The sequence below is a fragment of the Manacus candei genome, unplaced genomic scaffold (assembly GCF_025592945.1).
Source record: "Manacus candei isolate 608988 ecotype Guabito, Panama unplaced genomic scaffold, ASM2559294v1 h1tg000050l, whole genome shotgun sequence".
NCBI classification, from domain to species: domain Eukaryota; kingdom Metazoa; phylum Chordata; class Aves; order Passeriformes; family Pipridae; genus Manacus; species Manacus candei.
This window is the reverse complement of record NW_026138098.1, coordinates 27649585-27710532: the sequence shown is the minus strand read 5'-3', so window position 1 is coordinate 27710532 and position 60948 is coordinate 27649585. Positions and strand designations below refer to the sequence as shown.

General features: G+C 39.8%; 1 protein-coding gene and 1 long non-coding RNA gene across 7 annotated transcripts; both read right to left on the bottom strand.

Annotated features, from left to right (window-relative positions):
* Positions 1 to 1234: 1234 nt before the first annotated feature.
* Positions 1235 to 9272, bottom strand: LOC127476680 (uncharacterized). Its single transcript, XR_007906707.1, has 3 exons — positions 9099 to 9272; positions 6832 to 6894; positions 1235 to 4389 (listed from the first exon to the last, which is right to left on the bottom strand). It is a non-coding gene; the product is annotated as an uncharacterized LOC127476680 (long non-coding RNA).
* A 9816-nt stretch (positions 9273 to 19088) lies between these two features.
* On the bottom strand, positions 19089 to 30347 carry GHITM (growth hormone inducible transmembrane protein). 6 transcript variants are annotated; one of them, XM_051800965.1, is made up of 9 exons: positions 30239 to 30347; positions 28694 to 28853; positions 27105 to 27204; positions 25756 to 25867; positions 24279 to 24420; positions 23078 to 23186; positions 21847 to 22035; positions 21109 to 21280; positions 19089 to 20308 (listed from the first exon to the last, which is right to left on the bottom strand). In XM_051800965.1, exons 2-9 carry the CDS (start codon positions 28820 to 28822, stop codon positions 20221 to 20223), a joined length of 1041 nt encoding a protein of 346 aa, XP_051656925.1. In that variant the 5' UTR covers positions 28823 to 28853; positions 30239 to 30347; the 3' UTR covers positions 19089 to 20220. The 6 variants fall into 6 exon arrangements, with proteins under 6 accessions (XP_051656925.1, XP_051656927.1, XP_051656930.1 ...); XM_051800967.1 differs by lacking the exon at positions 30239 to 30347 and adding an exon at positions 29925 to 30078; XM_051800970.1 differs by lacking the exon at positions 30239 to 30347 and adding an exon at positions 29659 to 29677.
* Between the last annotated feature and the right edge of the window lie 30601 nt (positions 30348 to 60948).

Here is a 60948-nt window from a genome sequence, read left to right as displayed (position 1 = left end):
CCACTTTTCTTCACTGATCTAAATGACATCTTGCTTGTCAGGTGAGGGAAACCCTGTGGCTGTTCATCTTTTGCACTAGGACACCCTATTAGCCAGGACATAGTAGTTGCTCTGACTGCACTACACTTCTCACAAATGCACGTGCACAACAATAGAGGTAAACAATTGTACAAGTGCCTATCAGGCAGTTAATGGACAGGCATTTTTGTGTGCATGGAACTTCTGAATGCTTGGGCTTGAGTGCCTCCCAGTCCAGGTTAAAATCATCACCTGTGATTGTCTGTGCTGTACTGCCAGCTGGGAGGGACCAGCTCTCGAGCCAACATCCTGGATGCAGCCTGAGTGTCTGGCAGTAACTGGGCTTGGTATGACAGCTTCCTGTGAGAACAGAGACTGCTGTGATTGGGTCAGGCTGCAGAAGTCAGACAAGACATGTCCAGTTGAGGATCACTCATAGGCACATATTGACCTGATTTCTCTGATCATGTTCAGAAGCTGACCAGATGGCATTGGGAGTGTAAGGTGCTTATCCTACAGCAAATCTCTATCCTTAGCTCCCTTGTGGAGCATCAGCCTGAAAATGTGGAATTAAATCCCCCCCCTCCACTTGAAGATGTTCAGAGCCAGTGCATCTGAAACACACAAACAAATGTTGGCACAAAGGTTGAATGACAACTTGAACACATCCATATCCAGATACCAAACTTTTCTAGCAGAGACCCCCATCATTAAGATGTTGAAAACAGAAGTAATTTTTGGGGATTCCTTCTGTACCAGTAGCCCTGCTCTAAGATCAAAAGACAAAGCATGATGCGATAGTTATGTCCAAAACCAAAGTAGGTTACCCAGTGGCTGCCAAAATAATACTGAAGGCCTACTGGGAACCCCAAACATACATGGGTTGGAACCAACACCCTTGCCCACATCATTTAATGTAGCACAAGGGAGCTCTCTTTGCTCCCTAACAGCAATTAAACAAAAATGAGTCCTTCAGAGAAATTAGCTATGGTGGAGACAATTGCTTACATCCAATAGGAACTGGTTGATCTGAGGCAAAAAAAGGCTGATGTGTAAGAGGGTTTTCCCCTAACCTTCAACCTACAAGAAGAAAAAGTGCCAGACTTTGGATAAATTCTTTTCAGAACAAACTTGAGGGAAAATTTGATCTGCCTCCACTGTCTGACAATATTTTCCTAAAGCTGCTCATGAGATAGTAATTAGCAACAACTTTGGACAAAACAGGATCAGGCAGTAGGTCTTCAGACTTGATCCAATGGATACCAAAGCCACCCACTCAGCTTGGGCAAGAGTGAGCTCTATATCTACAACAGGAAGTATCTATCCTTCTGCTTTTATATTTCAATCGAGTTTATTATTTAAGATGACATTGTCCATGCAGCATTGTAGTTTTTCTCAGCAAACAGAATCACAAGAAATTGCCTCTGTTGTCCATGCTTTGGGTAAACAGAACTTCTACATAGCCAAAATCCTGAATTTTTAGAGGATGCCCAGGCCCTTGCATCAGTTGTGGGCCACACAGTCTAAAGGGCTGAAAAGCCAACATGAAGAGCCCCCATCACACCTTTTGGGATCATATTTTGTATGAAGAATACATATTTTTATTTCTTCTACTACCCACTTAGAAAAAAAAAGAGATCCCCAAACCTGCCTCTATAGCAACAGTCCCTATCAGCAGGGATCATTTCTCCTGTGCTCCTGACAACTCACAGTCACAGTGCCAAATAAGACAGACTGATTTAGTGTGTTAGCTGGTGGTATTAAGCTGTAAACAAAGTGAGGAGCCACCTGGCTCACTTAATTGACAAGGTCAGACCAGGATTCAACATCTGTTCTGGCAGGCATAGAGATGCTTCAGAAACATCTTTATTGGAACTTAAGGGCTGTGCAATTTTGTTGCCTGACAGCCAAATGCATGCAAAAACATAAGATACAAAAAATGCATTTGTCAGCTCGGATAAGCTAAATTTACTACTTTATGTAAGCATACAGCTTGTGTACTTTGAAAAGCCACTGAGCAAATATGTTTTTCCTCTGGTAATGCCAAACAAATATGCATAGCACTGAAAGGAAAACAAAAGGAGGAATAGATACCTATAAGCGAAACCATGATCAGATGTACCTCTGTTCTACCACATAGGGAAATGGCCTGGTACATAAGAGTCAAACTGCTGAGGAATTACTTCACACGAGATCCTGATACCTCTAGATGAAGTGAAAAAGCATTTGGGCAGCAGTCACAATCCACGCTGAAATAATTTGGAGATCCCTGCTTTAGTTTGTTCAGCCAAGACTAGGACCTCACACAAGTGGCATCTTTAACTTGAATAGCCCTCAACCTGGGGTTGAGGCCAATCTGGTAACTTAGAGAAATACTTAAGTGCATTAAATTATGCACTGGGATCTCTCCAGAGGCCCAGAGTATTTCTGTAATTGTGTTAATGGTCTTTGTAGCTTACGTTTCTGTTATCAGAGGGAACATTTTGCCTGAGGGAGGATTGGAGAGTGTGAAACACACTGGTTGGAGGGTGTAGGGCAGAGAGGAAAATCATACAGCATTTTCAGATATAAAAGGGCTTAAGTTCACACTGGAGAACAAAATCTTCAGACCTGTTAACAATGCTTTATACAGAGCTGTAAACACATAGCCATATTTTACAGAGTAAAACCCTACTGCAACCACATTAAATACCAAAAAAGCTTTTACATTTACTTGTCATTTATATTCTACAGATTCCTTCTGCAAGCTATAGAAGACAATAGAAATAAAATATGTTGGCCCCATGACCAGCAATAGAAAATGAAACAGTTTCTTCACCAACCTCCTGATTCAGAGATCTTGTGAGGAGGACTGGCAGCTCCTTTATCCTTGATATAAAAATGCTATGCACGGTCAGCTCTTCAAAAATAGGAAGCTGAATGTCAGATCTATCTAATCTCAAAACCAATACAAAAATAAAGTAATAACAGGCACACAGAAGACCCAGAAATAGGCTCAATTGCTCAGTACAATAGAAACATTGCCAATGAGAGCAGGACCATGAGTAAGGGCCCATAAACTTGACCCATGGGAATTGCATTTGTCTGTGTGCACGGCTCTGACTGTTCCCATTCAACTCCCCCAAATTGTGAAGGGCACTCAGACCATTTCTATCATACTGGCAATTATGTTAAAAGAAAGAGTAGTACTATGAGTACTGAGGGAAAAATTACTATTTGCAATTTGCCCAGCAGCAGAAAAGCTTTCTACTCCTCCTCATATTCACTAGAAGGAAAACCAGATTTATGAACAACCAAGTAATTCTGTTTTAAGGACTCTCCCCCGGGCAGAGAAATAGCAGCACATGCAGAGAACAGTTAGGAAAGGACAGAAGATACATGAGAGAAGTGTCAGAGGATGCTTCAGTTTCTCTATTATTCAGCCCTTTGGTATTATTATTAGCACTTATTTCATGCTCTAGTAAGTTTTGTTTATTGAGCTGATCACACAACTCAGGTGTCTTAAAAGAACAGCTGCCTTCTGGCTTCAGAAGAAGAGATGAAATCTGTTTAGCTTTAACACCTTTTCAGGATGCTGTTTAATAACCACCTGATGACACTCCATAGCAAGATAAAGAACAAGCCACTTTGATTTTCAAGTCAGATTTAGCCTCAGAAGACATACTGAACAGCTTACTTGAATCTGGTCTGTTACCATTATTTTAGCAACCTGCTTATCAATTTCTCAGCCCTTTCTAAATGATGAGATCTTTCTCATTTGTAGAAATCTGCTTCTAAGTGGATTGCAAACACCATGTGCAAAGGCTGGACGAAAAACCATCATATGCTCACATACAAGCAAACCCCTTGGTTAATACAAAATAAATAATTCATAGAAAAGGTTAAATATGCATGTATACTGATAACTAGAAACAATAGCATCAGCCCTTTGCCACCTTTTAGGTAACCCAGAAATGCAAACCAACATGATTTAGCCACCTCTTCAACCAGTTCTTCTCCTCCTGGTACTCGAGGATCTAAATCCCTGTTTGGTGTGGAGGAATATGCAACTGATACAAAGTCTGGTGGCAGCCAGACAACTTTGTTGACTCTTTAACTGCCAGGTTAGTATTAATAAAACAAAGGTGCCTGAGTGAAGGAATAAACAGTACTGAAGCCTTTCCCAAACAAAAAGCAATATACACGCATGTGCTGTCTGTGAAAGGAGGGCCCTCAATCAAGTGAAGCACTGTGAGATGTGCTGATGGGCAGATGCCTTTCCCTCTCAGTCTTCTCATTTTAGCTGTGGAAGGGGTCCAGGAGGCACCAGAAACTGAGGACAAGGCCTGCAGTATTTCTTTATTTTCTTTGGAGTCATTTTGGAACTTACACCTAAAAAACAAAGATGGAAAAGAGAGAAAATGGAGAGATTTTTTTAATTGGGGGTGTGGAAAATGGCACAAAACTTTAATACATGAAGCTCAGCCATGTTTGTATGGGCAAACTTAGATTAGCAGTGATCTGAAATAAAAAGGGATGTGAAAAAGATTTGTTTTCCTTTCATTAGGTTGCTGAGGATACACAATCACTGAAAGTTAGGCTGCTGCTGCTGGACATTTCCACAGTCAGACAGAGGTCTTCATAAACACAGAGATGGTACTACTGTCTCTCTTGAGCTCAAATTCCACAACTGACACATTAAACAGCATCTTCCCCTTACTATCATCACATTCTCCATCTTTCCTGGACAGAAGCCACAGGCTGACATTGGCTTGAAACATTTGCTTTCTAGGACAGTGATTGTTACTGATGGAAGAACAGCATTCTAGGAAATTGGTGGTTTTACTTCAGAAGAAGTAGCCAGGATGGTTAAATTAACTCTCTCCTTAAGGCACACTGTTATCCACTAAGTGGCTTTACAGCTTCCCATGGCACAAAGAACAGTGCAGAGCAGTGCTGAAAAACAGTCTATGCACTTTGCCTGAAGACAGAATAAACCCAGTGACATGCCCCTAGAAAGGACAGTGACGTGGAAGCACAAGTCACCCAGAAATCCCAGAGCAACAACACGAAACAAAGCCAGCATCATACAGTTCAGGTCCAGAACTGCACATGAAACAAAACACTGTTTAGCTTTGGGCAGTTGCTGCATTAGGCACAAAGTTTTACAGCTGCCTCTCAGTAAGAGTAGAAACTAATTCAGATCAAGCACTGTCATATAAGCAGATCTGAGGAAGTCATTTGCAGCAGAGAGGTGCACCCTATACAGAGGCAAAGAAACAGAAATCCCTGACCTAAAAAAGGCTTGGCTGCAGGTAAGGACAGGAGATGGTTAAGATGTTGTAGCACTCAGAGAAACATGGCATGCAAAGATCATTATTGGGTCTGCAACAGAGGAAGGCATTTTGGATTCCCTTTGTAGGAGATCTTTGTGGTGAATTCACGTGTTTTAACTGAGTGCTTCCTTTGTACTCCTTTCTTCCCTTCAGCAGAGTACTTTCCATTACTTTCCAATGAGACCAGCATCAGTGTACTCTATTCACATGAAAGAGCAGCCTGCTTTCAGAGGAACATTCTCTTTGGATGTACTTTTTTCAGGGAGATTTCATGCCTGTTGCATGGAAAGAAGCCTGAAACACCTGCTTCTTTGTCAGATAGCAGAAGGTATCTCAGATTGAAAAGTAACAGCTCTGCTCACTGCATGAAGTGTCAGTACCATGGAAAGGGTATAGGTTCAGCCAGGCAGCATATGTGATCCCTCTCGGGCCAGGAGTGACAGGAGCCACCTCTGTGCCTCCAGCATTGCACTCCACAGTCCCTGTGGATGGGCTGGGAACCTGCTAGTGCTGTGGATCCTTTATAGCTGAAGTCCTCAGTTGCTACTACACCTGCCAATTAAATAAGAAGGAGCCCCAGGCAGCAATAAACCCCTGACCCACAATAACTCCACAATGTGTTCACTGCTTCTGATACCAGTGAGACTCTGTCTATAAAACAGAGCCCATGAGTCATCACTGGGAGATTGGAAAGGAAGAAAAGGCACCAGCTAAAGGAAAACTGTAGAGAAAAGCAAGGATTTCCACCTAGGTTATCAAAAATACAAAAAGAATAAAGCATTTAAGGTAATTTATCAGCTAGAACAAATTTGCTTGGAACTTCAAATTAGTAATTTTAAGATGAAAAGATGAGAAATAGGAAATAGATGGTTTTAAATCAAATTCTGTATTTTTAGAGTTTAACAGAAGTTATCAGCTAGATATTTTGCTGAATTTAGAAACATTAAGGTTTAAGATAGCATTATTCTAAAGACTATACCTAATCCTTTTATCCTGGACTTTTCATGGCTTAGCTTTTTTTTTTTTTTTTAACTGGGGTCTCACTGAAACCAGGGATACTGTGGATTTTTACTTGGGCAGTCTTAACACACACGTATTTAGGACAAATTCAACCTCAGTTAATTTCTGTTTCTGGTAGAGCTGTGGGTTCGAAAATTGGATTTTTAGGAATTTACAGAATCACAGTTTGGTTGATCTCTAAAAACATGAAGATGGATGCAGGTATATATAGATGGTGATGGAATACAGCAAGGCAAAGCCACCATAATACTTCACTTTTGCAACCTCTGTTCTTATCAGAGGAACTATGTTACGATACTCCTCTCCTTTAATCACACCAGATCATATTTCTCTTGATTATTTTACCATGTGAGCATTAAATGGATTCTATTGTAATCTTATTTCTTTCCAATCAAAACACTCAGTAAGTTGCCTGAGAAAAGATTACCTAATAATAATGATTACCTAATTAATGTAATGAATCTGTAAACCTTTTTACCTTTATGTGCTTTTTTGTTGTGTTTGGGTACTACTGAGCAGCAGACTTTTCTAACCTCCCGACCTAAGGGTGAAAAAATAATTTGTTACCAGTGGAGACAGATAATGCAAATAACTGTACATATACACTAAATGTGTTAGAGTCCACAGACATTTTGATTACTTTATTTACCACTAAAATCCTTGTATGAAGAGATCTGTAAAACAAAGGATTATCATGACCGATCTTTAAATCTGTACATAGCTTTGTCCCTAGTGTGGAGCAGGAAATAATTTGTTCTTTTCCATCATTACTCATATATATATATATATATATATACACACATTTATATTTATATTTATATATAAGACACATTGCCAAGATTTCTTTATCCTTTGAAATGTCACATTGGCAGGCAGTACAAGCAACAAATTCCAGCCATTTTAACCTAGGGAAAAAACTGCACTCTTTTAGTTACACCACTTAATGAAAATAAAAAAGACTCTCAAGAGGAAAAAAGAGCATCTCTCTGTTCAGATGAAGAGGAGTGTAGTTTAAATTGCTTTGGGTGAGCAAAGCCATTTAATAATTCCCTCCCTCCTAGACCTGTATAAGTGAGCTATCGATTGCACTTGACACAGTAGGTGCTGGACACAGTAAAGGGAAAAGAAGGGTTGACTCTGGAGCTGAGGTGGAGCAGAAAGGCCAGAGCTAGATGATTTCTCATCAACAAAATCTAACATATGCTCAGTGTTTCTGGAAATCCCTGTGGCAAGTTCTACAGCCAAGGCTAGTGATGGTGGCTGATCAAGCATCAAAATTGAGGTGTCTTGTCACCATAATTAAATTCTGATGTAACAGGTTTTACATGAAAAATGCATTCATCTTGCACACCCAGGTACTTCTACTTGTGCATCAGGGCTTACAGATAAGGAACAGTGTCCTTTGTACTCTTCCTCCCACCTTCTGCCTTAATGAAGCACCAAACCCTTAGGGTGCACATCAACAAAAGGGGAACATTATTACAGGATCTTGCATGTATTCATTTGCATTTTATTGGTATTGCTCTCTCTCCTGTCCTTCCAGGACAGGCTTCTTTATGGTCCTGAACACACATCTAGAAATTCTTCAACATCCTTTGTACTGTTCCTTAAGTTTTCCTCAAAGTGCATGGGGAACCTGAATAAACAGAAGCAGAAAAGGCAAAGGGAGCAGAAGGACTTCAGGTACCACCACTCTGGCAAATAGCTCTACCATTCAGAGCAGATTCCAGTAAGTGAGAAAACTGGGCAGCTGATTTAACCAATTAGAAAGACAACTTCCAAATGTTTCTCCATGCTCATATTTACACATAAAGTGATTCTTACAAGGTTTCTAGAAAATATCAGGCATAGCAAGTCTGCTGCTCCTGACCTTTGAACATTTAGCTTATTTGTTTTTCCTTATCTTATATTCATTCTCTACATCTTGTATAAAATACACACTATGAAGAACCATGGTAGGTCTGAGAGATTTACAATGTCAAACATCAAATCTGCACAGGTAACTCTAGAAGTTACACCTTTCAATTTAGAATTTCTACTGAACTGTCCTGAAAACACAGAATGACATCTCCAGGGATGTGGCTACAGAAAGATGGAAAATCCTCTGTTTTTAAGATTTCAGCTGCTCTCTGAATTTGGAATACTGCAAAATGGTAACTAGGTGCCACAATGTAATACAGCAATTAAAGTGTGGAATATCAGTGGTAAAAAAAGCCCCAACCAACAAAAAAACAAAGGGGAAAAAAGTCAAGATGGATTGAAGGTCAGAAGAGCTACTTTCACCTATTTCACCGTTTTATAAAGAACTTCTCATTTACTCCAGTTCTAGTGACCTGACCAATTCATGTTCCCTTGTTTCATAAGGGTAGAAACTTTTCCTATTTAACTCATTTCCCACTATTCAGAAAATACATTATTTTTACATTGGCAGATGGTTATCTCCTGGAAAAATGTAACAGGAATTTTTTTCAGAGGAGTGGGTTTCAGAACACAGATTAAAGTAAAGGTTAATCACACTATACTACAGGCAACAGGCAATAACAGAGGAAACACTACAGTACAAACCAAAGCACTGACATGCAACCACATTCTGCAGTCTAAGCCCTTTCCTAAATTCAGTCCTCCTTTTCTGTCAAGCTCTGTTTGTTTCCTTTAATTAAAAACAATATAGAGAATAAGTATTTTATATCAAAAAAAGAACGAGCAGGAAAAGAGACAGTGGTGTTAGAAGAATATATACTATACCTGCTGCAGCAAAGGCACTGAGGCACAGGAGACATACCAACAAAAAGCCACAAAGTGCCAGGATCTTCATCCTTCTGACTGGTCACAAGACGTTTTCAAGGAGGCTGAAGGAGTGCTCTAGTCTCCTTTGGCACAACTATACCTTTTTATAAGGTAGAGCAAAAGGAATGCTCTGTTCAGGATGGGTGGAGATTTGGCCTTTGTATTGGACTTCAACAGATGAAAAAACCCAGCCCTTCCTATTACGAGAAGCAGTTTACTCAAAATCAGGCAGCAATTGGCTGCATAGTGTCCTACCAGTTAAACAGGAGCAGCTGCTGTGGAATATTGGAGTATACAGGGGTGCTCCCATGCAGTGCTTGTCCTGTGCTTCACAGCAGCCTCTTTAGGTGACCCGGTGTGCTCCTCTACGTGCTTGGAAGGACAGAAAGCACAGCTGAAATTAATCTGCACAGACAGTGAACTGGGCCTGAAAAAGCAAGCCAAACCCAGGGTGTTTTAATCAAAGCGATTGCCAGCGTGTTGTTAACATAATTAACAAGACAGCTGGTTAAGCAGCAGATTTCTGAGTTTATTATTAACTTCTCAGTATCTGTTATATCTAGATAATTAAGTTACAGAGACTCCAGATAACAATCAAGATTAAGAAGTCACCAAATTCAATGTGGTATCAAGGTTCACAGAGTGTGCTTTTTAAAAATAAAAAGGTCCTTCAAGCAGGGATCCACTGCAGAGCTGAGTCTTAAAAAAAGGCAAAAGTTCAGGTTTGGCAGCATCTGATTCTCACAGCTTAATCTAATAAGATTTGGGCCTCAGATAACAGACTGTGCTATGACCTATGCAGCCTTAAAAGGTGGAAGCAGTATCTACAAGCCACCTGGACTGGAATTACAGAAAGGCTTCACTCTGGTGCGCATATATTGTCCTGCATTTTCAAAGGGTTCATATTTCAGGTTTGGGATTTGGTTTGTTTCTTGCACTGGATCAGCAGCCTTCCAAATTGGGTCACCCCTTTATCTACCAAATTTAGCCCTGAAAGCTTATTTCTACATTCCTACCTGAAAGCTTATTTCTACATTCCTACCTAGCAATATCCAAATATTGTGAAGCTTGCTAACGCCTGACAGTCTTTTTTGTTTGCCAGGGCTGACATTAGCAAGGTTCAAGAATCAGATCACTAACAGCACTTGCTACAGACAGTATTATCTTCTAAGTGCTCTGTGAAAGCCCTGCCTCACCACTGGCACACCTCAATTGTTCAGGCTGCAGTAAGGCTTTCAGTTCACATCACTGCTGAGCATCTCAGGGAAGACTTCTACACTTCAGTTGATGCAGAGAAAAATGAATGGAACAGAGCAACGATGTTGTCTGTTTTTATGATCTCAGGCTTCTTTTGAATACTGAAACACATGGATATAAGCCCTTTTTTTTGTACTTTTAAAATCAACATTTTTGCTGGTTAACACCCAATCAATACTTTAATTTGTAGAGAAGTTCTATATTTCCCTTTAAAAGGAAAAAAATCATTAGTATTACCCAACTAGATTTTGCCAGTTGTTTGATAAAAAAACTAGTTACATAAAACATATAAACTAGAACTAATTAAGTAAACTAGAAGCATAATATTTGACATTAAAATTAAAGGGACTTACTGCTAACTGAATAAAAATTTACAGCTTCAATGTACCAACAGAAACATTACATTGCTTTGGATGAACTCTAAATGGAGAAGAAAGTTTGGCCCAAAGAGCTTTGAGCACATGGTGAAATCTAAGCCGGTCACAGCAGAACCTCTTCAGCCTGGCTTGCCTGAAATAATCTTTTCCATTCCATCACCAACACTTTTCATATTAGCAGACCATGGCTAAAGTTTACTGAAGAATTTAAAACTTGCAGTTGTACCAGGTACATGGCACAGGCTAAATGGTAATTCAGTGTAAAACACAAGAAGGAAAGGTATAGGCAGGCAAGTTGTGCGGAATGACTAGTACAGCATGCAACCCTTGAAATCCTCTTCTTACTGGTGACTAAAAAAGATAGATAAAGACAGTTTTCTGCTGGTTTTGTTACATCTTATTTTTTTCAAATAACCAATGAGAGATTTTGAGCAATGCACGGATAGGGGAGAATAAGTAGACGTGATCTTTTTCAAGAAAAATAAAAACAAACCCAGCTTAAACTGTGTGCTTAAAATGGAGCTGGAAAATTCCATGGACTACTCAGCCTACTCACAAAAGTCTGCAGAAGATCTGCAATATCAATAAGGCACATGAAAGGGTTGGTTGGAGAGTCATTTTTCTGCAACATTCAATCAGGCTGTCTGAATAGTGGTAGCACTGAAGCAAGTATCTTGGTGACTACAGTATTTTATCTCCATTACGCTTTCTGAGAAAGTTCTAGGCAAGCTCATGTACACATGATGACACTACACAGTACAGGACAATAATTATCATTGAAAAGGCGTCTAGATATAAGCAGTTAATAGAGATTCTCAGTATGGCTGTGATAATTAAGATAGTAAAAAATTATATATTCCTAATTCCATAGAACTCAACCCACTGCACATTTAAATCTTGAAACAAATATTACTTAAATCTTGAAGTCTTTAATTGTTCTACATATTTTAGCAATTAAGAAATTAACAAGACCAAAATTCAGGATATTGTTGTAAAGTCAGTCTTTTTCTACCAAGTTGACTCTAAGCCAAATTCTTCATTATGGAGTGATTTGGGTGTTGCTTTTTTTTTGGATGTTGTTGACAAGTCTATTTTGTGGCTTCACATGACCATATATAGGTAGCAACCAGGTAAATGGAATGTTTTAATAGTAACTCAGAACTAAAAACCTGATTTGTAATCAAATTCATAGTCTCTCCAGTGATAAATGGGTAAAGCTTTCATGAATGAACAGCTGTGTGGGGCTAAATTGTCAGCTGGGGTTAAACCACAACAATAGCTAAATAATTTTTTATGTCTTTTTAGTATTGACTAGAACCATCAACTTCTCTTCCTGGGGGCATGATACGAAATAAAAAATGAATATAGAAGAGAAAGGTAACCAGGTAAGATGGGAGATGATTTGTGTAACAGAATTTCATCACATGATGGCTACTGATATTTCCAGCCATGCTCATTTAAGCAAAAATGCTGGAATGTTAAATGCACTACAGGTGCAGCCAACGCCTACTTCAAAAAACAAAACGTCTTTCTTCTGAGGTATTTACAACATAATATTGGCAACAGAAGTGTTTACAGATACTTGTTTTTATAAAGGTACACATCTGCATTGTAACTTTACCAATAATCCCAAACAAGGGAGCAGCACGTGCTACCTAAATGCCCCACTTGTTGGAAAAGACAGGCTGCTACTTGGTCTCCTCTGTTAGAACAATCCAAGCCTTCCAGCCACTCTGATGGGAAATGAGGCAAACCTGTACACTCATCACTGCACACCCAAAATCCCCACAGAGGGGTTTGATAGGAACAAGAACAGGTACCCATTTTTTTCAAGGAGAGCATCCTTTGAGAGCTTGTGCTGGCTTGTCGTCAGGCTGCTCTTGGAATGCAAACAGAAAACTTCGAAGCTTTCTACAACTAAAATACTGTATAGATTTATCAACAGAACTTACTGGGGTGATGATATTGTAAACATTTTTTTTCATCAATTGAGAGGTCTAATTGTAAACCTTGAGAGATTATTTTGAGTAGGTCTTAGACTCCGTTCAGTACGTCTTGCTTAGCAGTTTTAGGAGCAAATATACTTGAGAGGGTTTTTTTCTCCTAAACTGAATATTTTCAGAAGGAATTTAGGTGCTTTATATCTTAAGTTTCAGATTGTAAAAGATGATCAATACTGTGGTTAGATTTTCTAATTCTTAATGCCCTGTTTCTTGTGCTGCTGTAAATGTTAATGTTACAGGAAATGTTAAGCAAACTGAAAATGGAAGACTAGAAGCAATAAATCAGTATCGTCTTCAGACTTGCCCAGAAAGAAGAGTCTTTAGCAAATAAGGTAACAGAACATACAAAATAGTAGGACAGAATTGCTTAAAGGGAGTGGCTGGAGACAGGAGATGGAATGAAAACCCAGATTGCTGTGTAGCCCACTAACCTGTGACTTTAAAGTTTGTCAGCTGGAATTTTGAGGCATTTGTACAATAGTCTCCTTTAAGGCACTAATTTTATGAAAGGAGAAGCAGCTGTTGTACTTCTTTGTGGTTGAAAAAAGGTTGTTGCCGCTGTCCCAGGTGAGGTGGGAAGAAAATTGAGTGCAGAGGTATTTCTGAATCATCCAGGGAAATGAGGAATGCATTCTGAGATTTGCATTATGTCCACATTAATACTTCATGTTCAAAAGCCACAAAGAATGTCTCAAAATCTTGAAGAAGGTAGTTTGAGTTCTTAATGTTAAACTCAGGCATGATCCAGAGTGTCCCTCTGTGCTCGCTAAAAAGAAACTAGATAAGCTCTTAAGTTTGCAATCTTCATAGCGTCATTGCTTCTAGAAGTGGTATGCTAATATAAGATTCATTAATATTTTTTAAAGGTCATGCCATTCTAAGAAGAATCTGCATTTTGTATATGAAAATTTCTTCTAAGAAGGTTGAAGCAGCTGTTTGTGCCATATGAAGAATAAAACAGTTGGAGCAAACGGTCTTGTTAGAGATAAATGAAACTAAGTTTTGAGCTGCGAGAAGGCAGGGAGCAATTAATAACTTTCAAAATACAAAATTAATTAATTTAGTTCAACATAGACAAGTTATGGTGAAGCAATACAGCATGTGCTGGCCTCTGTTTTTGAAGAAGGGAACAGCAGAACTGCAGGCTGTAGTAGTAGTTACTAGAAGCAGTAATGACAGCTAACAAAGATCGGAATGAAGAGCAAAACTGAGGTTATCATTTATCCTAACAGTTTGTGTTGAGCTGATTATCACTTCAGAGACTGTCCTGGAGCAGGGTTTAAAGCATCTTTGACAGAGCTTTTTCAACTAGTGTCCTGCCACTCCTCAGCTTGTGCCCTCCAGGTGAAGCCTCTGCAGAGCTGGTGTGTCTGTGAGTCTCATGTGTGATGTTCATGGTCTCTGAGTTCTGTGTGTTCACTCCAGTCTCTTCACAGTTCACTCTCCTAGATAGCTCTATTACACTGGAATTTGTAGCTCTATTTACTTTGTGGTGAAGATGGAACAACAGATGCTTTCCCTTTCCCCATTTTCTTAATGTGTTCTCTCTAGATTTTTTCTCTAGGTTTTAAGGCCTTAGATGTGACTGGTTTACCTGGTAGCTGTTGGCTTCTAAACAGCACACTGAAACGAGCCAGGGGTTCAGTACAACATCTACATTGGATGCACTGTTCAGTGTGTACACATGATGGAAACATTTTCTTCTTGTGGTAGTGCAGTCCTCTCTAGTTCAAGCAAGATGTGATTTAAGAGACTGTTTTTGACAGCTAATCCGCCAGAGCTCACACCTCTCTGATGGAGTGATGAGAGGAGCTGTGTAAACTTCTCGTTATGGAGGCAGATCTGTTCCCACTGTGTGTCACTTCTTCCCCCAGAAGAGGGAAAAAACAGGCACCTAAACAGGGAGGGTTATCCCTCTTGCAATTTACCGTGGCTCTAAAAGACTCGTCCTTATTTCACTCAGGACTCCTTTGTTGCTTTTTCTTTCAGAAAGATGATAGAAGAATATGAAGACTGTCAGGTCTTTTGTACAAAGTTACTAGTCTGGTTGCCCAATGCTTAGTTCCAGAAAACTTAGTAAGAGGAAACAAGGTGGTAAAATGACAAATGTCTGGGCAGGCATCTCAATCTTCCTTTTCCTGAATAGATAACGTGTTTAATTCAGCTGCAAGCCTCCAAAACAGAAAACACTGTGCAGCTGTCAGCCTCTAGGGCTTTTGGAAAGATTTTGTGATTGATCTGCATATTGATCTCTTTCTTAAAAACATAGATTAAACCCAATCTCTGCTGATCTGACAGGAAGTGGTTGCAGGGATAGCAGAGCAATTTTGTCCTGAGTGGGGACAGATGGTGTTACTTGGCCACTGTCACCTTTTCCTGGTTCTTCTATACATTGTGGATATGCTGATCATCTAACACAACCAAAATTGGTTGGTAATATGAAGTCCAGAACTTGAACTAAGGCATTTAGAGGCTAAAGATGTTTGCATTTCTATAATGGTATGAATTTCAACTTCTCTTCTTCCTACCACCTCCCAGAGAGAGGCATTTGAGGAGAATGTTCCATCCGTGATTTAGTGTCAGCTACTTGTGTCAGCTTTCTCTAAATGAAACTGTGATAACTAAAAATCCACTTTCAGACATGATCAGTAGCAGAAGGGAGAATGTAATTATGTAACACATAACTTATTACAAGATTACTCATTCACACAAAAAACCCCAAACACCACCACTACCTTTCAGTCAAAGCTTAGCCTCCTATGTACAAGTTCATAAAAGAAATGCCTCACAGCAGTACTAAAGATTTGTTCAGAAGCTTAATGATGTCTGCAAGAACAGACCACATGGTGTCGAAACTGAGTGAAGGAACTAACAATGACAGGATGTCTATCTGGACCTATTCCTACTCATCATTGGCAAAGGAGAGGTTGTGAGATCTAAAAGTCATCGGTCAGACATATTAGGCAGTGTGAATGAGACATTTGTGTTTCTAGAGTGTGTCAGTTCCATGTGATGTGCTCAGAAGCTTTCTTGCTTGGTAAAGTGAGGTGGGCAAATGCTGGGTCAGTGCCTGATCTCAGAGCCTGTGCCAGGAGGTTACGAGCCTTTGCAGCAGCTGCCAGATTACAGGTCTGAACAGCATCCTCATGACAGGTTGCCACAGATTGATGTATTGTTTCCTGTGTTGTAAGAATCTGTCTCTACTTCATTACAATTACCAAAGGTCACTGAGATGGCTGAATATTGAAACAGAAATTCAATTCTTACCTAAATACTAAGTAGATACATTTAAATACATTCCTCTTTTTTCATTTTCTAAATGGTCCATTTTAAATTTTGAAATGAATTTACAGCAACCATTTCTAAATTCTATGTTTGCTATAAACTGAAGTTCAAATCAAAAAGATGCTACACTACTTAGTTATTTTCAAATATTGAAGAGGTAAAAAATTGTTCTGCTCTTTAATGACAGCAGGAAAAGGGAGGAAACACCTTTGTCTTTTGAGTTCAATTCGAACTGTATAAAGACACCAGGCTGCTGTGTTACTGTGTTATAGGTGAACTATTATACAGGTTTCAAGATCAGTGCACATTACCTCACAGCTGCCAGCAGCAGAGGTGGCGCAAGCCAGATGAAAACTGCAAAGCTAATTACACTAAATAGTTTCATAAGATGAGATCTAAATTTCATCTTGCATTCTGCTGTGCAAACTGAAAACATGTACATCATTCAGATCTGGCCTTCTTACCTATATTAGCTGAATGAAGAACACTTTCTTAGGAAAAAATCTGATTTGTATGCTTGCTAAAGTCAAAGTAAATGATTAAAATTATGCAGCTGGTTATTTAGATCATGATTTAAAGCAGAATTATTTGAAACATCATACAGATCCTCAGAAAGTGGCTATAACCAATATTTAGGATCAGATTATAATTTAATTGCAGGCTCAACATTACACTCACGTCTTTAATGTTCTTTGGCACACGTAATAAGGAATTCCTGTAAAAGGTGGGGAATTTTTAGCCAAACTCTGTTTACACATCATTGAGTCATGACTGGACCTGCCAAAACTCCCACAGAATTTTATGATGCTAAGTAGGTGGTGCCAGTTGTTATTTCATATACATATAAGTAACAATACAGAAGCTCTGGCTGTAGCAAGGGGTTTAGATTTTCATCCCGCATCAGATCAGAGCTGCCCTAATTAAGATAAATCTTAATTTTTGACTTAGGACTTCAAATGTAAATGAACAACTCTTAATCTTGTTTTTCCCTTTTTGGAGACCCACATTAGGCATCAGTAGGAAAATACGTTAGTGCTGTAATCCCATCCACAGAAGTCATAGAATCACAGAATCAGCCAGGTTGGAAAGGCCCTCTGAGATCATCAAGTCCAACCCTTTTTTTTGGAAATCCAGTCTGGGTTTCCCCTCATTCTGTACTCCAGCCAAAATCCAGTCTGGGTTTCCCCTCATTCTGTACTCCAGCCAAAATCCAGTCTGGGTTTCCCCCCATTCTGTACTCCAGCCAAAATCCAGTCTGGGTTTTCCCCCATTCTATACTCCAGTCAAAATCCAGTCCGGGTTTTCCCCCATTCCATACCCTGGAAAAATCCAGCCCGGGTTTTCCCCATCCCGTACTCTGGAAAAATCCAGGCCGAGATTTCCCCAATTCCCTACTCCGGCCAAAACCCAGCCCGGGTTTTCCCCCACCCCCCCAAAGCGATCCCGGGATGCCCGGACAGAGGCACCGCAAGGTGTGAACCCCCTAAGGTGACACCAGAACAGTGTTTTATTTATTGTGACAAACACGGAGGATCACGATGCAGTGAATTACTTCCAGAAAATCAGCCCTAACCCTTGTAACTACACAAGCACACAAGGAGTAAATGCAGTACAGCAGCGTACATCAGGCACTGGTGTCCATCTCACACTGGTGTGAAGCAGCCACGTTACTGTATCAGTCTCAGAATGTAATGGGGATGCAGAAACATCTGTGAGGGCTTTTAAGAGAGCCCTAGAGAAGTGTTCTACAAAGGGTAGATCAGTGAAGCAGTACAGCACAAATTTATTGCTGTCATACCAGACTGCTACTCAGTCTACAGCTCAAAGATGGTGAGGGAGCTGGTTTTGTAAAGATAGTTCCATATAAATGTTTCATTAGCAGCACATACCTCCTCACCACGTTGGCTAAAGGACAAATTAAACAGCAACAAGGAAGTCAAAACTTATTTGTCTTCTAAAAGACCAGTATCTATATCCTAAATGAAACAAGTGATCTTACCAAAGGGTAGCTGAAGATTAGAGATTTGGAAACTTCCTCCAGGGGTTCCTATCACCTGGGATGTTTATGTATTTTATCTAGTGATTATGTGTATCCAAAACACACGAAACTGCCCAGAGAGTAGGGAGCAGAACCTGGGACTTTCTCTTGCTCGGACATCACTGGGCAATAAATTGAAGGACTTCCACAAGCTCTCCATGAACTTCTCCTGAGACACCAGAATGCCCAGTGAGCACAGCTCCTTTTCCCAGAGCTTGGAATTAGCTGGAGGTTAAAAGTCCTGCTACAGGTGAAGAACTGACTGTGATTCCTCTCAAAGACAAGTGGTAATTATGTTCCACACATCCTGGGGAAGTGCTCAGCCAAAGAGTTATTGTACAAAAACACTGCAGCAGCAATGCTTCCTCTGGCTGCATTTCAGAAGGGACAAAGCAGCAACTTCCCACTTGTTCAGAACTCTTCCCAGCTTTGTTTTCAAAATAAAATCTAATCCCAATGTTCCAAGAGTCCTAAAATTCCTGGATTAAATTTTATTTGGACCCTCAAAGTCTTATACCAAACAATACAGTGCTTAGGTCCCTTAGGTCTAATCCCTTACATATCAACCTGTGAAAAAAATAAAAATACTACGCAATACGCTATGAACAACAAATTAATCATCTGTAAGCAAAAGTTTGACTGGGCTAAGTAGAACTCCCAACCTAGTCCAGAAAGAGAGATGAAACAAGTGGTCTTATTTAGTGCTCAGAACTAGTTACATTTTACTGTTTATTCACACATCTGATTCTGGACCAAGGTATGATCACAGAATCAAGTCACACCTCTTCAGAAGACATCAGGGAAACATCCCCAAAAGATGCTCGCCAGCAAAACTGAAAACCAGCTTTGCACATTTTTATATGGAGGAATATGCCCTCTCTTACAAAGGAAATTGTAACCATAACAAAACAAACCAAAAAAATCACCACGTTATTAGTGCAGGGGTACTAAAATATTTGTTAACACAGCAAAAGTGAGAAGAGTCAACTTGTGAGGCTAGAATTTTATTGTTCATAGGTCAATAGATAAACATAGCATATTTACCAGAAACTGAAAATCTGAGCTGTTGACATTAGGTCGAAATTTCTTGGCCCAAGAACTCACCTTTTATTCCAACATATAGAGTTTGTGAAGTATAAATTTCTTACTATTAAATCAATTTCACTATTAGGGAACTTTTCTTTTAGACCAAGTTATACATCCCAATTTGGAGAAGAGGTAAACAGACTAATGCACACACCAGTATGGTAAATTTAAGATATTGGGGTTTCCAGCATGCCATCCCCAATTCCCTCTTTCTGTGCCAATTGGACAAGGTTCCAAGAGATGAGCACGAAGGACAACCTTCATCTGCAGTACAGAAATACAGTCGCCAGAAGAAAGACACAGGTATATTGCCATTCAATGATTTTATAAATCTATAACAAAATAACCTAGCTATTATATCCAGTCAGCATTAAAGCAAGGAATTCTCATGTTTACTCCAGAAAGAGACTGAAGTTCATATGGGACAAACATTGCATAGTTTTCACATCTTGTCTCCTTTACACTTTTTGGTCACCTCACCTGTCAAATCCAACACATTTCTGACAACTGCTTAAACCTTTCTGAAATTTCTGCCCAGGTCGAAGTCATTACTGCATTTAGTGCCATATATAATTTATTCAGTTTTTCTTAAGATGTCACTGAAATAAAATTATGTAATCTTAACTGAAAATTGATGCATCTAAGCAGCATTTCATGAAGTAGGTTGTGTCCCTACCTGCATATGGGATACCAGTTCAGGAATTACTTCCTTTACTATGCAGTCACAGTAAAAGAAAGTAAGTAAAAGTTGAACTGCCATCAAACCCATTAAAAAGCTGGTAAGACTGTTTATATATTAAAAATAATTTACTTTCCCAAAATAATGTACAATTAGAAGCAGTTTGCACTATTTTAAACACAGAGCTGGAAAGTGTTTGAAGAAAAACTATTAAGTCTGAATCACATTGCACTGAAACAATATGCTGAAATGCTTTAAAATTCTCACTTGGAGCAATACTGCTTTAAACCATGAATATTTATTCAGTATGTGCACTCAGTACGCTGTCAAGACAGTTGTGAAGAAGAGTCTCAGTTTACTTTTTCCTGACACCTCCACCACCTGCAAGCATGGTGGCCACCCGAATAAAGATGTTCAGTGTATCGGTGTAGATACCCATGCATCTAGGAAACAAGAAATCAAAGTTAATATTGTTGAACAGAAATACTATTATTTGGCATTTCACACCAATATACTTAATTTAAAAAGCCTTCATGAAGCATCTGTAACAAAACCCAACTATGATTGTCCTCAATGCTTGATACGTCAAAAAACACCCCTGCTTTTCCTCTACCACCTCTGCCAGCAAGAACTATTTACAGAAGTCCTAACAGACAGTATACTGTTCTCCTAGAGGAGTATATTGTACTTTGGTCTGTTTATCTTCTACTTTAATTAGAAGAAAACAGAATCAAGGAAGTAAAGAATTCACCTAAGATCAGACAGACATTTACAAAGAAGTTACTTGTTAGTCACATTTGTTCTTTACTGAGTCAATTAATGCTTTCTTCCCTATCACACCGTTGCAGCTTTTTTATTTAGTGACAAAGACTATTACGTACTTAATGCCTATAGAAAGGTTAACATTTTTTGTATCAGCTAATACTGACAGATATTTTCAGAAAGCAGCTATAAATTCTCTCAGCAATGCTTTAGAAAACAAAAATACTTTTCAGAATGTACTGCTGGAGGCACGTGACATCACACATTCAATACTGTTTCTCACAATTCAGACAGATGCTTTCAGCTTTACCTTCACTATCTGTCTTCTCATTGTTATTTTTAAAACCTGTGATCTTTCACGCTTAACAGCAGTACACTTGAACAATAAACAAAAGGCTGTTTTTACAGTATACTTCAATATAGTTTGGGGCAAATTCTTACACAGACACCGAGATCAGCTCTGCTAGCACAGAACACTTACGCATTGATGGGGTCGTATTTGGTTACTCCGTAGTAGGGAAGAGTTTCCGCCCGCTTGACAACCAGCTGTGTATCGTAGAGCAGGAACATGCCAAAGAGCACCAATCCACCATACACGGCTACCGAATACAGGCCGGCACCAAAAGCAGAAGTAGGAGGCAAGAACATGGATCCTGGAGAGGAATGTACAATAGTGTCAAAGAAAACTGTGTATCTACTACTCTCAGTTAGGTCAAACTTCAGTTACTGTAACACATGTTTTTTCAGCAAGTATTCAATTCTCCATTTGTGGTGCAGTTTTGATACCAAGAGCTTTAATACACACACTCTGAAGATGTCACATATACAACCAGGAATTTTGAACACCCTGGGGAACTGTGTATTTTTCTCATGTGAAGGTACTTCTCTCCCTATGACTACAATAATGCCTAGAAACACAAAGAAGAACAAGGGGATTGAGAACTAAGATCACATTTACTGTCTTCCCCACTCACCGGCAGTAACTAAAACTATAAGCCACCACTAGTGGGTGTTTGTCAGACTAACATTTCCCAGAACTGTACCTTCACGTTTGTTTTCAAGAACAAATATAACAGTAGTTTCTGCTGTGTTAGAGTTGCCAGGGCTATATAAGGTGAATCTTAACTGGACAGACCAGCCTGCAACTCAATGTGAGCTGCACCTTAGTAGCTTAAGTTCATAGCCTACTTTATATGACAGTATTAAAACAGTATTTTACCAATGGAAGAGGCAAGAACAAAGCCTAAGCCTAGGCCAAGTGGTCCTCCCATGTTCAGGAATTTTTCACTTGGAGCACACATGGCCACAGTTGAGAGCCCTCCGACGATTCCAGCTGTGTACCAGGCAGCTCTGACCAGCAAGGGACCACCCAGGAAGGCTAGAGGAGCCACCACCGCCCCCATGACACCTACCCAAAGCAAAACAAAACACATGTAAGGTTTGGAACATCACATCTCAAAACAATTGATTTTTTTCCCCCTCCATTCAGATGGCATGGCTCAAACTAATCCACTCACACAACAAAATATCAATGTACTTGACTGTGCACTTATCTAGAAGGGAGCACGACAAATTAGTAACCTTAAATTCCATGACCTACTTTTATCTAGCTCTGGAGAGTACTTCAGGGAGCTGGTCTTTGGAAAAAAGACTAACAAAAGTCAACATACTGATCGGTTCAAAACAGAGCTGGTAAGAGATACTTGGCATGGACTAATCAACTACATAATAGCATGTGACACTAAAAAGCAGCACAGATGTCTGGTACAATTATCAGTTAGGCAAATAAGTCAGATTTTTTGCTAGTCTTTGCTAGTCTTGTATGAAACTTCTCTAGTTAATTATTATCATATTAGGTTGTTTAACATAATAACAATCGCTACAATAAACATAACTTCTTGGCAGAGAAGCTCTGGAGAGGCAAATACGATTCTAATGTCCAGCATCCATGTGGCTTTGCTGAACCATAAAATATTTCTGCCAAAAGAGTTTTGAAAAATGATAGCCACTGCTATTTGAAGTAGGTATTCTTAGTGAGAAACTGATCTGTACTCACAGCTTAAATACCTGATGGACACATACCTCAGTAGTAAACTAATACTGAAATGGTTAGCATAGGCAAGAGTGCTTACAGAAGCTACAGTAGCAGAAAGCAGTCACAAAACCAAAGAGCTACAAAACCAGTTAGTTCTATCCTATATGTCATATACGTATCTCAAGTTTAACTCGAGCCTGACTTCTTCTAGAAGATTATGAAAAACACTAGAGTTCTGTTAAGGACACTTAGCAATTCTTCCCTGACATTCAGGAGTTCTCAATGGTCTCTGAAAAACCTTAACTCTCCTACAGCAGTATATAAAAATTGACTTTAAAGTTAAAGTTTTGTTAAAGTAAGAATCTGGTCACACTGAAGCACAGACATCTCTACAACAAACATTAAAATCACAAACCTGAGTGCAACATCCAAGCTGCATGTTTAGCTATTGGACTGTCTTGATAGGATATGGACCTGACCAACATTCCAGCACCAATCATAGCTGCAAAAGTCGCACCAATTGCCTGTAGAAACAGAATTACAGAGCTGAAGTTAGCATTAGGACATATGGTCTCTGTTCTAACCTCCTAGTTTAAAAGTCAGTAGTGTAATTCTACTGAAACCAGCAACCTAATTCATAATGAGTGTTCATCAGTTTTACTCCTGTAAGGTTACAATCAAATCTTTGTAGATCTTAGTTTACAGTAATTTTCATTTTATTTTTACTCAGTCTTCTAAGAATACACGTTTATTGGTTAAGCTGGCAACAATCTCAGCTATGTAAGTAACAGAAAGAAAACACATGGTCCTGCCCCTTACTCTCATTCTCATTAAGGTACCTGAAATGTATTAGCCTTACTTTTTTTCTTGTACATTTCTCCACCAAAGCCAATACTCAGTTCACATCTTTTGCTACCAACGGCTTTTTAGCCTCACTACCTCCTCTTACTGATGATTCCATGCAGAATCATCCAGCACCTCCCAGACTGGTCAGAAATGTACAACTTTGGTTTATCACCAAGAATGAATTATTTAATTAATCTCCTTAAGTTATGTAGGTGTTGGCATTTAACTATTATCGTTTCACTCCACTTAACACACTGAGTATGCACTAAGCAGACAGATTTTGTTAATGTTTTGCCTGGATGATTTGCCCACCAGTATTGGTTCAGCGTTGGCAAACAGGAGACAGCTCTCAAAGAGCTATACAGGACAGTACAGGGAGGTGTAAGAATGCATAGAGACCTGCATTTCCATTTCCAGACAGCAACAGAAACAGTTTCATGAGCTTCAGGTAGCTATTTATAAAAGGTTCTTACTTACAGCTGGTAAGGATGACATAGCATTTTTTTTGCTCATGTAGTTTGTCTTTGACAAAGTATCAAATTAGTATAGAAAATCCACATCAGCATGTAATTAGAGTCACCAAACCTTAAATCACAAAATATCATTAGGACACCTGAAGGGTCTTTATGGATAAAGACACGAATGTAAGTGAAGTTTTGCCTTACTTTTCACCAATTAGTTTACATCTCTCTTTTTTTTTTTTTTATATCAACCATCACATTTGAGGGTGTTTCTCAGTAAATACTTTCATTTTTATACCATGAACTTACCAGCCAGGAGCCCCGTGTCATAAGGCTCATGAGTGCTGGAGTTCTGCTTACTGCCACAGCAGACAGTGCTGTCATGCCAACGCTCCCCGCAAAGTACATGTACGTGGACTGAATTCTCTGCTTCACATAGTCTGGCCAAATACTGAAAAATAAGCAGTCATACACAACTGTACAGTTACCAGTTTCCAAATGGAGAACAATCAAAAACACAATCAAGCTGTTAAATATATTTATAGCTATGGGTATAAGGGAGGTTTCATAACAGTGATGTGGTCTAGCAACTTCTGCCACGAGTTTACTTTGCAAGGGGGGCTGAACCTTTCAATTTTGTTGGTACAGTCTAATGTAACTCTGCAGAAACACAAATACAAATAATTACAAGTTACAAATAATGCTAACTATAATTCAATTCTGAGGAGGAAGCATACAGGGGAAACTGAATAATGAATGCTTTTAACTACAGAAAAACAGAGAATAGTACATATATAACAAACTGGTTCCAGGAAAATGGCCTATGGAATGTGTACTGGGTACACACCAGTGAGCACACTGCCTCCTGAGCAGCTCACAAATTGCTGAGTCACAGTGCACATGATTATCTGACACCACAAGACAAACGTCATTTTGAGAGCTCTAACAATAGTAACAGACCTAGACATGAATGAGTTTCTGCACTATCACCTGCTCACAGCATGGACAGAAAACTTTCCCTGATAATACTAAACTTAAACATAGCGCACACATTTTCTCCCATTTTACTCTTTTGACCCATTACTTCAAGGCTCATGGATGAAAAAAACCCCAGACACAGCTTACATATGAAAAGCCTCTCACAGATACAACCAGCAAGTGTTCAGTATAAATGCAGATAGCTGCTTCCAAATACAAATGCAAAGCAAAGCAAAATGTCTCAAGCACACACTTCTGCCAAGCCCATGCTTATCACTAACTATCTTTTAAGTCCGACTGCACAGTTTTGCCATCAGCCAGGTTTTGGTTGATCAAAAAGCAATACACCAAAGTTTTAGGCAAAACATTTATTAGAGCAAGGCTTATGCTAAGCCCCTGTGTTTAGTGGAGACTCTCTTTCCAACAGCTGTATTAAAGTTTAATGAACAGTCTCACAGGAACACCAGGCAAAGTGGTCTTAGCAATACGTTTTTTAGAAGGCCACCCTTCTAAAGTTATCTGAGGCAAACCTCATAAGACAAGTTTATATACTCTTCACAAATAAATTTCAGATTTAGCAAAACAAAGGAAGTCAGATCAATATCCATTTAAGCATACTGGATAATTAAATAATTCTAGTTTTGCTTTCAGTTATATGCTTTAAAAACCTGCAGAGACAGAGGCAAGGGTTTTCTGTTCAGAGCTTAAAAAAAGTGTAAGCTGTGTGCACACTGGGTGAGCAGATATGAAGGGGAGGGGGATTTGCTTAGTGCACTCTTTAATTAAAAAAGTAAGCCATCTTACTTACGCAGCCCTTTCGATAGCTCCAATCTCACTGGACATGCCCAATCCATAGTAACACAGGGCCCCCAGGCCAACAGCAGCCCCTCCAGCAACAATAATTTTCCCCAGGCGATCAGCTGTATAAAGAAATAGAAACCCCACACTCTCATGAATGCTTTTTCTTGGATAGTTAACAACATCCTCACATGAGTTTTGCTGTATCTGCAATAGCTGATCTGTGCTAATCTTCCTTCTTAAAGCCCACTTAACTTCAGGGCAGTGCATCACCAGTTCTCAGTGAGCTACATGGGAAAAACTTGAGATTCACCTCACCAACACAATACAGCTTCACAAAAAAGTAAGAAGAGTCCAGCTCATAGTGTGCCAGGTTTACTGACCTTCATCACATGACAGGATTTCCAACACAAAACCAGTTAACAGAGTCTCTAATGGAAGAGTTCAACTGTCAGCTGATTTTGTATACGATTTCACTATTCAACTTGCTAAAAAACAGTACAAAACCTAGATATTGGGTCCTTTCCTCTCATTCATCTGCTCTTAATGCTTGCTCCTTCAAGGGCTTTTTTGTAGCAATTATATCCACACCGGTTTGAAAAGGGCTTTCCAAAGCTCATGGGTAACACTGCCACTTGATTCACCATTGCTTTTTACTGCCTGATTTGTGCCACCCATCAATTACTGCTACAAGTGTAAGCCTCAATCATAAACATTGTTATAACTGAAGAACAATTGTGGCTAAATACCTTCAGTTGTGTAACTCTAAGACTACATTACCTAATGTGTTATAGTCAAGACACTATCCAGCCAATATACATATTCTATTTGCTAATTCAATGCAATAATTAGACATTTACAAGTCTGTTCTGTTGAACACTAAGTAAAAATCCCTTTGTAAGCCACAGAAATTACAAACATTTAGATATACCAGCAAGCATAGTAAGCCAACATCTTAGACAACTGTAACACCAAAACCACTTTTTTGCAAACTGTACACGCTGTAGAATTTTTTTCCTGTAAACAGTACACAGAGTAGAGGTGCAAAGCAACTTTAGTTTATTTTTTGATATCTGCAAATCAAATCTCCATTAAGAGACAATAATTTGTGACTTACTAGTTGTCAAAAGCAGCTTAAAGACAAGGAATTTCTCTGTACTGTGACACATTTGCAGCTTTAAACTTCACAAGGAAAGAAAAGCAGAGAAACTGTCTCCAGTTGTTTGAAGAGCACTAAGCAAACTTATGTAAGAAACAATATTCTCAGTCTCTTTAACAGTTTGAAAAAAACATATTCCTTTGAGGAAGTTTTCAGCTGAGGTACAAAGATACTGAGTATTTAAAGCAGAACTACTCTACCTTTAAGTGCAGTTTCTGCAGATGGTTCAAATGCTGCTTCTTTGACTTCCTGGCCAAGTCTTCCTCGCCTTACACCTGTTCTTACTCTGGTGGCATAACACTGTTAGATTTGGAAATAGCATAAAAAAAGATGTTATGAAATAAAATACAAGACATTCTTATCAACTTACTTGCTACACTTGAAATTGTTACATACTCTGTGCTTACCTCCCAAACATATGATGCAACTGTGTTCAGGGGAAACAACTGAACATTAAAGTTTAGAAACCTTTGTGAAAAACATCCACACACTCTACAATTAGAGAACCAATGCAGTGAATTTCAGAAGCTGAAGTTCTCAGACTGCATTTCATCTACTCTTGTCCCACCATACTAAACACTTTATTATTTTGTAAAAAAAAATTTTGCTTCCTACATTAAAATACTATTCATGTAAACACTTTAATGTAAAAAATATTCTAGCACAATATTTATGCTTTACAGACATTAAATTTGGAAAAGCAACCTGAATTCTTTGCTTTCAATTCTAACCTTGATTTAGAGAACAAACCTTGAATCAAGGCCTATAAACTCAAGATTTTAAAGGCTGACAAGCTCCAAGTAACTATAGTATGCTACTCAATGTCTTAGTTGCAAAAGCAAGACAGAATAAACTCATATTAAAGTTCAAAAACAACTTTTGAAGTTCTCTTACCATTTTTTCCAGGAAATTTTAAATTAAACTTGCACCTGAGCAGTCAAGGACTCACTCAAAGCTGTGAGTTTAACACTAAAACTCGAGATCTAAAGCACTGCCATCAGCCACCAGAGCTCTACGAGTCAGGACCTTTACCACAGCCCTTCAGTTTTGGTGTGTTTAGCAGCTAACAAAATCCTGCCCAACACTCGAAAACTCGCACACACAAAAAGACCCAACACATCTACAAACCTGGAACACTTAAGAGGAAAACACAATGGAAGTGAAGAACTTGCCAGTGGCTCTTTCACCACAGAGGTGACAGAAGAGCAACATCCTCTTACAGTTGCTTTCTGCATGGCTAGAAAGCATGTCTGCAACATCTCCCACTGAAGAATAAACAGACAGTGCCTCAGTATAATGACAAGTTTCTAAAGTTGCTGGTTAGATCTGTGATTGTCCTGCCATAGCTCAGAAATTGCTCTAACCTGGGCTACAGCTCTAAACACATGTTGGGACTAAAATAATTACAAAGAAAGTTTTTACTTTAATGTTATATTCAAGACTGTAACTTGGAAACAGGGAGACAGGACAAGAATTTCTGTTCCTCCCATTTTACACAGTAAGGGCCTATCCATCTCTAACTGTCTCCTTTAAGTTATTTTCCCCATTAATTCCAAGAGAAAAATAAGTAATTGGAACAGAAGGTATCACTTCAAATGCTTTAAAAACCCTGTGGTTGGACTGAGCAATATTCTTCCTTCAGTAAATTAGAGCAGGTAGGTACCTCAAACAAGCAGAAGACTTTTGATCATTCAAAGCAGGTACCCCATGCAAAATGATTCTTCTGGCAATACACTCAACTCTTTAAAATACCTGCCGTTGGGACCATCAGAAAGAGGATTTACATTACCTGGTTAGGCTGCCACAGCCTGTATGCTTTTATATTGGAGTTCCTCAAGGCTGGGGAAGCCTGAGTGATAGCAGGGCGGATGGTCTGGCATGACAGTGCCCTCAGGCACACCAGCCTTGCAGCCAGCATGGTTGCTCAGATAACTTGGCACACTGTGTTCCTGTAAATACACAAGAAAATACATTTTACTATTTTCTTACAAGGTTTTCAGACAAGGCACACTTACTACTTATTCTCAACCACAATAAAAGTAGTAAAGAAAATAAAAAATAAAAAAAATCCCCAAATGAAAAAAAAAGCCTACAGTCAAACCAGTATTATTACTATAAGTACTGTAATAAGAGATAGAACCTTCTTAAATGCAGTTTAACTCTGTTTCACTTGTATTTATCTCCCATTTCCGTCAGAGACTTCTCTCTCACAGCTTACTAAAAAACAGAGAACACACTACTTTTCATGCCATAAAATAAATCAAGACCCTTTACGTACTTACATTTGAGTTACCCTGGCAACTAACCCTCACTTTGAGACATAACACTGCATGAGTACTCTGCCCTCCACATAAATGCTCAAAAAGCTACCCCAAAGTTACTTAAACTCCATCTAAGTCTAAACCCAAATGAGTAAACAGCACAACATACGTGATGGAAAAAAGTTTTAAGACAAACTTTAAGCTATCCTTTAAAGAATTAGTTGGTTTTGTGGGTACAGCACTCAGTCAAGGTCACAGCCCAGAACACAGGTTCAGATCATACTGAGCACTCCTGACCAGAAAACAGGGACGCCGCTCCTGGCCAGACGGACAGACACAGCCCTTGTGTTCCGCAGGCAGTGTGAAAACTACCCCCACACTGCCACAAACGGTGCACGTTATACACCCCCCCCTTAATTATGAATACACACAACCTCTGATATCACAGGACATCCCAACTACCAGTACCTTTTTTTCAAAGGTCATATCTTACGTGTGCAGCGTCCAGTATGATCTAAGAGTATCCTAAATAAAGGTAACCCTAATAAACACGAGTGAGAACAAGCACGCAGAGCACCGGACAGCTCACATGAACCACAGAGACGTGACAGTGCGAAATTAATCCTGCTGCTAGAAAGCTACTTTGCTCTGAAGCAGAGCTATGAAATCCTGCTTCCATAACGGGAAGTACTTTAGGAGGCACATCCCGACCTGTCCCACTACACCCAGACCCGGACGACAAGGCCTGCAGAAACTCACAGTGCCAACTCCGGGATCTTGGCCTTTTTCCCCCTGGAAACTGATACTTGAAGCAAGACAACCTCAAGCGCTTTACAAAGAGCAAGAGAGCTAAAACCAGAATAAAACCCCACGGACATTCCCGCGTATTAACTGGCCATAACCGGCACTAACGTAACGCAGCGCTGCGCAGGCACCGCCGCACCTCAAACCCCTCCCGGGCCCGGCGGGGCGGCGCCCGCGTCCGCCTCAGCCTGGGTGGGCCGGGGACCCTCGCCCGTTTTCGGCCCTGCCTCTCCCCCCACACCCCTGTCCCCTCCCGGCCCGGCCCGTACCTGCCCCGCCGCCTCCTACGCGCCCGCCCCGCTCCGGCCCCGCGCGGCCCCGGCCCCTCGGCAGCGGAACTGACGTCACCCGCCCCTAGCGCTCCCTGCTCCGATTGGCTCGCCCGACCCACGTGACTCCGGAGCCCGCAGGCGCCATTGGCTGGAGGGGGCGGGGGAGGTGCCGCGCGGCGGCCATCTTTGAGGCGGCGGGGAAGGTTCTGGAAGGGCGCGGGCGGGGCCGGCGCTGCCGAGGGGCGGCCGGGCCAGCAGGGGGCGCGCGGCCGCCCCGGCCGGGTGTGAGGGGAGTGCGGGGCCGTGTGGATGTTGTACTGAGGTATTAACGGGATACGGATATGTGGATATATGGATATATGGATGTTATACCAGTGTGACCTTTAAGTGCCAGCCCACCTCACGGCCCCCGTGTCACCTCTGCCGCTCGCTGCCCGTGAATTTAAGTCTTGCCCTTCTCAGGGTGTCACAAGGTTAAGGACCTTTGCACTCCCTTCCCTTACGGCTCAGCAGTCTAGCATGAACAAGGAGATAAATCTCCCCCTTTGTTAACCTCTTTGGAGTTACATCTCTCTTTCATATGTATTATATTACATGCTTTAAGGTGCTGACATACCAGATAAGCATAAAATACAATATTGTGTGCATAAATTACAGAAGCGGATGCTGCCAGCCCTAATCCCAGCCTTGCAAGAGCAGTCCAGAGCCCTTGCAGGGGCTAAACATTCCCTTTTTGGGCTAAACATTCCCTTTTTGGGCTAAACTATTTCTGTTCTGGCAGCTTCTTTCCAGCATCACTCTGCTTGGAGCTCTGAGGTACTTAACGAGTGTAACCCTAATGCTAAACTGAGCCCTAGGAAAAGCAGAGCAGCACTTCCCTGGACTATCAATTCCTCAGGGAAGTTTTCTCTCTGAAGTTCTTGCAGTCCTTTGGCAGCTCAGCTCCAACTGGACCTCTGGCTTTTACTCTCCACCAGCACTAACCCTAAACCAAAGGCTTGTGACACGGCTCAGTCCAGACCCTTACTATTACCAGAAGAATTCTTTCGGCAGCCTTATTTCTCCTTTGCCAGCCCCATCCCAGCTGCATATCAGCATTTCTTGTTCTCTCAGTGCTAGAGCTAATCCTAACTCTAGAATGAGCTATGAGCCAGGCACTACTGAGACACTCAATATTCTTCAGAGAACTCTTTTTGGCAAACTCTGTTTGCTTTGGGAGCCCCTTTTGCAGCCCCACTACAGCTCTATAGTTTCAACCTTAACACTACATATGGGCATGGTTCTTCACAGCCCAGTAAAACACATTGTGAGAGTCTTTAGCAGGATCAAAGGCAAAATATAAATATTAAAAAAAAAGTGTTGAATATAGAATTAAGTCCAGAAATAGAGTTACAGACATGCTTTTGAGAATTGTGACATTAGCCTCTCCATATCTTGGAGACCCCTTGTTTAAATTATAAGAAAGAAAATACAGTGCACTGCTAGTTTGCAGGATGAAGGTCAGATAACGGAGATCGCACATGGGAGAGGTCTGAAAATGCACCAGCAGATACGATCTTGAAGAAGAATTTGAATTAGAAGAATGAAGAAGAAGAATGCATGATAGAAGGGTGTAAATTCCATCAAAGGGGGCCAAGTCTAATGGGATTTGAGGTCCAGTTCTTACTAACTCTGACACTTGTTTGCTTTCTGTTGGAATAAATGAAAATCCAGAGCTTTCTCCTACAATGTAAGAAAAAATGTCAGTTTCAGGCCAACCCACGTGAATATGTTGTTTATTTAGAGACTTGTAGTGCTTATTTCAGAGTTTGTAACACTCTCTAATTGTTAGGTACTAAAGGATTCATTAGAATAATTAATATTTAAATTTATAATTCAGTTATTAATAGTAATAATTTATGCAAGGAATCAAACATCTCTTTTACTACAGCATATAATCATGTTAAGAACTCTCCTGGGACTTTCAAGTAAGCTACTCAATCCAGCTCTTTCCCAACTGTTTCTTAAATACATAGTTTTGTCAGAGGCAACCCAAATCTACACAGAGCCCACCCTGCAGCAAACTCAGATGTTGAAGCTTTCTCACAGAAACTTGCCTGTTAGCAGATAACTCCTTTTCTACTAGATGGCCAACACTGGAAGTGCTCCAGCTAGCAAAATCCATGTGTGAGTGGGTAAACAGTGGCCTCTTATGTCCTAAAGAGTTTTTTAGTTGAAAGCAGCAGGTTGGATCCTCTCTGCTGGCACCACTGTACCTGACTTTCTCTCGGGCAGGAAGGCAGCAGCTTCAGTCCCTGTGCCACCTGGGTCTGCTGCAGAGCTGCAAAGCAGCTGGCTGGGCTTTTGCAGTAGTTGGAGCTCATGCTGACAAAAGCAGGGATAACAGCATGACAGAGGCTCCTTGGTGAGACAGCAGCCAAATGCGCACATAAAAATTGGCTTTTTAACTCCAATGTGCTCTCCCTTCATGGGACTGTCTTCAAGTGCACTGTGCAGCCACCACCTGGGGCTGGGTCTAGTGCTGTTTAGCATCGTTGTTAACGACCTGGCTGATGGGGCAGAGCGTGCCCTCAGGTTTGCAGAAGATACAATGCTTGGAGGGATGGGTGCTACACCAGCTGGTTGTGCTGCCATTCAGAGGGATGTAGATTGGCATGAGAATTGGGCAAACAGGAATGTCATGCCATTCAGCAAAAGGAAGTGCAAAGCCCTGCACCTGGGGAGGAACAGCCCCATTCACCAGCACAGGTTGGGGTTGTCCAGCTGGAAAGCAGAAAGGTATGGACATACTGGAGAGAGTCCAGCAAAGGGCCACAGAGGTGATTAAGTAACAAGGACAGGCTGAAAGAGGTGGGACTGCTTTATCTGAAGAAGAGAGAGCTTAGAGGACCTTATCAATGTGTGTAAATTCCTGATGGCAGGGAGTAAAGGAGAAGGAGCCAGACGCTTCTCAGTGATTTCCAGTGAGACAATGGACATAAACTGAAGTACAAGACATTTTGTTTAAGCATAAGAATTTTTTAGTGATTTTTTTTTTTTTTTTTACTATAAGAGTGATCGATCAGTGGAATGGGTTGCTCAGAGCATTGTGGAGTCTCCATCTGTGGAGATTTTCAAAAGGTGACTGGACATAGTCCTAAGCAACCTGCTTGTGCAGGAGGGTTGGCCAACGACAGCTATTCTATGAGTCTATGAAATATTACTATAATGATGATTCCTGAAGGAACTGAAGCACTTATTTTTTTAGGACTGATATGCACCAATTAGAGGTGTTTGGAAAACAGTAAACATTATCTCCAGGTAATATGTAACAAAAACATAAAAAAACCCTCCACAAAAATACTGTTTTTTTGAAAATTGGTAAACACTTCTTCAGTAATCAAAAATATAAACAGGAAAACTTGTACTGACATAAAAATGTCTTTTTTTTTTTTTTTTTCCAATAGGCCATGTTTTCAACAACATATTCTGTGTTTGTTGGAAATCCTACATGTCTCTAGGCAGGATCAATTACAGTTTGATATTAAAGGGTTAATGTCTAATTAGAAATTCTGCAAGACCTGAAAATACCATTGTGAAGGGACTTGAGTATCCTGAAGGAATGTGTGAAGTTGGCATGGCAGGCAATGGGGCAGGCTCCAAGCCCTGCCTCTCTGTCAGGCAGGAGCCAGGTGAGGAGCAGCCCTTCACCTGCTTCCCAGCCCTGCTAGTTCCCAGCAGTGAAACTTCCCCTAAATGGCTGATGCCAGGGCTTAAGGGATGGTGTTCTCCAGCTGCCATGCCCAAGGGGAAAGCGGATCTGACTGCCTGACTCCCAAAAGACTACTCCAAGCTCTGCTCCTCAAGTCTCGTATGAGAAACATCATGTATTTCCAAAAAATAAAGTCAGCCTCTGTTCTTAGAGATAAATGGTTTCTGAAGGGATTTTGTTGCCTTGCCATGAAAGTGAGGATCATAAGCAATGCAGTCAACTTTCAGGAGACACCACATGATGTACTTTCAACCATGCACTTTGCCTTGCCAGCTGCCTGAAATGGGAGAGCAAAAAAACTCTTAAATATAGCTCTCTGAAATCCTGGGAAGCCACAGGAGCCACAAGCCCATTATTGTGTTAATAAATAGGGTCAGTGTCAATCTGGAAGCTTAAGCTTTTAACTTGGCAGCTCTGACACCCTCCTGCAATTAAAAAAAAAATCTCAGTTGTTCATGTGGCCTTGCTCATCAGCAGGAAATAAATAAATCTGTGGTTAGCGCCATTTCTCCTTAGGTAAGCTTTACCATTGAAGTTTTTCAAGTTAGAGCTGAAGAAAAATATTTTGAAGGTTTTCTGGCTGTGCTGACTCTTGCACTTCACATATCTCTCCCAGCAGATTACAGGGGACTTTTGGAGTTAATCTGTTCCTGCTATTCATGTGACAAATGCATATTCATTAAGCATCATGTTCTTACTTTAGATTAGATATCATTAAACTCTGCAGTGTAGAGGGAATTTGGGGAGACAGTGCTGATGTCTTTCTCAAACCCTGGCAAGAAAAAAATGCCATTAAACAGAGTATTACTTTACCGTGGAAGAATAAAGTGTTTGGCTGTAACTCCTTCTATGCAGGAGTTTGTGCAACAAGAGCAGGCTGGGATGTGCCAAAAGCGAAGCAGTGTCCATATTTTCTACAGGTGTGGGAATTTTTGGGGTCTTGGTTTATTCAGCCAGATCTCAAAACATTTCAAATAGACAGCTGCTTCATTTCAATGGTACTGAACTGTGCTGACTCTGAGGTCAGTGTCTTCCCCCCTTGGCACCTTGTGAGTTTTAAAAAGCATTGCACTGAAACTTGTACTGCACCTTGTATATTTTGAGGACTTGCATATATATTTAATTAAGCAAAAGTATCTTCAGTCTGTAATTGGAGGAAAATTTTGGGTGTGTTTGTGAAGAAATTCCCTGTGCACTGTAATAACAAGCACCAGCTATAAGGAATTTCACATGTTTTATCTCTCTTGCTAAAATAAAATGAATCCATCATGGCAGGCACTTCTGATGTAAAATAGTGTCTTCTGGGCTATTTAAGGAATGGATTTTTTTTTTTTTTTGTGTAAAAGATGGTGTTTTGAGCACAGCAAAAATAGCCAGTAGTTACCATAGATATTTTTAAATAGATATATACATTTGTTTAAAAAAATCATTTAAGAGTAGAAAGCAAACAATATATCTGTTTGCAACCTCTGAAACAGCCTGAAAAATAAAACAATACACTTGAAAGAACAAAAATAGAAACTGTTTTAAATGTGTGTTTTCATAATGCTGGAGGTGTTCTGCTGTTGTCAGTACTTTTCATGACAAGCAGTGCTCTGAGTACACATACAAGTTTGCTCTGCAAGTATTTTGCAAACTTTAAACTTACTATGGAAAAAGGCTTTCAGGTAGAATTTATGGGAATATGGATGTCACAAAGTAGCTTTATGAGAGAAACAGATTCTGTTGGGATTTTCTTCAGACAGTACAATGTTTTCCTTTTTTGGCATACTAGAGAAAGGAGCATCATATCAAACTGTGTTGATAAAGAAGCTGGTGCTCTTCAAAGCCCTAAAGGTGAAAAAAGTCTGAACAGCCAGTTCTACTGAAAAATTCCTGTGTCCAGTTTTTTGATCACTCATATTTAGGCCCTGTTTTTAGAAATCACTTTGTTTTTCTATTTCCTGAGAAGATACATCATCCAGATTGTAATAACATTTTTTGTAGGTTTGATTCCCTGTGGCCATATCAATAATCCTGATGAATGAATTTGTTTCTCTAATCTGCATCTGCTTCCTTAGGGAAGAGGCTACCTTTGCATTATTAGCAGTACCCCCTTGTTTGTCCTAGCACTGCCATTTCCTCTTTTCGTGACCTTTTCCCACCAAGTGTCTACCAGACTTTACTCACCACTTGCACCATTCCCCCAGGCTTCCACTTGGTCACAATTCCAACACTCTTTTGTCTGCTTCCAAACCTGCTATGCTTTATCCTTGCTTTCTTCCTGACCTTCATCAGTCCCTTCCCTCTTCTGTTCTCTCTCCTGTACCAGCTGCAAAATGTGGGATTCATTCTGGCCTTGACAGTTTGTGGCTATTTAAACAAATGTTTTTTGCCCTGTCAAATGTTAATGCTAAACTTTATCAACTACTAAAATAAATTTCCAAAATCAGATGCTCGATATCAAGACTTACCTTTTCCATTAATTAGATATTTTGCATCTCATTTGGAAAATGGGCACTACAGCATTAATTTCTATTCCCAGATTTAAACAAGGTTAAAATACATGAAAGTATATAAACTTGGGTGTCAAATCCTCAGTTCAGTAAATTGCTCAAGCTTGTGAGTAACTGTGGAATAGCACTCTAATGTAGTTAACCTAGAGTATATGCTCAAAACTTGTTTCTTTAGTTACTTTGGGAGCAGTGCTTTGGTTACTCAAGTGCTCAGAGATAAATGAAGATGAGTGCTATGGTGAACAAGGACCTGACATTGTGTGGTTATAAATGAATACAGAAGATGGAACATTTTGTTCACTCCAGATTCTATTTGAATAAATTGTACATAAAAGGACATTTCTTTTTCTTGATCCCTGTTTTAGTCTATAGCACGCATTGTTTATTTACATCAGATGAAAAAAAAAGCTAAACCAGTTTAAAAATATTTTTCAATGGAAGGGAGAAACCTACATTTACAGCATAAGACCTCTTAACCTCCAAGAAATTGCTATTCATTTTGTTTCAGTACAACAAATACTCATTTTCCTAAATGCCTGTGAACTCTATGCTGCAGCAAAAAAATGACCTAGGGCTTTTTCTGAAATTGCTGTTTGTGCTTTCTAATTACTTTTAACATGCAAAGCACTGTTCTTCTGCAAATTCTTGGAAAAAAAAAGCCTATTTGAAATTCAGTAAGCTTTTATTTAAAGTGATTGGTTTCCACCTGGATAGAGTGAAATTTTCTTCTTGGATAGTTTATTAGTACATTAAAAGATGCAAATTAATTCATAATTCTTTCAGCTCATTCTCTTGGGAACAATTATACAAGGAAATTATTAATGTACAAGAAAACAACAGTTAAAAATCTCAAAGGGCAATAGAGGTGTGGAATATATGAAAACATTTAGACCTAGCTAATAGAAGAACTCGTTATAATAATAACAGTTCATAAACCAATTTTAATTTTTCTTTATTTGTAAACTGATAGCAGCCACATGATGCAGACAAGCAATCAAAGACTCTGGCAAAGGAAGTTAAAGGCTCTGTTTTCAATGAACTGCTGCAGAAACGCAGTGTGAGAGTTGAACACACGATACCAGGGCCTCTAAGGATCACAGCCAAACTTAAGGCTTCCATGAATTCACCACTGTCCGTGTCTTTGATATGTCCCATCCCATGATGATTGCATACAAGACTATAATTTCAATGTAAGCCTCTGCACTCTGGTAAATAAGCCAAATATTCTTCATCTGGAATGAAAACCTCTCAGAATCTAGTTAACATTTGATGATAAAAGAGCAAACAGATTTGTTTTTAGGCTTCTTTGATCCACCTATTTTTTCTCCTCTTAGTTAAGGTGTTAAACAACTCAGTTACCTTCCATTTCTCTTTTCATCATTTATCCAGCATGCTTTTAATATTACATATCTGATGAAAATTTCCAGTCTTTTTACAGGCAGAGTCATGACAACAGGCTATCACCAGGATACCTGTAATGACTCTTGGCTGTCTGCTTCCAGCACTCCCTGACATATGGCTATCCATGAAAAGACTGAGAGGGAAGCACATGTTCTCAAAATATTGTAAAACAAGCACCACTACTGAGAGAAGTTTGCCCATCACACATGGGCTTTATCCTGTCCTAAAGAACTTGCCCTTTTATAATTTTAAGCACAGCCACATATGCCAATACCCGTTTCCTTGAGGCCTCTACACAAAGTCTGACCATACCTGTACTGAGGCAGAGAAACAGGGGCATCACATGAACTGAGAACAAGATTAAATTATGGAAATGTAGGAATATAATAACTTGTATTAGACTCTCTCACATATGCCTTTTGCTATAGACTGTAAAGAGTAGAATTTACAAATGAAAAAAGCATACCCTTGAAAAAATAAGATGTTCTACAAATATTTCTCTCAGTTTTCAGAATAGCATAAGAACTGAAATAATAAAAATCTAAATAACATGGACTGACAAAAAATAAATCCTCAAGAAGAAGAGTGGACACAGCAGAACTGTTGTATATACAAATCAGACAAAAATCCAGCTTCTAAATACAGCAATATTTACTGTATTTTCTAGTGACAGTGGACCACTTCCAAAACATCCTCTCTCAAAAAAATTCCCAAATTCCACAGGAGAGACTTTGTTTTGATGATGTGTATAAAGGAAAAGATAAGTTTTTACATGTTAAAAAATGGTACTGTTGAAAATACTGGTTGAATCCCTGTTCTGTCCTTTTGTAGTTGCCTGACTGGATGAATATATTTCCTTTGGCAAGCTAAAATAGGCAGTTTGCTTCCAGAGGAACAATTCTATCTCACAGTTCAGCTAAGACTACTGAGAGAAATCAAGGATTATTACCTATCTAATGCCATCATTCTGTATATTTAGAAGAACATACTGGGAAAATAATTATTTAACACCCCTATGCAACTCAAATTCCACTAGCTTCTTTTGGTTATTTTGTTCTCTGCTGGTTTCTGCTAGAGACCAAAATCCCCATTAACTGGGAGAGAAAGAGTTGTCAAGGAATCAGAAGAACATTTCTGATTGAGAATAGTGTCAAGGGACTATTATGATTAAACAGTTTTCAAATGCAAATTTAACTGTATGAAAATGCAAGAACAAGTTTGGTTTTTTTCCCTCCTGAGCTCAGAAGAATAAAAGCTATTTTTAATGTCATGCTTATTTTTGTCCTTTAAAAAAAAATAAAAAGCCAACAAAGCCACAATATAGAAAACTCCAGATGAAGAGGTCTGTGATATGCTGGGGGCAATAAGAGGGTGAGACAGAGCAGGATTTTTATAAGCAAATTTTTCATCCTGTAAGACTTTGCTCCGGGCTGTGAAATGTGAAACAAGCTGATGGCATCAATTTGATTCTGAAGGGTCATGTGCCTATATAAGAAAGCTGTAATTTAACTTAACGTGGGATGACATTTCTGTAACTTCAAGGACTAAATGGACAAAGATATTCCATGTCACCATTGAAGTGATTTCTTATAAGGCTAGCACCAAGGTTCTGTGGCTGAGATCCCTCAGCTGGTGCCTCTGTGATAAGCCTCTTTGGCAGCAAACCAACAATGTCAGCCTAGCATAAATGTAAGTGCCAGATCCATTTTTTCCCTTTGAAGTGCACAATCTTAAAGGATCAGGGTAAAGCCCTGGAGAAAACAATATTCAGGTTAAATATCTTCATTGTTCTCAAGAAATTACTTTAGTAGCTATTCCAATTAATCATGGTCATTCCCTACCTATCTAGACAGCAGATAGAGAAGTGTCACACAAGGACAGTCTTTCAGGAGTTTTTCCCCTTTAGACACAAGCACAGAGGTTTGAGCTAACATACAAACTCAGCAGGCTGCAGGTAAAAATGGTGAGAGCCCCTCTAAATATAAGGCTCTGGGTTTGGTTGCTGTATTTCTAAGATTTGGCCCTTAGCATCGTAGTTTTTCAGAAACTAGCTGCTGATTGCTGGCAAAGCAAAATCTGTGATATAAATGTGTGAAACTATGAGACACTGAAAGAAATCACTCTGGAAATGCAGCGATGCCTCATTGATCCAGCAAATTCACTTAGGCCATTGAAGTGTTCCCATCCCTGTTATCAAAGCCTTGCTCATCTACCAGAGGTGGCCAAGTGAGACATACCTCAGGTGGTGCAGTTTCCTCCCCAGTAGCCAGAAAGCAAATGAACTGGAATTTTGAATCAGTCTTTTCTTTGAAATGGATATTGTTTCAACTGTGATCATAACGAGTGGTGAAAAAGCACCATAAAAACACCTTGGTTTAGTTTTAAAGATATTTATGGGGAGTCTTACTTATTGCTAAATGATGGAGAACAGTTATAATCTGCTATAGTTAATTTACTGCTACATAAGTAAAAATGTGCTAAGAGCAGCACACTTGTTAAATTAAAGCTCACTTAATGATTACACAGCACTTGGGAATAACATCCAGCTAAAGAGTAAGCAGTAATGGATGTTTTCTATAGCATCATTCATTTTAGGAAAATAAGACAACCAAAGCCCTTTGCATTTTTGTTGATGATAAAAAGATACAAAATACCAGAAAGTAGACCAGAAGGGATTTCCTCTTTTAGTGGGTATTGGAGTACTTACTGCAGCTGATGCAACTGCCATGAGGTGGTTACTGGTTTTGATTCTCCACCCTATTACAGCAGGTTGGGCTGAAGTCAGTGCTATTATCTTGCTGTATCACTCTTACAACAGACTGAAAAAAAATCAGATAAAATACTGATCTGGATATTATCGAGCCTCTTCATCATTTTTTGCCCGTCACCACAGTATCTGAACATGTGATTGTTAAATCAATAGTAATAACAAAATCCCAAGACTCAGAGAAAAGCTAGTATTTTCCTCTTTATGGAAGTGAGGATTTTAGTCGAATCAGGGTTATTTTTTTGGGTAGGGAGTAACCTTGTGTTGTGGTTTAACCCCAGCTGGGACCCAAGGCCCGCACAGCCGCTCGCTCACTTCCCCACCAGCGGGACTGGGGACACAGTCAGAAGGGTAAAAGCTGGAAAATTTGTGGGTTGAGATAAAGGCAATTTAATAGGGAAAGCAAAAGCCACACCTACAAGCAAAGCAAAACCAAGGAATTAATTCAACAATTCCCACAGGCAAGGAGATATTCAGCCATCCCCAGGGAAGAAGGGCTACATCACGCACAATGGCTACTTGGAAAGACAAACACCGTCACTCCAAATGTCCCCCCTTCCTCCTTCTTCATAAGTATGAATGTGGCTGTACTCTCATTTATCTTATTTTCCATGATGGTACCTCTTCAACAAAATGTGGCATTTTTGAATTGAGTATTTTTGTGAAATAACTTGATTTGTAAAATAATAATAATAATAAAAAAATCTTAACTATGAAGAAGCCTCTACAGCAATCCCAATATATGAATTTTAGATAATTTTTTTTGTCACTATATAGGAGCTTTATAAAAATATTGCTTCCAGAGCTCAGGGGCCATGTTGAGGCCATGCCACATACCAGCAGGAGTGGATGGCAATGGTTCAAAGCTCAGCCCCCTCTGGATGGCTTTACTAGAACCTGCTGTATGACAGCTTCATGCTAAGACAAGGAAGAGGATCATTTAGGACTAGCAAGTCTTCATGTGCTAACACAGGATGAAAAATGCTAATATCTGTGAGCTTACTGCATCCTCTTCAGGCATGGCAGAATAGCTCCATAGCAGAGGCACCACAGAGAACTGGGGTGGGTCTCCACTGTGGGTGACAATCCAGCCAAGTTATCCTGACTTAGAGCTTGGAAATGATTCTTCCTTTTTATCATTAGCTGTTGGAAACCCCTGCACATCCAAGCTCCAAATGAAGCAATGATGACACTTGAAATGGATCTTGACTCACTGTGCACATCCATATCTCTGGTACTGATGGTGATGCTACAGCATCAGATCATTGTTTTTCTTTTTACACACATGCTGTAATTACGTGGTATTGGCCAAGAAGGTTACAAATGTCTTAGCTCATTTTTTAATGGTGCTTGAGTAATTGGTAGTACATGGGATCTTAATGAAGGCCACATACAGTATGCTCTTTGTCTCATAAGAAATTAAAGTACATCTTTTTGTGGTTTGTAGTGTGATCACTAAGAAGGTTGGAATTAGTGAAATTACTAGGTGACTAAGAAAAAGGCATTCTAGTCTTTTCTACTCATTAATAAAGAAAGACTCTCTGTATATAGAGCAAGACTGATTAAAAGTTTACCTTTGTTTTCATGCAGACACCATAGGTAAGGACTCTGAAAAGTACTCAGCACTGATCAAAATGAGAGGAACCAAGAGTGGAAAAATCGTTGTCTTGCAGAGAGAAAAACCTGTCATCCATGATAAATCATAACTATTCAAAATATGCAGGCTTTTGTAAAACAAGAGTTCTTAATGGTGTCTGCTTATGCAGGACCCATTGGAATCTGTGTGTGCAAAATGCCTTTAATTGCAGAATTTTCTCCTGAAGCATTGTAGGTGTATTCTGGCTATATTTGCTATATTCTGAAATTCTCTCAATATGGACTTCTGCATATAAGATGAAGCCCAGTGAAGACAGAGCTCCTTATTCTCCTGTCTTGAGACTTTTTACTTAATGCATTATTTGAATTGGATAGAGCTTTTTTGATGATATAAAGGGATCTATGTTTATTAGGTTTACAATGGAAAGTAAGTCTCAGCTGTAAATGTGCAGCAAATACAACCTGCACATAATAATGGTGCTATGTAATTTATTAATCTAAAATATTCCAACTTACTACAGATACCCGTAAAATCATACTGGTAAGTGCACAGGCACTGAAGGGCATATTATATAGCAAAGCAGTAGAAGCTGCTGCCTGTGAAGACTTAACATAACTAGATTTCCAAGTGCTTAATAGTATTTATTCATAAAAGTCAGGCTCTGCTCTTCAATTCGGATCTTCCAAATAATTTAGCAAGCACCCAGGAAAGTTGAGATATCCTAGTTAAGGAAAAAAAAAAGCAAACATATAAAGAATTGAGACAAATAGTGTCCATATTTTTAAGCATGAAGTAAATGCTAAAATGCAACTTTTGCATAGGCTATCCATAGCTTCTGTATCTGTTTTCCTAAAACTCTTGATCTACTCTTTCAGCAAAACAGCACAGTAGATTGGTGGAAGTCAAAAGCATATTTGAGTAACCATCTTACTCAGGTTTACTGAATTTTAGCCTGAAAAGAACTTGTGCACAACACAGGCCCTAAAGTCTCCGATGATTTTTCCTTCAGCTATGAAATTTCTGATCAAGGTGAAATCTCTCAATTTTCCTTTAGCAAGACACCCATTCTGTAAAAGGTAGATAACTACATCCAGGTTGAATCTGAATCTGTGGCTGAAATCATAACTGTGAAAAACATATGGGTCATTTCCAGTCTGCATGTCTCTAGTCTGCACAGAGAATGCAAAAACTCTGCTACCACCAGAGCACCTCTGCCTTCAACTCGTTTCCTCTCTTTCCCTATTCTCCTGTGCCCAAGGAACTTTGTAAGTACTTGATGATGTATCTTCAGGACCTCGTGGTATAATATGGAGTAATTCTGCAGAAGACAACTGAATTTTATTTGGGCAGCAACAAGGATCCTGATTTCTGTTGCAGCCTTCTAGAGTAACACTGAGAAACTTATTGGAGGGTAGGAGTGACTGAAGGAACCCAAAGGAACTAAATGCTAAACATCAAGGACAACTGGTTATGTTTGCTTCCTTTGGCTGCCTCTCTCTCACTGTCTACCACAGAAAAAATGGGGATTTAGTGATAGCTTCTTTTACCATGAAGAGAAATATTTGATTGTAAAAACAAACCCAATGAAATATTCAGTAATAAAATGGTCAAGTCACTAAATAATGCATCCAGCTGGCTCTAGTGCTTGACCTTTGCAAAATTCCTTGGAGGTGAAGTACAAACTAATTTTTTTCTGGTGGTGTATTCCTGTATTCGCTGCTATGAGAACTCTGTATTTCACAATGAAAGCAACTCATTTTTTAGCTTTAATTATGCATGTTCTTCAGTGGGTGGCCTTCTTGCTTCCTGGTAGGTACTGAATCAATACCCTGGCATAGTGCTAATGGGCACTGTGCTGCTTGAGGTGCCATCTTTCAGAAGAGATGCTGAAAGCGAGGTCTCACTGCTTTGGGATTTCCCTGGCTCTCATGGCACTTTTTTCTTCTTCTTTTTTTAATTCTTAATAGTAATAAAGCTGTTAGCATCAGTGCTTTGGCCACAGTCCAAGGTGGATAATTACATTCTGTCTTCCTAAATTTTGCATTGTGCAGTTTTAATTTAATATGGTGCTCTTCTTTTCTTCCTGCCCTAAGTTGTTTTGTGTCGTTGCTGGGCACTATTAAATAACCTCCATATTTCCCCTGAGACAGCTGCATTTATGCTGTAGGTGAGGCAAAGCCTACACATGAATTTAGTGAACCGTTCCCAGAGAAGCAAACACAAGCTCACTTGCAATTATTACATGCCAATATTTACCTGGACAAACTCCAGCTTTTCTGCTCTCCTCCGGTAGTTTACTTTCATTAGGAATTTAACTACCCAAATGAAAACAGCAGCTGTAGGGAACACTGTCCCTTCTCAAGAGGTCACAAGGCTCATGCTTGGGAGGACTTTTTCAGCAGGCAAAGTAGTTTTATCCTCTGTTCGAGAACATAAGCTTCTGCAAGCTACCTTCCCCTACAACATGTGCTGTTTAGCCATGAGCTGCACAGGAATGTTGAGCAGGATTACCCTGTCTCAGCTGTGTGGCTGCCTTCCCCCGCCTCATCCTTCTCACAGGGTCAGTTTGTCCTTCCAGGGAAACTCAATGGGGCCATGAGCTCCCTCCTGCTCAGTCTCAGTGTTCAGCTAATGCACATGGGGCTACTCTCCCAATAGACAAATTCATACAGGAGGCTAGAACTGAAGTGAAGGCCAGCAAATTTCTGGATTTAGTTTACAACGTGACCTTCCTAATGGTCTTATTTGTACCTAAATTCAACATGCTGCAGTTTAGTCCTATGACTCTGCACAGATACAAGACCAGGGCGGAGAGGAATGGCTACTACCAGACATAACAAGTAGGTTGGGCTGGTACCATGGGAATCCTGAGCGAGGAAGGAGCTGAAAGAGCTCCTCATAACAAGCAGTGCATAGCAACCTCTGCCATGAATACAGAGAGCTGGCCCTGCAGCTCCCATGAACAAGGACACAAGACCTTCCCTACAGCACAGGAGCTGCAGTCCTTTGCCTGAGTGACCCCAGAGCACCAGGGGCCAGACACTGCTGTGCATTGCTCTGGGCAGCTGCCACCAAGAACATTTATATGCAATAGTTTTGTCTACTGAAGAGTCTGTAAGAAAGCCTGGCAGTTGCCTGGGCAAGGCTCTGGATTGGAGCTTCCAGGAGCCAGGAGAACCAGTTTGCTTTTGGCATCACAGGGAGAGGGGGAGGTCCAAGTCATCCTAGTAATGGTTTGAGAGGGGCACTGACAGTGGTCATGGTGCAGCTGTTTGGGTTTACCTTCATGGCAAGGAGACCAGCTAGAGCTCCATGGCAAATGCTCCACGTGCTATTATTACCTATGCTGCTCTCAAATATTGCATATTGAATGCTTTTAGAAAATGTATCTAGATGTGAAAGCATCCAGGAGTCATCTACACTGGACACAGTTAATCCAGAGAAGGAAAAGGCATAAATCTAACATGACTTTTCTTTGGCACAAAGCCCTTCCTGGGTAGACACTGCTGCTCAGGACTGAAGTCAGTCAGGCGGGCATCACTGTCCTGAGTTTTTTTAGTTGTACATGCTTTCAGGAGCTGGGAAGGGCTGGGGGAGGATCATGTTAAAACATAAAGCAGTAGTGATCTTATAGCACAAATCCTTCTGAGGGTGTAAATCAAGGTAGGCAGGTTTTCAGCAGCTCAATTGAAAAGTATGCTAAAAGCAAATATTAAAAATATAAAATTTCAGATGCAAGCTGTGTAGCCAGAGCCATCCAAAACAGGCTTATGGCTACAGCTTATTAAATATTTTTTAAATTAATGTATTTGAAGTCTTAACTTGAAAATAAAATCATAGGAGCAAAACTGTATTGCTATAAATCAGCAAGACACCACTGATTTTCCAATTTACTGTATTTGAGTAACCTTAACTATGTATTATCTCTCTTGGCTTTAAAACATTGCCAGAACTGCAGGCTTTGAGGCTTTTCCTACTGATAGTATTGTTGCTCTTGCTTCCATCTTTTTTTCTTTTTTAAATACTGCATGCTTTTATTGTTTAATTTAAAGCTATTCAACCTTTCCTTCTGCTAGTCAAAGACATTTTGTATGTAAAAACAACAATTTGGACCCAAAATCACCACCATCTGCTTATTTATAGCATGATCCAACAATAAAGGGAGTCTTTATTAAACCCTTAATGGGAGTCACATGACTGTGCAATGAACTCAGTTTTCATTTTCCTGATAAAAAGTGAGCCTATCTCTTTATTGGTCCCTATTATTATTTTGTGATGTTCTGAAACAAGAATATTAAAAGAACCTTCATTTCTTGAGACCCATCCCCTTCACCCGATTGTAGCCATTGCTTTACTGGGTATGTAGTGTGAGTCTGGTCCTGGCATGCCATTAGGTGCCAGAATTAAATGTCTTTATAGATTTGTTTTCATTCGTTCAGTGTCTGAGGGGGGAGGTAAGCTGATAAGTGTGTTGCTTTTCAAATTGCTGAGCTATCCTTGGTGTGACCTCAGGGACAAAAAAATTAAAAAAAAAGCCAAACCAAAACCAAAATCCTGCAACAAAACCAAAGAGCTAAAGAAAAAATTAAGCCAGTCACTGCTGGTAGAAAGTAGATATTAAATAATTGAAGAAACCAGCCTTGTGTAAGTATCAGCACCAAGAAAAGACTCAAATATGTTTTAAACTTGCATGAAGTTTCTCATAAACTATGATCCTGAGGACTTGGACGATAAAAAAACCTTTCTCAGTTCTAAGAAGAGCATGTGGGAAGGAACAAAGTTGTTGACATCCTCCTTCACGTGGATCATTTTCCTTCTAACAAGGACACGTACCAATTGCAGTGCAGTACAAAGGCAGACTTCTGCTGCTCTCACAGTTCACTTCTGACCCTTAAAAAACATGTGTGTGGGGGCAGGAAGCTTTTACTTCAGAGTGTTTTTTAAAATCTCACTGTTGCAGTCAAAACTATCCCAATGCACTTTTACAGGCAGAGGTCACTGCACTACAAAGGTAGATGTTTTTTCTACCTTAGATACAAAAATTATTTTATTGGCTTTCATTGAGACGTATGGAAAGTGCTCCAAGTTCATAGCACCAAACTCTGATACATCCCATATAAAAACCACAGATAAAGGCCCTAGAGTTTACTGTTTCAGTTTTATATATGCAGTTATACTAGTGGGTAAATTAAGGAAAAACAGGTCATTAACATGTATCATAGTATCTTTTTAATACAGCTACACAGATATTCTCTTCATAAAATTTTTCGAGTGTGTAGGGTTATGAGGCTTTGCACTGCATATCCTACTCGCCACAGGGGCTTTAATCCTGCTTGGCACATGTGAACAGGGATTTGTCTGTCCAAATTACAGGTCTACAAAACAAGTATCTGTATCTGAACTCTCTGGCTACATTCCCATTTCAGCTAAAGAGAGAAATAACCATTTCTAGATTTATCTCCTCCTAAGGTAGAATTTGAACGAACGCAGATGGGTTATGCTGCATCAACAGCTACTTTTATTCCTTGACTATGCCAGACTGTACACCACTAGCTCTGAGAGACACATCCAACCCTCAGTCTCTGGCTGAGTTCTGCATCACTTACAAAATGGTGGCACCCAGCCACTGCTCTTTGTAGGTCGTGCTAAATACAGATTCTCTTTAGCATTCTATAAAACTAATGGGTATGAAGGCAAATAAGGTGGTATCTCTATAAGTGAGAAGGAAACCAGACAAATCTATACAAAATGTGACACATGCTCCAGAAAAGAGATACACCACACGTCATTCAGGTGGTGGGCACATCAGTGAGTACAAAGAGACCATGTGCATAGACTGAATTGAGTGAAATCCTGATTCCACTGAAATCAGATGCAAACATGCATCCTGAGCAGGATCCAGACTTCAGCCTTTTTCTGAAGAAATGGCACATTTCCAATGCAACTACCACGCAGGAAAGAACTCTCTGACTCTGGGGTGTGCTTTCAAGGAGTGTTAAGAAGCTTAAGCCCACTGTGATGATCTTACTGATTGTGATGTCCAGCCTACAGAATATAACAGGAATCACAGGTTGAGGCAAATGAGAGCCTCAGTCTTGGGCTCTCAGAAGGATGATGAGTTTGAATCCTCCAGTGAGAAAAGAGCTGCAAGCAGCTCTCCTTTCCATCTCTGTAACGCATGGAGAGAAAACAAATAATTATTTTTGTACTACCTCCCAAAGAAAGCAGCAGATGCCTTTTTATTCAGATGATGTTGTTTGAGCCTGTCCACAGTGTTCCTGCTCTGGCCACAGATCAGTGGCTGCCTATAAACATTTGGATGATTTTGTTGAATCTAACAATAGCCAGCAGTGGTGGCCAGCAGAAAAGAAAAGTCAGGTCATTGGATTTTAGCCAGCTAGCTAATTCTGACCTCCACAACAGTCAGAGGGAAGAATTTTTAAGCACTGTGTGTGAATACAAACGTCAAAGATACCTGATCTGTTTGCAAAATGTAGCCTGACACACAAAAGAATATATGACCTTTAACTCCATGAAATACCTGTCAGCCAGTTGTGCTGGGGAAGAATCTACATGCAGTGCCTGTGATATGTTGATTCTCTTCTCAAGTAACCCAGGGTTTGTATCTTTTAGTCTAAACATTAGAAAATGAATTGACTACAACCACAGCACTCATGTAAAAGCAATGTATCTGATATGAGTGATACAGATAACAGCACCTTTCATCAAAAGATCCCAGAGGTTCTATGCATCTTATTCACAATAGTTCCAGTCCTGTAACAAATTCTTGTTTAAATTTATATAGAAGTTGCTCCACTGAAATCTAATCATATGTGTAAGCCCTCTCAGAATCAGGGAATGGCACTGCACAAGAATTATATTTGTCTCTGCTGATAACAAAACTCTCTGTAGAGCAAAATACAAAAAGAAACCCTGTTAACTGCCTGAATTCCTTGAAGAATTTTGGATGTCAGACCCATGTTTTGTCTATGCCATCATCCTACTCTGCCTGAAAATACTCCAAGTATTTGATGACAAAAGATACACAGGATTTTCTGCATCTGAGAAGCTGAATATTCTTCTGGGAAGGTCTGAGCTTTTAAATGAACTTTCTCAAGTGGATGACTAATTCTTTAGCAAAGCCAGAAAAAAGTCCCACAATACAAATGAAGCATTAGAGTGGGAGAAATACCTGAAGAGGCCCCATTTTTATACATCATACTCAGCACCTCAGAGAGAGAGAAAACTATGTAACATACTAAAATAAAATTAGGTAACTCCTCCTTTCCTCAGACTATTTTACTAACCTGCTGGGTTTCAGTATCTGTGCAGGTGAATCCAGAAGCAAAAGGAATCATTTTATTAAAGAAGAACAACTACTTTGTAAACATATAACAAATGAAAAAGCTTTCAATCTTATTCTTATATAGATTGTCAGATAGTTCTGGTTACCAAGTCACGATCCCATCAAAAATATGTATCTAAAACATGCCAGAAATGTGAGAGCAGTCTAAACCTGAAGGCATAGCCTGTCTCATCACACAGTTGAGATGTAGAGCTGAATTTTACCAGTCTAGAATTTTAGTTTTGGTCAACATCTGCTATCAGCAGGAGAGGAGAAATTCTGAGAGTTGATTTTAAATGTTGATGCTCTTTATACTCAGATCTTGTAAGTGCCACATGGAGTCAGACCAACGGTCCATCCTGCTCTCTCCTAATCATGGTCTCTCAGCAGTATTACTCCAACGTAAATAGTGCAGAATGATGAAAAGCAAATTTCAGATCTAATTGTCTCTGAAGTTTAGGGAAGTTCCAAACCTATATTTGGACTCAGATATGACCTTATGCCAACATCACACTAAAGCAAAACATAACCTGGGATTGGTATGTTGATTGCTTTGAGAAATTACCAACATGCAGGTGTTTGCAATTTCTCTTGCAACAGCCACTTTTATTGAGCTTCTAAAAAATTATACTTCTAAGTATACAAAATAATAAATACATGATAGAAACATTACTAATGTCCATTCTTTTCCCCTTCCCACGTTTACCCCTTACAACAGTTTTCAAGCAGCATAAAAATATTCTTATGATGATTGTAACACACTACAGTGAAGTAGCATAAATCCCATACAGTGAACTTGAGATGCAGTGTGCCCTTCTGTTCCACTCACACGAAAACAAGGGTGTTCTTACCCACCTTGTAATTCAGTTCAGGTACTGCCTCTCAAATACAAACTCCCTCCCCAGAAGGCAGTTTATGAGCGTTATCAGATAACTGCTTATTTTGAGCTGTTAATGACAATAGTCTTTTCTGCCAAGTGTACTAAAGCTTCTGCCTTCTGTACAAGTGGAATTCAGCAAATCAAATCTAGGGGAAGGGTTCTAACCTCTAGTGGTCTTCTGAGGAAACTTTTTGCTGTCCTTTCTGAACCAGTAAAAGAGCCCAGGCTATGCTATTTGGCAGCTTAACATCAGAGGAAGTGCAAAGCAAAGAAATCTCTGCAAAGCAAGTAAGTTCAAACACATACCACTGCCAAATCCTCTTCACTTGGAATAAGTCTTAGGTAACATTTCTAGCCTCTACTTCAGTCTGCATACAATACAAAAAACAACCCAACTTGTTGATGTGGAAATCTTGAAACATCATGAAATGAAAAATTGTATCAATATTTTACTGAAAGTCTAGACCCACTTTTAAGTCACCTAGAGATATTTTTAAAATACTGGGATTTAGGTGGCAAAAGAATAAATGGATGATAATTTAATCTCTCCACCTGTCTAGTTGTATTTAAAAAAATTATATTGTCCTCTTTTACACTGATGGTTTTATAATGCTGTGTTTCCACAAACTCGAAAGTCTCCTGTGTCCTTGGGAGAGATGAAGACTTACTCTTCACCCAGCCAGTGATGTGGACACAATCAGTGAACACTCAAACCTGTTTGTGCAGCATCATCACGCTGCTGCCCTGTCCATGCAGGTACACATGGAAAAAACAGACCTGTGACTCAGCTCAGTCCCAGCTGGCAAACAGGTGATGCCAGAGCTGATGCCACACCTCTGGCTTATTCGGGGAGTCCCTTCAGAAGTCAGGAATCTGGCATCTGAAGGCCATGCTGGCTCTCAACTTCTCCCTCCCAGCCTGATACCTTCCCTACAACATGTGCTGTATGTTCCAGTTATTGAGGAAAGCCATTTGCTAGATGGGTCCCAAACATGTAGCCCAGAAGTCCCAAGGCTGATGGCCAACATGCTGGCTCCATCTTCTGCAGCTCTAGTCTCTGCTAGCACAATGCAGAGCAATGAAACCTCTATTGTCCCAGCACCTCTATTCAGGATTATCATGTTGCTTCCCCTTCATCTTCCTAGGGAAGGTGGGAGAAGTCAAAAGCTGGCAGCATCCCACCAGAAAGACCCCAGTGTTCATGGAGGCAGTACTGAACAGGTCTTATAGGTCCATGGAAGCAGAAGCAGGTCCATCCACCTTCCACCTCCTTCCTCAAGGCTGGGAAGGTCCATGCCTCCCTCTGCTCTACCCTTGGAAACATTTACCCCAGTTCACTTTGCCCAGCAGAGCCTGTGCTCTCAGTATTCTGTTGTGGCACTTCCCAAACAACCATGAGTGCCTTCAGAAGCCTGAGGGTAACAGAGGATCAGGCCTGTCATATTTTGTTTTTACATCCTGCAAAGTCTTTTAAATTGTTCTGTGTTCCATAATCCACGCCCCATCTGATGCCCCACTTTCAGACTTGAGTCCTGATTCCTTCCATCCAATTGACAAGATGAAGGTTCTTTTTCTCAAATGTCTTTTAACAAAACCTACATGGATATGCTCACTTGTGTCAGTGATCTGGAAAATTTGCTTTGTCTGTCTTCGAATGAACATGCACATTTCAGATTTCCCTTAAGCTTTCATAATTATTTCTGATCTGGATGGTTTTACTTTGTCAGCCCAGCTGATACCAACCAGATGAGAGAAACGATTCGAGGGTGGCTTTTGTCTAGGAGGTAGCAGAGAATAAAACCAGCAATAAAATTCTGGTAATTTCTCATTTCACTGTAAAGACATATTGTGGGAATTTGCATATTTTGTCTGGGAAGCAAACAGAGCTATAATCAGATGACATGGCAGGAAAGGTTTGAAATGCTGTTCAAGATTTAAGGTGTAAGTGCTTATTAAACAACAAAACTTTCTGAAGTATGAAGAATGCTCAAAGGAAAGCATCATTCTAGGCATCTTGCTCAGTAACCTGAGCAATTCTCAGAAATACCATAGAGACTGGGATACTGAACATAAGTTTATATGTGTGAAGTGTGTGTACACTACAGTGAATCTGTACATGGCCTGTTAGTTTAGCTCACAATCCCAGTGGATAAAACTCTACTTCCTGTAGAGCTCACAACAAGTAGAGAGCTGGTTTCAGCATTTCACTCAGCCCCATCTCTGCATCCATCAGCTGGCCTCAGAATGGAAGGGAAGTTGAGGGAGGAATTAGCAAGACACAGCTTGTAATGGCTGAGTCATAACACTAAACGCCTCTAACTCAAACTAACAGGGTCATTTAGGAGGAATGACTAGCTGTGCACCCGCTGAAGAGGAGAGGAAATTCTGAGTACTTAACATTTTAGAATAAAACTCAGAGGTTCCCTTCAGCTGCATTTAGTGTCTGAACAAACTCCAGGGCAGAAACTCCAGTGCCAAGTTAATACAGACTTCTATTTGCAGAGACTCATTAACGTTGTGCACAACTGCTTAAAAAAAGGTTAAAGTCTTGACACAAAACAGCAATAGCAACTATTGATTCAAATCTAGAAACTCTTCAGCTCTGACCATGAGACTCACCAGTTGGGGAAACACTGAAGCATTGAGCAGAGTTTTAAGCAGACACCAAAGTATGGAGCCACAACCAGAGGCACAGAGGGGCTTCAGGCACAGGCAGATCAACACCCTGTCCCTGCAGTCACCACAGTGTCCCTTGTAGTGCCAGTTCATGAAGTCTGCAGGGGCAAAGCTGCTGTCATCCCAGCTAACTGCTCCCCAGCAAACCAAATTTGCTTATGTACTTCCCTTAACTGCATGCTTTAGTTCTTCATAAAAAACCCAGAACTTTAAAAATGAGACACCATCATTCTATACTAGAATAGGCTTATACTGGGCATTATTCTATACTAGAATACTGTGGATTTCCTCTCTTGTAATTCCTTTGGATGTGAGGTTAATTTTGACTGTTTTTCCCTTTGTGTAGATACTTGGGCTCATTTTAAAAAAAAAGTAAATTAAAAAAATATATATATATATTTAAAATATATAAATAAAAGAAGTAAACACTGAAAGTGTGTTCTGCTCATTCATGACAGCAGTGGTTTTAGAAATAGGTTGGAAGAAACTCAGGAAAAACCTCCAGTTCAACTGGAAATTATCCAGAAACAAAGAAAAAACAGAAATGTGAACCTGGAGAGGCACAGACATTGTACAGGTTTTGATCAGGTGCTGAGTTTGATGGCTCAGGCTCACCTGCATCTTGTCTTGCTTCAGACCTATAGTGTGTGTTAGAGACCTCCAGGTTATTTCACTAAGATTAAGAGCAGACATTATTTTATAAGAAGTTAATGATACACTTTTGAAGGGGTTATTTGGTATGAAATGCTTTTCATCTCCCAAAGATCTCAAAGCACTTTACCATTCAAATGTAGTGATACAGATGGCTCACAGTCTTACTTCTCAGCTGTAGCCAGCTGAGGAATGGATAGCAAGAAACATTTAGCAGTTCCCCTTTAATCCTACATAAATCTTTAGAAAAGGAATTGAAATATACCTCTCTCCATTGAAATGGTAAGGGAAATGTAGGTGGAAAGAATTTAATTATCAGAGTTGAAATTTGACATGGGGAATACATCACACTTTCTTATGGTATGATGACATTCATCTGCTCTGAGTGGCATTCTGCATGCAGCATATGCAGCAAGCAGTCTGGAGTGCTACAGCCTGAAATCACTGCCTGTCCTGAAACGATTCCTGCAGCAGGAAGGCTGGTTTGTAATTAACACAACTTAGCATGCTTGAAATCCTCAAGTATCTAAGGGGCATGGAAGGAACACTAGGGGCCTCAATCCTTTACCTGAAGGACAGATGAGATGGTACCAGAGTTGTGTGCCCTCTGTCTGCTTCCTGGCACTACCACTGCAGAGCCATGAGTGAAACAGCTCCTTAAAGGAGTCATGAAAGCTCAGACATGGAGAACCTTGATTGCTGAAGGGCTCTCAGAGAAGCAGAACTGTGTTCTCAAGGTAAGCTTAGTATCTCATCTGATGTCTGGAGGTACCTAAAGGTGTCACTAACAAAATTCACCAGCTACATTAATTCCTTTTATATTTACTCCCCCCACCCCTGAAAACCTCCTAACTGGCAACAGTGGCAGGCAGTGAGTTGAACCTGCAGTATTTATTATGCCAGAATTGAAGAATAATGATGAAGCAAAGGATCTTTAAAGATCACCAGGTTTAAGTTCCTGCCCCCAAACAGACTCAACTACACTTTGTAGTATTTTTGGTGAAAAATAATCTAAACGGTTCTTAAAGCCTTTCAGTCCTGGTGAGACCACCTACCCAGAGAAGTCTATCTCAGCATCTTCACTGTCAGAAAGCATTTCCAATTCTCAAATCCAAATCTTGTTCTCCTGCCCACTGCAAAAATGAGGAAGCATGTACTAAGTGCATCCAGTTTGAACTAATGCTTTCTTTAGAAGACTGGAAGCAATAGGTGTTGTCTAGCATTGCATTTATGAAGAGGGACCAGAAAAGACAGTATAGAGAAAAGAAAGGCAGGCAGCTGAAGCATCAGGCATAAAGAAAAGTTAATCATGAGTGATATTTTGTAGAGTGAATGGATGTAGATTTGATGAGGTACATAAGTAACATCCTGCAGGGTCAGCGGGGAAACCCTAATTAGGCAGGATGCCCCTCCTCATTATTAATTAGAGTTATACGCTTGATTGATTAGCTACAATTCTTCCTAATGCTGCAGGAGGCCAACAGAAAGCCTGCAGCACACAACCAACCTGTTTCTCCTGCTCTCTTGCACACACAGGCACATCCAAGTGTTGCTGTGCAGCCTCTCTCTTGCTCATATGTATTCTCATGCACACACAGGCACACATAGTGTGGGACACCTCCATCTGCTTCCTTTCCTTTCACAGGTACTACTTATCAGGTGCCCCGTTTTCAGAAAAAAACAGGGTTAACCTCCTCTTCTAGGTGAGGAAGAGACTGTCGAGCATGCCATGGTCAGTTGACAAAAGGGGGAAAAGCAGAGTAATAGTTGTATGCAAATTAATAGCTCACACCGTTTCATAACACACATCTCCCAGCAGATGCCACAGGTAATTATGCAACTGAGGGTAGTGCTTCTGGGAGCACTCATAAAATACAGCTTTTATCTTGCTGCTTCCAGACCGTGTCTGGTAATGTATAAATAATGTTAACAGCATCCACACAGACGGTCAAAGATTGGATGTGCACTGGGTATATGCATGCCTGGTGAAGTACAGATTTTGCTGCAAACTTGAGATATGTTAGAAGAGGAAGGAAGAAAAAAAAAGGCCTTAAAAAAAAAGCCCTTGAATGCACATAACCAAGGTGCTACCTATAAGTTACAAGAACTCCTTTTTAGATAAGAAAAGCTGGGTATTTAAGGACTTTCTGAATGTCCCTTTAGGCAAGCAGCCTTCAGAGTGATTCAAGATAGGTTATGAATGAAGCGGCAGCTGCTTGACATGGGACTGGCTCCATACAGCAAGCTGACGGCTTCATATGCCAAGAAACTTCAGTAATGTGGCAGCTGTGATAAGCAGGAGACTCACTGTATGACACTATAGTTAACAACAGAATCCTCTCTAAGTGGGGCCAGTGTTATTGTAAAGAGAGATGTTGGTGTGCTGAGGAAAATAAGTAAGAGATCAAAATTAATTTTTGCTGCATTTGGTTTCCCATCCCATCCTTCCATGTGTGCTTTGTATGTGTTCCAGCCACAGTGAGTTGCTCAACAAATGCTCAATGAGCTTATTCCCTTTTATTACCCACAGATCATAGACACATTCTTGCAACTGAAGATACACTAAGTGTATGATGAATACCATCCAAAAATTTGGTGATAAAATGGAGAAACAGAGGAGTTTTGAGGCAGGTATGCAACAAGAGAACAGATCTGTGGAAGAGCTAAAACACAACTGTGAAAACATGAACCACTGATATTTTCCAAGGATAGTCACACATGGAGGGGCTGCTAAAGCTACTCTGTTAGCTTTGGTTTTGTGCTTCAGATTTGTCAAAACGAGAACAGTACCTGAGAGGAACAATTCTGCAAAGCAGATGAACGTCATTTTGTAAGTAAATTCCATTTGCGAAGATGGCTTTAGGGACATTCAAATAAATCACATTCTTGTAGTTTATCGACAAATGTATGCAATATAGCAGGCTTACAGTGGCTACAAAACTGAAAGAGATTTGACTATCAATAAAGAATTCCTCATTATGTGCCAATGTTAGGAAGTACAGACAGATACGTGAGCTGAATAGAGGAAGGAGATCAAAGGATCAGAGCTAACTATTTAGATGCAACAATTTGATGGAGTAAGGAAACATACCATCAAAAAACTACTCACAGTGATTGCTACCACTGAGAATTGATAGTGGTCATACATTTTTACTTTTATTTTCCTAGTGAAAAAAATGCTGGGTTTCAATCTGAAGTTGAAACATGGCACTGCTTTCTACCACTTTCTCTAAATTTTCTATGGAAAGTTATTTGGTAATGTAGCTTGTATTATTTTACGTAAAAAGACTGAAAAATTGTTGCAATTCCATCTTATGAAATATCAAGCTGTTTTACCACTGCAGAAAGAAAAATTATCATGAAAATGGGAACTATTTTCCTAACATCTATCCATAATGCTTTGTAAATAAAAACGTGTCACTTGACACATGATCAGTTTGTGTTAGTACACAGTTAGTGTCATGAACCAGAAAAAACAATCTAATTGGAAAAAAACCCAGCCAAATCTCAAAATAAGAAAGGATGTACATTCTAAAGTAAGTTTTACTAAAAAAACCCTCATCCTTTTGAAGTTTCTCTTTCACTTGTGTTTCTCCCTAACAGAAGAAAAATATACATTTAAACTGCCAGCATTTCACACGTCAGCAATTCTTAACTTTGTCTGGCTTTCTAAAACAAAGCCATAAGAATTGAAGAAAGAACAGACTTTAATTTTTGCTTTAATTTTAAAAAATATTACATCTCTTAAGTTTCAAATTTCTAGAAAGAATTCACCCTATTACATGGCTTTCAATAAAATTATTCACAGAACTACATGGGCACAAATATCAATATACCAAGGAGCTTAATTTTATGATTGTGTCACAAACGTTATCTAAAATAACTTTCTAAAATATATTATTACAGCTTTATACCCATGACCAATACTAGAAGTCCTGCTCCTGCATGACAGACAACGTTGCAGGTCATTGTAGCTGAGGTTCTTAACACTGGGAGGACATAGACCTGTTGGAGCAAGTCCAGAGGAGGCCACCACGATGGTTAGAGGGGCACCTCTCCTACAGGGAAAGACTGAGAGAATTGGGATTGTTCAGCCTGGAAAAGAGAAGGCTTTGGGGTGACCTAATTGTGGCCTTCTGGTACCTGAAGGGAGCCTACAAGAGATATGGAGAGAGACTATTTACAAAAGCATGTGCATTTCCAAGACAAGGGGGAATGGATTCAAACTGAAAGAGAGTAGATTTAGATTAGATATTAGGAAGATATTTTTTTACTGTGAGGATGCTGAGGCACTGGTACAGGTTGCCCAGAGAAGCTGTGGATGCCCCATCCCTGGAAGTGTTCAAGGCCAGGTTGAAGGGAGCCCTGAGCAACCTGCCCTAGTGGGAGGTGTCCCAATTCACAGCAGAGGGGTTAGAACTAGATAAGCTTTAAGGTCCCTTCCAAACCAGGCCATTCTTTGATTCTATGTTGTTAGCACAAATGATGCAGTAATTGAATATCCAAAGAATGTTAGGTATGATAAGCTTTTAAGGGTGGACTAAATTCAGGGACACTTTGTATTCATTCCAGTTAGAACTAGTAAGTGCTGTAATAATTCCAGATTACTTAAACCCAAGAAAATTGTGTCATGTCCATCTTCTGTGTTTCAGCAGATCAGAGAAAATAGTAAGAACCTCCCTGCCAGGACTTATATCTGTGAATATATCCTTGTAAAAGTGAAGCAAGGATTGCCCTAGTTACTGATGTCTCAGCTACCAATAATTTTGGCCCACACTCTGTTTTTGACATGGCAGAAATCAGTAGGAACCTGTTGTTTCTTAAGAAAAGAACGCTCCCCGTGGAATGAAATATTCTTAGTCTAGGTCCTAACAGCCCCCAGTGCCAAAACCTGCCCTCAGTGGTAATCAGCATCACTAGAGATGATAAGCACTGGGCTAGCTCTGGGATATAACAACTTCATGAATCCCCAGAAGTCCCTGAGGAGTCACAGCACTGAACCTCACTGGGAGCACAGTGAGAGGCTTTGCTCTTTGCACGCAGGATTTGGCTTTTCAGGGTTGCTTCTCTGGCTCCTTGATGGGTCCTAAATTCCTACAGGAAGCAGTTGCCTATGTAGCACTGCTCTCCGGGACCTTGGATGGCAGCTTCTCTCAGGCTGTGTTGAAATTAAATAGTAATAGAAAAGTAATCTCTGAAAGTGGATACCAGTTCAAGTTAGAAAAGCCCTTGCCAAAATATGCTTTCAGAGCAGGCACAGCACATATATTATTGAAAAGCTTTGTTTCTATATGGCATGCCAAGTTGGCAGAAAGGCAAACTTGAAATTTAGAAGTGATTGCTAGAGAGCTGGTCAAGAAGAAGGAACTAGAGAGGAAGGAATTAATAGAATTTGGTTCTTTTAAAGAATAAATCTTGAGCTGGTTTTCTTTTTTATGACAATCTTACATTATTCATCTGTCTTTCTAGGTCAGAAAATAGGAGTAAATTTTATATGTGACACTCTCTTGTAATCCAGTGGCACAAAATGGACTCTTGCAGAAAGCTGCAGTATTTTACTCTGCTGTCCTGGCACGAAGCGGGATACATTTTAGGGTCCTTTGTGGTTTGTGTGTTGATATTGTGCCTGGCGAGGTCCTTGTATCTTTTTGAGAAGGGGAAAAAAGAGCACAAAAATAATACAGGAGTAAAGCTAAGTACCTCAGACTCTATATCAAGGATATTATTTCCCTAGAGAAAACTGGGATGATTTTTCATCCTCTTTGGATTCTGTCATCTTTTCAAAGTCTCTGTTTATCCACAGAACTTATTTAAAGGACAAGCACTGTAGAAAATTCTGGCCCACTACTGAGGGAACGGGGGAGCTGGTGGAGCTAGGGATGAAAAGCTGTGATTTAAAAAAACTCCACCAAACCCACACTTATAACAATAACAATAATAGTAATAATAATAATAAAACCACAAACTAAAAGCAACTAAGCAATGTCCGATTACTGCAGAGAAGTCCTTGACTTATGAAAAAAATCTTCAAGCCTTTGTTCCTATTATTACTCCTTTCTATACAAGGAAAAATAAAAGTAGGCAGCATTTTCCACCTCATGGAAATAACTTGTAGCACAGACTTCAAGAGCTGATAATGCTTTTATACTTAAGATGTCCACAACCAGATGTCATTCTGATGCTTTATCGCCATGTATGGCAGCAACTCCTGCAAGGCTTAATCCAGGTTACTGGCCCTGAAGAATTAATGACAGTTTTCTACATGTTCACACTGTAAGCAGAATGAGGGAGAGCAAAACATACATAATTAACATGTTATGGTAGATCATGAATATTAAGATATTTCTGCAAAATCACAGAAAAGCCTACAGCATCACCATCTCAATTCAGGTCTGTGTCAAAAAAAAACCCCAAAAACAAACTCCAAGCACAGCTAACTCCTCTCACCACTGTCCAAGGGAGATTAATTTTCATCCTGATGTAGTTTCACCACAGGACAGCCATATTTTGAGCAAACTAAAGAGTAAGTTCTTGCACAGGATTCAGATGTATAAAAATAGTTAGGTATATGGTTTCAACATAATTCTCAGCACATAACAGCAAGACATGCTGTCAGTACCCTGTACTACAGCTGCCTTCTCCATCTTTCCACTCTCAATCCACAGAAGTGAGATAAATAAGTTCCTGGCTTAGGCATGAAATGTCTCTTGAATCCATTGGTAGCTATGCATGAAGAGTTTGCCAAGAGGTAAGTATCAGCCTAAAAGTGATAGGAGATACTAAGTCCAACACAGGATTCAGCTTGTGAGACAAGATCTGTAGTGGCACTGTAGCAATCTGATTTTAGATGAGGTTCTTAAGCAGAAACTTGACACAAAAATCAATTGGTCCGTGAAAGAAACATTTGCTATTTGAGAAATTGCTTAAAGAAACCTCTGTCACTGAGGTCATTGATGTTTGACCTCACCACAGCAGGTGTTTATATTACAACAGACAGTATCGGGATTTTTTTTTGTTTTAACAAATATAAATCCATTCAACTTTAGGGCAGTAGGTATAAAGTCTCCAGAACTATATATGAAGCCCCTTCAAGTGTCAGTTTGCTTTAAATATTTATAAAATTCTGATCTTATAAGGGGGGTAG

Bases quoted from the DNA above. Each gene is read 5' to 3' on its own strand.
- GHITM (XM_051800965.1), bottom strand. From the start codon at position 28,822: ATGCTGGCTGCAAGGCTGGTGTGCCTGAGGGCACTGTCATGCCAGACC. The intron at 23,187-24,278 runs GTAAGTTCATGG...CTGTTTCTACAG, and splicing joins TGACACGGGGCTCCTGGCTG to GCAATTGGTGCGACTTTTGC. The intron at 20,309-21,108 runs GTAAGTGTTCTG...CTTGTTTCCTAG, and splicing joins AAATACGACCCCATCAATGC to ATGCATGGGTATCTACACCG.